Below are 72,089 nucleotides of genomic sequence, written 5' to 3' on the forward strand. Positions count from 1 at the left end.
GCAGTGGATCTTGATCTTTCCCTATTTTAACCTCCACATTTTTGTTCTCCATTTTTTAATGTGTGGAATTATATGCCAGTATCAATAGCAATGGCCTACTACTATATATACTGCGCACAACTGAAATGCACCACAGGTATGGATGGATAGTATACTTGACGACACAGAGGTAGGTAGAGCAGTGGCCTTCCGTACCGTACTGCTATATATACTGGTGGTCACTGTCAGCAAACTGCAAAACTAAAATGCACCACAGGTATAGAATCTAGATGGATAGTATACTTGACGACATAGAGGTAGGTAGAGCAGTGGCCTTCCGTACCGTACTGCTATATATACTGGTGGTCACTGTCAGCAAAACTCTGCACTGTACTCCTCCTATTTAATACTGCTGGTCCCCAGTCCCCACAATATAGCAGTGTGAGCACAGATATATGCAGCACTCTGAGCACAGATATGGAGTGTTTTTCAGGCAGACAACGTATACTGGGGGTCACTGTCAGCAAAACTCTGCACTGTACTCCTCCTATATAATATACTGGTGGTCCCCAGTCCCCACAATAAAACAGTGTGAGCACAGATATATGCAGCACACTGAGCACAGATATGGAGTGTTTTTCAGGCAGACAACATATACTGGTGGTCACTGTCAGCAAAACTCTGCACTGTACTCCTCCTTTATAATACTGCTGGTCCCCAGTCCCCACAATAAAGCAGTGTGAGCACAGATATATGCAGCACACTGAGCACAGATATGGAGTGTTTTTAAGGCAGACAACGTATACTGGTGGTCACTGGTCAGCAAAACTCTGCACTGTACTCCTCCTATATAATATACTGGTGGTCCCCAGTCCCCACAATAAAGCAGTGTGAGCACAGATATATGCAGCACACTGAGCACAGATATGGAGTGTTTTTCAGGCAGACAATGTATACTGGTGGTCACTGTAAGCAAAACTCTGCACTGTACTCCTCCTATATAATATACTGGTGGTCTCCAGTCCCCACAATAAAGCAGTGTGAGCACAGATATATGCAGCACACTGAGCACAGATATGGAGTGTTTTTCAGGCAGACAATGTATACTGGTGGTCACTGTCAGCAAAACTCTGCACTGTACTCCTCCTATATAATACAGCTGCTCCCCAGTCCCCACAATTAAGCAATAAGCACAAATATTTGCATCAACATTAATAAACGGAGAGGACGCCAGCCACGTCCTCTCCCTAACATTTCCAATGCACGAGTGAAAATGGCGGCGACGCGCGGCTCCTTATATAGAATCCGAATCTCGCGAGAATCCGACAGCGGGATGATGACGTTCGGGCGCGCTCGGGTTAACCGAGCCATACGGGAGAATCCGAGTATGCCTTGGACCCGTGTAAAATGGGTGAAGTTCGGGGGGGTTCGGTTTCCGAGGAACTGAACCCGCTCATCACTAGTAATTATGAGCTTTTACAAATCAAATTATTTTCAAAGAAACTGAAAGGTTTCTGAAAGGGAAAGGACAGCCGAAACTGCTCTGTTAAAAAATATCCCGTTTTAGTGGAAGCATTATATATTTCTTCCCAGGGGCGTTTTAAGAGAGGATGAGGCCCGTGTTCAGCCTCCTCCGTCGGGCCCCCTCCTCTCTGCCCGAAGCGCCGTAGAGTCTGAGCACTAGAGGGCTCAGACTCTACTGCGCATGCGCAGATCTCCTTGAAAATGGCGCGACGGCCATTTTCCCTGAGATCTCTCTACTGCGCATGCGCAGAACGCTGTGAAAATGGCCGCTGGGCCACTTTCACTGTGTTCTAGCGGCGCTGCGGATGCCGGCGCTGGACTTCGGAGGGGTAAGTATTTTACAAATGGGTGCAGTGTGTGCGGTGGGGGCCCCCTCTGGACTCAGGGGCCCGTGTGCACCGCACACACTGCACCCATTATAGAAACGCCAGTGTTTCTTCCACTGCTAGGTTAGGAGTGACTGGAAGCTACACTAGTAGAGATGAGCGGGTTCGGTTCCTCGGAATCCGAACCCGCCCGAACTTCAGCTTTTTTTACACGGATCCGAGCGACTCGGTTCTTCCCGCCTTGCTCGGTTAACCCGAGCGCGCCCCGAACGTCATCATGACGCTGTCGGATTCTCGCGAGGCTCGGATTCTATCGCGAGACTCGGATTCTATATAAGGAGCCGCGCGTCGCCGCCATTTTCACACGTGCATTGAGATTGATAGGGAGAGGACGTGGCTGGCGTCCTCTCCATTTAGATTAGAAGAGAGAGAGTGAGATTGAGACAGAGACACTTGATTTACTGGAGCTTAGGAGTACTAGAGAGTGCAGAGTTTACTAGTGACTGACCACTGACCAGTGACCACCAGTGCAGTTTTATTTAATATAATCCGTTCTCTGCCTGAAAAAAACGATACACTGTGACTCAGTCACATACCATATCTGTGCTCAGCCCAGTGTGCTGCATCATCTATGTATAATATCTGACTGTGCTCACACAGCTTAATTGTGGGGGAGACTGGGGAGCAGTTATAGGTTATAGCAGGAGCCAGGAGTACATACATATTATTAAAATTAAACAGTGCACACTTTTGCTGCAGGCAGGAGTGCCACTGCCAGTGTGACTGACCAGTGACCTGACCACACTGACCACCAGTATAGTATACTATATTGTGATTGCCTGAAAAAGTTAAACACTCGTCGTGTGACTTGTGTGGTGTTTTTTTATTCTATAAAAAACTCATTCTGCTGACAGACAGTGTCCAGCAGGTCCGTCATTATATAATATATACCTGTCCGGCTGCAGTAGTGATATATATATATTTTTTATATCATTATTTATCATCCAGTCGCAGCAGACACAGTACGGTAGTTCACGGCTGTAGCTACCTCTGTGTCGGCACTCGGCAGTCCATCCATAATTGTATACCACCTACCCGTGGTTTTTTTTTTCTTTCTTCTTTATACATACTACATCTCATTATCATCCAGTCTATATTAGCAGCAGACACAGTACAGTACGGTAGTCCACGGCTGTAGCTACCTCTGTGTCGGCACTCGGCAGTCCATCCATAATTGTATACCACCTACCCGTGGTTTTTTTTTCTTCTTTATACATACTACATCTCATTATCATCCAGTCTATATTAGCAGCAGACACAGTACAGTACGGTAGTCCACGGCTGTAGCTACCTCTGTGTCGGCACTCGGCAGTCCATCCATAATTGTATACCACCTACCCGTGGTTTTTTTTTCTTTCTTCTTTATACATACTACATCTCATTATCAACCAGTCTATATTAGCAGCAGACACAGTACAGTACGGTAGTCCACGGCTGTAGCTACCTCTGTGTCGGCACTCGGCAGTCCATCCATAATTGTATACCACCTACCCGTGGTTTTTTTTTCTTTCTTCTTTATACATACTACATCTCATTATCAACCAGTCTATATTAGCAGCAGACACAGTACAGTACGGTAGTCCACGGCTGTAGCTACCTCTGTGTCGGCACTCGGCAGTCCATCCATAATTGTATACCACCTACCCGTGGTTTTTTTTTCTTTCTTCTTTATACATACTACATCTCATTATCATCCAGTCTATATTAGCAGCAGACACAGTACAGTACGGTAGTCCACGGCTGTAGCTACCTCTGTGTCGGCACTCGGCAGTCCATCCATAATTGTATACCACCTACCCGTGGTTTTTTTTTTCTTCTTTATACATACTACATCTCATTATCATCCAGTCTATATTAGCAGCAGACACAGTACAGTACGGTAGTCCACGGCTGTAGCTACCTCTGTGTCGGCACTCGGCAGTCCATCCATAATTGTATACCACCTACCCGTGGTTTTTTTTTCTTTCTTCGTTATACATACTACATCTCATTATCAACCAGTCTATATTAGCAGCAGACACAGTACAGTACGGTAGTCCACGGCTGTAGCTACCTCTGTGACGGCACTCGGCAGTCCATCCATAATTGTATACCACCTACCCGTGGCTTTTTTTTCTTTCTTCTTTATACATACTACATCTCATTATCAACCAGTCTATATTAGCAGCAGACACAGTACAGTACGGTAGTCCATGGCTGTAGCTACCTCTGTGTCGGCACTCGGCAGTCCATCCATAATTGTATACCACCTACCCGTGGTTTTTTTTTCTTTCTTCTTTATACATACTACATCTCATTATCAACCAGTCTATATTAGCAGCAGACACAGTACAGTACGGTAGTCCACGGCTGTAGCTACCTCTGTGTCGGCACTCGGCAGTCCATCCATAATTGTATACCACCTACCCGTGGTTTTTTTTTCTTTCTTCTTTATACATACTACATCTCATTATCAACCAGTCTATATTAGCAGCAGACACAGTACAGTACGGTAGTCCACGGCTGTAGCTACCTCTGTGTCGGCACTCGGCAGTCCATCCATAATTGTATACCACCTACCCGTGGTTTTTTTTTCTTTCTTCTTTATACATACTACATCTCATTATCAACCAGTCTATATTAGCAGCAGACACAGTACAGTACGGTAGTCCACGGCTGTAGCTACCTCTGTGTCGGCACTCGGCAGTCCATCCATAATTGTATACTAGTATCCATCCATCTCCATTGTTTACCTGAGGTGCCTTTTAGTTGTGCCTATTAAAATATGGAGAACAAAATGTTGAGGTTCCAAAATTAGGGAAAGATCAAGATCCACTTCCACCTCGTGCTGAAGCTGCTGCCACTAGTCATGGCCGAGACGATGAAATGCCAGCAACGTCGTCTGCCAAGGCCGATGCCCAATGTCATAGTACAGAGCATGTCAAATCCAAAACACCAAATATCAGTAAAAAAAGGACTCCAAAACCTAAAATAAAATTGTCGGAGGAGAAGCGTAAACTTGCCAATATGCCATTTACCACACGGAGTGGCAAGGAACGGCTGAGGCCCTGGCCTATGTTCATGGCTAGTGGTTCAGCTTCACATGAGGATGGAAGCACTCAGCCTCTCGCTAGAAAACTGAAAAGACTCAAGCTGGCAAAAGCACCGCAAAGAACTGTGCGTTCTTCGAAATCCCAAATCCACAAGGAGAGTCCAATTGTGTCGGTTGCGATGCCTGACCTTCCCAACACTGGACGTGAAGAGCATGCGCCTTCCACCATTTGCACGCCCCCTGCAAGTGCTGGAAGGAGCACCCGCAGTCCAGTTCCTGATAGTCAGATTGAAGATGTCAGTGTTGAAGTACACCAGGATGAGGAGGATATGGGTGTTGCTGGCGCTGGGGAGGAAATTGACAAGGAGGATTCTGATGGTGAGGTGGTTTGTTTAAGTCAGGCACCCGGGGAGACACCTGTTGTCCGTGGGAGGAATATGGCCGTTGACATGCCTGGTGAAAATACCAAAAAAATCAGCTCTTCGGTGTGGAAGTATTTCACCAGAAATGCGGACAACATTTGTCAAGCCGTGTGTTCCCTTTGTCAAGCTGTAATAAGTAGGGGTAAGGACGTTAACCACCTCGGAACATCCTCCCTTATACGTCACCTGCAGCGCATTCATAATAAGTCAGTGACAAGTTCAAAAACTTTGGCCGACAGCGGAAGCAGTCCACTGACCAGTAAATCCCTTCCTCTTGTAACCAAGCTCACGCAAACCACCCCACCAACTCCCTCAGTGTCAATTTCCTCCTTCCCCAGGAATGTCAATAGTCCTGCAGGCCATGTCACTGGCAATTCTGACGAGTCCTCTCCTGCCTGGGATTCCTCCGATGCATCCTTGCGTGTAACGCCTACTGCTGCTGGCGCTGCTGTTGTTGCTGCTGGGAGTCGATGGTCATCCCAGAGGGGAAGTCGTAAGCCCACTTGTACTACTTCCAGTAAGCAATTGACTGTCCAACAGTCCTTTGCGAGGAAGATGAAATATCACAGCAGTCATCCTGCTGCAAAGCGGATAACTGAGGCCTTGACAACTATGTTGGTGTTAGACGTGCGTCCGGTATCCGCCGTTAGTTCACAGGGAACTAGACAATTTATTGAGGCAGTGTGCCCCCGTTACCAAATACCATCTAGGTTCCACTTCTCTAGGCAGGCGATACCGAGAATGTACACGGACGTCAGAAAAAGACTCACCAGTGTCCTAAAAAATGCAGTTGTACCCAATGTCCACTTAACCACGGACATGTGGACAAGTGGAGCAGGGCAGGGTCAGGACTATATGACTGTGACAGCCCACTGGGTAGATGTATGGACTCCCGCCGCAAGAACAGCAGCGGCGGCACCAGTAGCAGCATCTCGCAAACGCCAACTCTTTCCTAGGCAGGCTACGCTTTGTATCACCGCTTTCCAGAATACGCACACAGCTGAAAACCTCTTACGGCAACTGAGGAAGATCATCGCGGAATGGCTTACCCCAATTGGACTCTCCTGTGGATTTGTGGCATCGGACAACGCCAGCAATATTGTGTGTGCATTAAATATGGGCAAATTCCAGCACGTCCCATGTTTTGCACATACCTTGAATTTGGTGGTGCAGAATTTTTTAAAAAACGACAGGGGCATGCAAGAGATGCTGTCGGTGGCCAGAAGAATTGCGGGACACTTTCGGCGTACAGGCACCACGTACAGAAGACTGGAGCACCACCAAAAACTACAGAACCTGCCCTGCCATCATCTGAAGCAAGAAGTGGTAACGAGGTGGAATTCAACCCTCTATATGCTTCAGAGGTTGGAGGAGCAGCAAAAGGCCATTCAAGCCTATACAATTGAGCACGATATAGGAGGTGGAATGCACCTGTCTCAAGTGCAGTGGAGAATGATTTCAACGTTGTGCAAGGTTCTGATGCCCTTTGAACTTGCCACACGTGAAGTCAGTTCAGACACTGCCAGCCTGAGTCAGGTCATTCCCCTCATCAGGCTTTTGCAGAAGAAGCTGGAGACATTGAAGGAGGAGCTAACACGGAGCGATTCCGCTAGGCATGTGGGACTTGTGGATGGAGCCCTTAATTCGCTTAACAAGGATTCACGGGTGGTCAATCTGTTGAAATCAGAGCACTACATTTTGGCCACCGTGCTCGATCCTAGATTTAAAACCTACCTTGGATCTCTCTTTCCGGCAGACACAAGTCTGCTGGGGTTGAAAGACCTGCTGGTGAGAAAATTGTCAAGTCAAGCGGAACGCGACCTGTCAACATCTCCTCCTTCACATTCTCCCGCAACTGGGGGTGCGAGGAAAAGGCTCAGAATTCCGAGCCCACCCGCTGGCGGTGATGCAGGGCAGTCTGGAGCGACTGCTGATGCTGACATCTGGTCCGGACTGAAGGACCTGCCAACGATTACGGACATGTCGTCTACTGTCACTGCATATGATTCTCTCAACATTGAAAGAATGGTGGAGGATTATATGAGTGACCGCATCCAAGTAGGCACGTCACACAGTCCGTACTTATACTGGCAGGAAAAAGAGGCAATTTGGAGGCCCTTGCACAAACTGGCTTTATTCTACCTAAGTTGCCCTCCCACAAGTGTGTACTCCGAAAGAGTGTTTAGTGCCGCCGCTCACCTTGTCAGCAATCGGCGTACGAGGTTACATCCAGAAAATGTGGAGAAGATGATGTTCATTAAAATGAATTATAATCAATTCCTCCGCGGAGACATTGACCAGCAGCAATTGCCTCCACAAAGTACACAGGGAGCTGAGATGGTGGATTCCAGTGGGGACGAATTGATAATCTGTGAGGAGGGGGATGTACACGGTGATATATCGGAGGATGATGATGAGGTGGACATCTTGCCTCTGTAGAGCCAGTTTGTGCAAGGAGAGATTAATTGCTTCTTTTTTGGGGGGGGTCCAAACCAACCCGTCATATCAGTCACAGTCGTGTGGCAGACCCTGTCACTGAAATGATGGGTTGGTTAAAGTGTGCATGTCCTGTTTTGTTTATACAACATAAGGGTGGGTGGGAGGGCCCAAGGACAATTCCATCTTGCACCTCTTTTTTCTTTTATTTTTCTTTGCGTCATGTGCTGTTTGGGGAGGGTTTTTTGGAAGGGACATCCTGCGTGACACTGCAGTGCCACTCCTAGATGGGCCCGGTGTTTGTGTCGGCCACTAGGGTCGCTTATCTTACTCACACAGTCAGCTACCTCATTGCGCCTCTTTTTTTCTTTGCGTCATGTGCTGTTTGGGGAGGGTTTTTTGGAAGGGACATCCTGCGTGACACTGCAGTGCCACTCCTAGATGGGCCCGGTGTTTGTGTCGGCCACTAGGGTCGCTTATCTTACTCACACAGCTACCTCATTGCGCCTCTTTTTTTCTTTGCGTCATGTGCTGTTTGGGGAGGGTTTTTTGGAAGGGACATCCTGCGTGACACTGCAGTGCCACTCCTAGATGGGCCCGGTGTTTGTGTCGGCCACTAGGGTCGCTTATCTTACTCACACAGCTACCTCATTGCGCCTCTTTTTTTCTTTGCGTCATGTGCTGTTTGGGGAGGGTTTTTTGGAAGGGACATCCTGCGTGACACTGCAGTGCCACTCCTAGATGGGCCCAGTGTTTGTGTCGGCCACTAGGGTCGCTTATCTTACTCACACAGCGACCTCGGTGCAAATTTTAGGACTAAAAATAATATTGTGAGGTGTGAGGTATTCAGAATAGACTGAAAATGAGTGGAAATTATGGTTTTTGAGGTTAATAATACTTTGGGATCAAAATGACCCCCAAATTCTATGATTTAAGCTGTTTTTTAGGGTTTTTTGAAAAAAACACCCGAATCCAAAACACACCCGAATCCGACAAAAAAAATTCGGTGAGGTTTTGCCAAAACGCGGTCGAACCCAAAACACGGCCGCGGAACCGAACCCAAAACCAAAACACAAAACCCGAAAAATTTCCGGCGCTCATCTCTATACACTAGACCCTCTTTATTAGAGATACATTAATCATTTTAACATGTTGATGTTTTTACGGGCCTTGACCTTTACTGTGATGTGGATTGGGATCAAAAACCAGCCCAGGAAATGTATGGAAGCAGCCCTAATAGGGGTGGGGTCTATTGAAGAGGTAGAGTCTGTCAAGTGGGCAGGATTACTGCTCAGAATTCCTGATTATGGGGCAAATTCAGTAAGGATTGTAAAAAATTACAAATTAGCAAAAATTGCGAGCAAAAGCAATTCCAAAAAGCAGCTCCGACGGCAGCCATTTTTTAAATGCTTCACTGAGTTTCTGCGCATGCCCAGAAGCTTCAGTTAATGCTGCCGCGGTTGCGGCCTGCATAGGGGGTGACAGCCAGTCAATGAGGGGACGCCGGACCGGCCAAACAGAATCCGGTCCGGCGTCCCGGCACACCAATCTGCCCCTGCTGTGATACATAGGTTATCAAACTCGTCCTCAGGACCCCAAACAGTTCACTTTTTCCAGGTCTCCTCACAGAATTGGCTAAACAAGGAGAATGTGAAACCGCACTATACCTGTGGAAAGTAACCACAGAGAATTTCAACTCACTAGGAGTTACTCAATGATATCTAAACCAACATAAAGGCTCAATTGGTATAATACCTGTGGCACTAGGTTGGTGGTGCTCCCGGGAAATTAGTTCAATAAACTGGAATGAAGGTCGACCTGCAAGAGAGCAGGGCAAAAGAAGACTAAAAGTCTGACCCGGGGCACGCTTTTTATATCTATAGATTAAAATTTAACTTTTATTATCACTTGATAAAACTGTAAATTACACAAAATCACTAGGTAATAGTATGTAGAAAATGTATTACATGCATGGATATAAGGTCATAAGACCATTCATAGAGATAAGGTCATAAGACCATTCACAGAGGTATGATCAGAGATAAATACTAATTGGTGTGGAAGACCTTTATCTGCCAGGAGCGAAAATATTAATCAGTAATAATGCTCTAAGTTTTCATGCGGAAAAAAATAAGAATTTACTTACCGATAATTCTATTTCTCGGAGTCCGTAGTGGATGCTGGGGTTCCTGAAAGGACCATGGGGAATAGCGGCTCCGCAGGAGACAGGGCACAAAAAGTAAAGCTTTCCGATCAGGTGGTGTGCACTGGCTCCTCCCCCTATGACCCTCCTCCAGACTCCAGTTAGGTACTGTGCCCGGACGAGCGTACACAATAAGGGAGGAATTTTGAATCCCGGGTAAGACTCATACCAGCCACACCAATCACACTGTACAACCTGTGATCTGAACCCAGTTAACAGCATGATAACAGCGGAGCCTCTGAAAAGATGGCTCACAACAACAATAACCCGATTTAGTTAGCAATAACTATGTACAAGTATTGCAGATAATCCGCACTTGGGATGGGCGCCCAGCATCCACTACGGACTCCGAGAAATAGAATTATCGGTAAGTAAATTCTTATTTTCTCTATCGTCCTTGTGGATGCTGGGGTTCCTGAAAGGACCATGGGGATTATACCAAAGCTCCCAAACGGGCGGGAGAGTGCGGATGACTCTGCAGCACCGAATGAGAGAACTCCAGGTCCTCTTTTGCCAGGGTATCAAATTTGTAGAATTTTACAAACGTTTTCTTCCCCGACCACGTAGCTGCTCGGCAAAGTTGTAATGCCGAGACCCCTCGGGCAGCCGCCCAAGATGAGCCCACCTTCCTTGTGGAATGGGCCTTAACAGATTTAGACTGTGGCAGGCCTGCCACAGAATGTGCAAGTTGAATTGTGCTACCAATCCCACGAGCAATCGACTGCTTAGAAGCAGAAGCACCCAGCATTGTTGGGTGCATACAGGATAAACAGCAAGTCAGATTTCCTGACTCCAGCCAACCTGGAAACTATATTTTCAGGGCCCTGATAACATCCAGCAACTTGGAGTCCTCCAAGTCCCTAGTAGCCGCAGGTACCACAATAAGCTGGTTCAGGTGAAACGCTGACACCACCTTAAGGAGAAACTGGGGACGAGTCCGCAGCTTTGCTCTGTCCGAATGGACAATCAGATATGGCTTTGTGAGATAAAGCCGCCAATTCTGACACTCGCCTGGCCGAGGCCAGGACCAACAGCATGGTCATTTTCCATGTGAGATATATCAAATCCACAGATTTGAGTTGTTTAAACCAATGTGATTTTTTAGGAATCCCAAAACTACGTTGAGATCGCCCAGTGCCACTGGAGACATCAAAGGGGCTGTATATGCAGTACTCCCTTAACAACTTCTGGACTTCAGGAACTGAAGCCAATTTCTTACTGGAAGAAAATCAACAGGCCGAAATTTGAACCTTAATGGACCCAATTTGAGACCCATAGACACTCCTGTTTGCAGGAAATGTAGAAATTAACCTAGTTGAAATTCTTCCGTGGAGCCTTCCTGGACTCACACCCTGGCACATATTTTCACCTAAGTGGTGATAATGTTGTGCGGTCACCTCCTTCCTGGCTCTGACCAGGGTAGGGATGACCTCTTCCGGAATGCCTCTTTCCCTTAGGATCCGGCGTTCACCCGCCTTGGCGTCAACGCAGCTGCGGTAAGTCCCGGAACAGACACGGTTCTTGCCGAATCAAGACCCTTCTTAGTATCTCTTGAAGTTCCGGGAACCAAGTCCTTCTTGGCCAAACCGGAGCCACGAGTATAGTTCTTACTCCTCTCCTTCCTATCATTTTCAATACATTGGGTATGAAAAGCAGAGGATGGAACACATACACCGACTGGTACACCGACGGTGTTACCAGAGCGTCCCAGCTATTGCCTGAGTGTCTCTTGACCTGGCGCTTCAGGTGGGACGCCATCATAACCACCTTTGGTCTTTCCCAACGGTTTACAATCATGTGGAAACTTCCAGATTAAGTTTCCACTTTTCCGGGTGGAATTCATTTATGCTGAGGAAATCTTCCCAGTTGCCCACTCCCGGAATGAACACTGCTGACAGTGTTATCACATGATTTTCCGCCCAGCGAAGAATCCTTGCTGTCATTGCCCTCCTGCTTCTTGTGTCGCCCCGTCTGATAACGTGGGCGACCGCCATGATGATGTCCTACTGGATCAGCACCGGTTGACTTTGAAGCAGGAGTCTTCCTAGGCTCAGAGCATTGTAAATTGCCCTTAGCTCCAGTATATTCATGTGGAGAGAAGTCTCCAGACTTGACCACACTTCCTTGGAAAATTTTTCCCTGTGTGACTACTCCCCAGCCTCTCAGGCTGGTATCCGTGGTCCCCAGAACACAGTCCTGAATGCTGAGTGTGCTGCCCTCTAAAAGATGAGCACTCTGCAGCCCCCACAGAAGAGACACCCTTGTCCTTGGAGACAGGATTATCCGCTGATGCATCTGAAAATGCGATCCGGACCATTCGTCCAGCAAATCCCCTGAGATCTGCCGAATGGAATCGCTTCGTAAGAAGCCACCATTTTTCCCAGGACTCCTGTGCATTGATGCACTGATACTTGGCCTGGTTTTAGGAGGTTTCTGACTAGGTCGAATAACTCCTTGGCTTTTTCCTCCCGGAGGAACACCTTTTTCTGGACTATGCCCAGAATCATTCCTAGGAACAGCAGACGTATCGTCGGAAAACAGCTGCGATTCTTGGAATATTTAGAATCCAGTCGTGCTGTCGTAGAACTACTTTAGATAGTGCTCTTCCGACCTCCAACTGTTCTCTGGAACTTGCCCTTTTCAGGATATCGTCCAAGTAAGGGATAATTTAGATGCCTTTTTTCTTTGAAGAAACATCTTTTCGGCCATTACCTTGGTAAAAGGCCCGGGGTGCCGTGGATAATTCAAACGGCATCGTCTGAAACTGATATTGACAGTTCTGTACCACGAACCAGAGGTACCCTTGTTGAGAAGGGCAAATTTGAAACTGGAGGTAATCCTTGATGTCCAGGGACACCATATAGTCCCCTTTTTTCCGGTTCGCTATCACTGCTCTGAGTGACTCCATCTCGATTTGAACCTTTTATGTAAGTGTTCAAAGATTTCAGTTTAGACTATGTCTCACCAAGCCGTCTGGCTTCAGTACCACAATATAGTGTGGAAAAATAATACCCTTTTCCTTGTTGTAGGAGGGGTACTTTGATTATCACCTGCTGGATATACAGCTTGTGAATTGTTTCCAATGCTGCCTCCCTGTCGGAGGGAGCCGTTGGTAAAGCAGACTTCAGAAACCTGCGAGGAGAAGATGTCTCGACTCTCCAATCTGTACCCCTGGGATAATACTTGTACTATCTAGGGGTCAACCTGCGAGTGATCCCACTGCGCGCTGAGACTCTTGAGACTACCCCCCCACCTTGAGTCCGCTTGCATGGCCCCAGCGTCATGCTGAGGACTTGGCAGACGCGGTGGAGGGCTTCTTTTCCTGGGAAGGGGCTGCCTGCTGCAGTCTACTTCCCTTACCTCTATGTCTGGGCAGATATGACTGGCCTTTTGCCTGCATGCCCTCATGGGAAAGGAAGGATTGAGGCTGAAAAGACGGTGTCTTTTTCAGCTGAGATGTAACTTGGGGTAAAAAGGTTGGATTTCCCAGCTGTTGCCGTGGTCCCCAGGTCCGATGGACCGACCCCAACTAACTCCTTCCCTTTATACGGCAATACTTCCATGTGCCGTATGGGATCTGTATCACCTGACCACTGTCGTGTCCATGACATCTTCTGGGTGATATGGACAACGTACTTATCTTGATGCCAGAGAGCAAATATCCCTCTGTGCATCTCACGTACATATATATAGAATGCATCCTATTAAATGCTCTATATGAATAAAATATTTTCAGTCAGGGAATCCGACCAAGCCAACCCAGCACTGCATCTCCAGGCTGATGGCGATCGCTGGTCGCAGTATAACCACCGTATGTGTGTATATACTTTTTAGGATATCTTTCCAGCTTCCTATCAGCTGGCTCCTTGAGGGCGGCCGTATCTGGAGACGGTAACGCCACTTGATAAGTGTGTGAGCGCCTTATCACCCTAAGGGGTGTTTCCCAACGCGCCCTAATTTCTGGCGGGAAAGGGTATAACGCCAATATTTGCTATCGGGGTAACCCCACGCATCATCACACACTTCATTTTATTTTATCTGATTCAGGAAAAACTACAGGTAGTTTTTTCACTCCCACATAATACCCTTTTTTGTGGTACTTGTAGTATCAGAAATATGCAACACCTCCTTCATTGCCCTTAACGTGTGGCCCTAATGAGAAATACGTTTGTTTATTCACCGTCGACACTGGATTCAGTGTCCGTGTCTGTGTCTGTGTCGACCGACTGAGGTAAATGGGCGTTTTTAACGCCCCTGACGGTGTTTCTGAGACGCCTGGACCGGTACTAATAGTTTGTCGGCCGTCTCACGTCGTCAACCGACCTTGCAGCGTGTTGACATTCTCACGTAATTCCCTAAATAAGCCATCCATTCCGGTGTCGACTCCCTAGAGAGTGACATCACCATTACAGGCAATTTCTCCGCCTCCTCACCAACATCGTCCTCATACATGTCGACACACACGTACCGACACACAGCACACACACCGGGAATGCTCTGACAGAGGACAGGACCCACACTAGCCCTATGGGGAGACAGAGGGAGAGTTTGCCAGCACACACCAAAACGCTATAATTATATAGGGACAACCTTATATAAGTGTTTTCCCTTATAGCATCTTTATATATATCTCAATATCGCCAAAATCAGTGCCCCCCCTCTCTGTTTTAACCCTGTTTCTGTAGTGCAGTGCAGGGGAGAGCCTGGGAGCCTTCTCTCCAGGCTTTCTGTGAGAGAAAATGGCGCTGTGTGCTGAGGAGATAGGCCCCGCCCCTTTTTCGGCGGGCTCGTCTCCCGCTATTTAGTGAATCTTGGCAGGGGTTAAATATCTCCATATAGCCTCTGGGGCTATATGTGAGGTATTTTTCGCCAAAAAAGGTTTTCATTTGCCTCCCAGGGCGCCCCCCTCCCAGCGCCCTGCACCCTCAGTGACTGCCGTGTGAAGTGTGCTGAGAGGAAAATGGCGCACAGCTGCAGTGCTGTGCGCTACCTTTAGAAGACTGCAGGAGTCTTCAGCCGCCGATTCTGGACCTCTTCTTACTTCAGCATCTGCAAGGGGGCCGGCGGCGCGGCTCCGGTGACCATCCAGGCTGTACCTGTGATCGTCCCTCTGGAGCTGATGTCCAGTAGCCAAGAAGCCAATCCATCCTGCACGCAGGTGAGTTCACTCCTTCTCCCCTAAGTCCCTCGTTGCAGTGATCCTGTTGCCAGCAGGACTCACTGTAAAATAAAAAACCTAAGCTAAACTTTCTCTAAGCAGCTCTTTAGGAGAGCCACCTAGATTGCACCCTTCTCGTCCGGGCACAAAAATCTAACTGGAGTCTGGAGGAGGGTCATAGGGGGAGGAGCCAGTGCACACCACCTGATCGGAAAGCTTTACTTTTTGTGCCCTGTCTCCTGCGGAGCCGCTATTCCCCATGGTCCTTTCAGGAACCCCAGCATCCACAAGGACGATAGAGAAATATATTCATACCAGATATCAGTAATATCATATATAAGTAGGCTGGTTTACCACAAGAACTTATCGAGCACAAATATTAAATTATGGTCTCTCCCATGGTCTATAACCAATTACCACAATAGTAAGGAGAGTAGACTTCCCTATGTGCGACCAAATGACCAAGCTCTAGGAGCGAAACGTACGTCTACTTCCGGTTCCGGTAAGCCGGGTCCGATTTCCGGTCGCGGACCCTGGACGCCGGCGGCTTCCCAGCGTGCGCGGACCATCAGATGTTTGTTACCTGTACTGCACCAGCTCTTCCATTTTACAGATAAGTTACACCAGAGTTTGCATGTCAGCTATATAGCCAGCAATAACTACAGTCTGGTGTATCATATTTCTACCAGATTGAGGTTGATACAGAATAGACTTCATGCATGCTTTATGTCTGAGTATAGTTAAAATGTGATAGTTATCAACATTGCATGGGAGCATCGCAGTTAATAGCTAATTTTAGAGTGGTGCACTACAGGTACCATAAATCTTTAGATTAATCCATTTACAGTATACCCTTTGTGCCAAATTCCACTAATTAGCAGTATGCACATGGTTTAAATAGCCAAATCCCTATATCTAAATGCAGAGAGACCTGTGGAATTATTGTATACAGATTTTTGACTATCTCCTACATACATATATATATATGTATATATTCCAGCAGCCGGGCCACTCTGCAATGTTATAAAGCAACAGAGGGCTCTGAGCAGCAATATTGGAAAAGCAGAATTGAGACCTCTATTTGTCTTTTTTCATACCAAGGTGAAGGGAATGGGCCCCTCTCATCCCGATATTCGATGCTGATAGCAGATATTGGGAAAGCAGAAGGTCCAACCCTTCAAGTACCTTGGTACTAATCCCCCTCTTTATCTTAACTGGATAACTGTGTGATTTCCTTTCCATGTACACACTCTCTCATTCCAGCAGCCGGGTTACTCTGCAATGTTTTAGCAACAGAGGGCTCTGAGCTGCAAATTTGTAAAAGCAGAAGTAGGTACCTCTATTTCTCCTATTCAATACCGTGGTGAAGGAGGCAGACCCCTCTCATCCTGACATTCGATGCTTTAAGCAGATGTTTGAGACAGCAGAAGGCCTGCACCTTCCAATACTCTGGTATTTTTTCCTATCTCACTCAAGAAAATATTCTGTGAAGTTTTTTCCATGCTGAATTAAAAACATTCATATAGGGTGTTCAAAACTATGTACTTTTTCCCGTTGAGGGGTATTCTTCATGAAGAAAGTCATTGTTTATTCATTTCTAGTTGTGGTTTGAAATACATATTAACTCCACACATTGATAAAATCAAGCATGAATAACGTGTAAAGTCTATCTTATTCAGGCAATTGTTTGGAGAATTATTCTTTATGCTGTATATAAAATATTGATATAGGGTATTCAAAACTGTGTACTATTTCCCATTGAGAGATATTCTTCATGAAGAAAGTTACTGCTTATCTAATTTTTTGTGGTTTGAAGCACATACAAACTCCACACAGTGATGAAGTCAAGTTTTTTGTTGTGATTTGAAGCACATACAAACTCCACACAGTGCTGAAATTGAGTATGATTAATGTGCTGTATCATCTCTCTGCTTCCATATGATGGTGTATTGATTGATATGAATCCCGAATTGACATCAATGATATGTAATACCTTCCAATTCCATATTTTGATCAATCATAAATTATACCATGCATAGGAACTTTGAATGATGTTCTGATGCACGTATAAATTCTACACAAACGACAAATAGTGCATCATCCTTTGTAGAGCTGTGCCCTCCAAAATGGAGGCCTACAGCCCTATATATTCATAATTGGGGTTGGAAATATACAGATTTCTGTTTATCTACTTGCATTTATGATATGGCACACACAGTGGCGTAACTAGAAATTTTTCTCCCCCAAGCCAAAAAATTCTTCGGCGCCCCCCCATAATTGGCACTAGGAAAGGGACAAACATGTGCGCGCCGAAGGCGCGCGACGCCAAAAAGGGGCGTGGTTTTGTTTAAATGGGTGCGGCTTCGCATAAAGAGGCGTGGCATTGCAGGAATAGACTACCTTATACCCCAGTTTTGCAACCTGCACGCCCAGACGTTAGCCACCACAGGAAAGAAAAATAATCCTGATTCATGCCCCTTCCATTATTTGTCATTTTTCCTCCTTATAGTAATGCCCAGTATACATTATGCCACATACTGCAAAGGCCCTCAGACATTATGCCACACACAATAATGCACATGACACAATATGCACACACCGTAATGCCCCCGACACATTATGCCACACACCGTAATGTCTGTGACCCATTATGACAGGAATCGCAATGCCCATTATACATTATGCTACACACTGCAATGCCCCTGATACATTATAGCACATACCACAATGCCCATGATATAGTATACCACACACCGCAATGTCCGTGATACATTATGACACACACCGCAATGTCCGTGATACATTATGACACACACTGCAATGAACCTGAGACATTATACCACATACCACAATGCCCATGATATAGTATACCACACACCGCAATGTCCGTGATACATTATGACACACACCGCAATGCCCGTTATACATTATGCCACACTGCAATGACCCTGAGACATTATACCACATACCACAATGCCCGTGATATAGTATACAGACACCGTAATGCCTGACACATTATGCCACACACCGCAATGCCCATTATACATTATGCCACACACTGCAATGACCCTGAGACATTATACCACATACCACAATGCCCGTGATCTAGTATACCATACACCGTAATGCCTGTGACACATACCGCAATGCCCGTTATACCCTATGCCACACTGCAATGCCCCTGAGACATTATACCACATACCACAATGCCCGTGATATAGTTTGCCACACACCGTAATGCCTGTGACACATTCTGACACACACCGCAATGTCCGTGATACATTATGCCACACACCGTAATGCCCATTACACATTAAGTCCTACATTAAGGCTTCTAATTACTTTTAAATTACCTGCTCGTTGCCAGGGGTTTCATGCTCTTGGTTCCATGCACGGTGCCAGGGGTTTTCATGCTCAGGGTGTCATGCTCGTTGCCAGGTGTTTCATGCACTCGGTGTCATGCTCGTTGCCAGGGGTTTCATGCACTGGGTGTCATGCTCATTGCTAGGGGGTAGTGCTTGTTGCTAGGGCTGTGCTCCCAGTGCCACATATGTCCTCAGTGCCAGATATTCCCCCACGGTGCCAGGTACTCACATGCCCCCAGTGCCAAATATAGCCTCTCCCCCCAGTGCCACATATGCCCCCAGTGCCAGATATTCCCCCACAATGCCAGGTGCTCACGTGCCCCCAGTGCCAAATATAGCCCCCCATGTGCCAGGTACACATACAGTGCCATATATGCCCCCTCAGTGCCCCCCCAGTGCCATATATGCCCCCTCAGTGCCTCCCCAGTGCCATATATGCCCCCTCAGTGCCCCCCAGTGCCATATATGCCCCCTCAGTACCCCCCAGTGCCATATATGCCCCCTCAGTGCCCCCCCAGTGCCATATATGCCCCCTCAGTGCCATATATGCCCCCTCAGTGCCTCCCCAGTGCCATATATGCCCCCTCAGTGCCCCCCAGTGCCATCTATGCCCCCTCAGTGCCCCCCAGTGCCATATATGCCCTCAGTGCCCCCCAGTGCCATATATGCCCCTCAGTGCCATATATGCCCCCTCAGTGCCATATATGACCCCTCTGTGCCCCCCCAGTGCCATATATGCCCCCTCAATGCCCCCAGTGCCATATATGCCCCCTCAGTGCCATATATGCCCCTCAGTGCCACCCCAGTGCCATATATGCCCCTCAGGCCATATATGCCCCCTCAGTGCCCCCCCCTGTTCCATATGTGCCCCCCCAGTGCCATATATGCATACCTCCCGCAGTGTCCCGCGATGGGGGGGGCAGTTGGGAGGCTCCTACAGTCACTGCTCTGCATAGCAGAGCAGTAGTGAATAGACGCTGTGCGCATGCGCACAGCGTCTATTCAGCGCAGACAGTGGGAGAGAGGGCATGCCAGCAGCTCACAGAGCGCTGGGCATGCCCCCTCAGTGACAAAACGGGGGCGTGGCCCGCGATCGCGGGTCCTCCGCGAAGCCACGCCCCCTTTTTCATAGGACACGCCCCCCGACACGCCGGAGACTCAGAGGGACACAGGAGAGGCGCACGCTGTGCCCTCCGTGTCCCTACTTCACAGCGGGGGGCTAGTGACAACAGATTGACATGCGGACGTTCGTCCGCATGTCAATCTGCTCTAAATCAGTGGCGGCGCCCCCACAGCCCCTCGCCCCCAAGCCACCGCGAGGGCTGCGGGGGCAGTAGTTACGCCACTGGGCACACATATGAATTGTGTATGGATGTTTTGTGTTTTCCTTATATCTGATGGTTAGAAGTCGCACATAGGGAAGTCTACTCTCCTTACTATTGTGGTAATTGGTTATAGACCATGGGAGAGACCATAATTTAATATTTGTGCTCGATAAGTTCTTGTGGTAAACCAGCCTACTTATATATGATATTACTGATATCTGGTATGAATATATTTTTTCCGCATGAAAACTTAGAGCATTATTACTGATTAATATTTTCGCTCATGGCAGATAAAGGTCTGCCACACCAATTAGTATTTATCTCTGATCATACCTCTGTGAATGGTCTTATGACCTTATCTCTATGAATGGTCTTATGACCTTATATCCATGCATGTAATACATTTTCTACATACTATTACCTAGTGATTTTGTGTAATTTACAGTTTTATCAAGTGATAATAAAAGTTAAATTTTAATCTATAGATATAAAAAGCGTGCCCCGGGTCAGACTTTTAGTCTTCTTTTGCCCTGCTCTCTTGCAGGTCGACCTTCTCCTCACAGAATTGCAAGTGAAATAATTAGAGTAGCTCTACCTTTGGATCTTCTAAATATGTCAGCGAGTAATGGATACACCTGGGCATCTGCTAGGTAAACTCGAAAATAGAAACTACTTGGGGTCCTGAGGGCCGAGTTTGACAACCACTACTGTGGTACAATTGGCTGGTTCATAGGGTCTCAAACAAACCATGTTTTCCAGGTCTCCTCACAGAATCACAAGTGAAATAATTTGCTAGCATTATCATTCAGTATGTATGCGCTAGATCGCCTGTCCAGGAGTCACACTAGGCGTTATTGCTCATGGAGTGTATCGCCTAGTATGTACACACCTTTAGTTTTAACATGCACAGTATAAGGTCGCAGATGAAGCACAACGAAACTTGGCATGAGTAAAAGCTGGGTCCACTACATCGTAACTCTTCATATACAGTTTCTTACTCTTCTCACACAGATGTACAAATGTCACACATCAAATTGCTTAGTGTAATCTAGCAAAGTAAATTTGTTGCTTCCAGTTATTTTATTATTGCAAATAATACGCACATTTTGAGCAAATAAGACACTTGGCGCAGTCGAGAAGTGTGGGACCTGGTGTCACAAAAGGCCCTGTTTGGTGCCACTGCAGCCACAGTGCATGACAACTATGACTGTGTGCTGCTACCTAGAACATGCTGCTACCTAGAACACATAGATTGCACACAGCAGGGCAGCAATCTCTTCTCAGACAGATTGCAAGATCAGGCAGAGCGCACAATCAGTTGAAGTGGGCTAAAAGGGTAACCATATTTTGTTATTGCCGTCATATAAATAATTTCCAGTACTGACATTTTCTTATACATGTCTAAAATATCAGTGATCCATCCAAGTACTGCACACCGCCAAATGGCTAAAATATTGAATATAATGCTGATTCTGTTATTTAGAGATGAGCGGGTTCGGTTTTACTCGGTTTTACTTGGATTTACTTGGTTCTCAAAACAGCATCTTATTGGCTCACGGATGTCTCTTGTTTTGGATAGCCAATAAGATGCCGTTTTGAGAACCGAGAAAGGCCCTCATTGTGAGTTGATCGCTCGCTAGCTACTTTTAGCAGCCGTGCAAACGCATAGTCGCCGCCCACGGAGGAGTATATTTTCGCTTTGCAAGTGTGCGAACACCTGTGCAGGCGAGCGGGTACAAACACATTTTATGCAGAAAAAGACTAGCCCTGTAGTTTCTTATTCTGTGCGATGATTGCAGCGACGAAGGTCCCGGAATTGATGTCAGATACCTGCCCTGCAGACGCTTGGACACACCTGCGTTTTTCCAAACACTCCCTGAAAACGGTCAGTTGACACCCATAAACGCCCACTTCCTGTCAATCTCCTTGCGATTGTCTGTGCAAATAGAATCGTCGCTATAAGCAGTGCTAAACAACGAAGCTCTTTGTACCCGTATGCCACACATGCGCATTGCGTCCCATGCATACTGTAGTTTTGCCGTTTTTTAAATGATCGCTGCGCAGAGAACATCGGCAGCTAGCGATCAACTCGGAATGACCCCCTAAATCCGAGAAAAACCCGAACCCACTCATCTCTACTGTTAATACATGTTAAAAAATGCCTCTAGAATATCCTTAGAGTTTTTTTCCATAAAGGCATAGAGGACTCTCCTTGCTGCAGAATGTTTCCATCACGCCTGATAAGAGCCACATTATACATTAAGATTAAGTATTATATAGGTGTGGTGGAACGTGATTGATCCATTCGTTTTTATTGTTGGTTGCTGAACAACAGTGGGGCACTGAAGGTGATTTATACCACTTGGCAGGAAGCTGACACAGGTAAAGAAAACACTAATTTTCGGAAGTGTAGCATGACATATTGCTGTATCTTCCATCTTCTATGCTAAAATTACAAACTGACCTGCCAAGAATGTAACGCTAGACAAAAGACATATGGATGAGGCAGAATGTTGTCAGAAAATATTGTGATGAGTATTAAATTATACCATGAAACTTAGTGATAAAGAGAACAATATAGAGTTTCAACGATTTTCCTTCAGCTCGGCCAGCAGCCTCTTTACAAATGTCTCTGAATGCAAAAACATTTTCCGATTTTGAAGTATTTAGCTGGAAATAAAGAGAACATCCTCCATTACTCATATTGCTAGGAGAAATGTGATTGGGCACTATAGGAGCAGGAAGAGATACACAAACGACAAATGTATAAAGACATATTGCTAGAACAGGAACATACGTACAGTAGTAACTTCTGCAAAATCCTTATACTTGATTAATATGATATAAGGATAGTTGGAGTGTAGTGTTGTTACTTTGGAAAACATTTCCTTTTATTTCGTGAATAGTGATATGATATCATATCCTTACAGATTAGAGATAGGAGTGGCTTATGTCAGGGATGTGCGGGGAGCTAAATAGTAGAGATGAGCGGGTTCGGTTCCTCGGAATCCGAACCCGCCCGAACTTCAGGTTTTTTTACACGGGGCCGAGCGACTCGGATCTTCCCGCCTTGCTCGGTTAACCCGAGCGCGCCCGAACGTCATCATCCCGCTGTCGGATTCTCGCGAGCCTCGTATTCTATCGCGAGACTCGGATTCTATATAAGGAGCCGCGCGTCGCCGCCATTTTCACACGTGCATTGAGATTGATAGGGAGAGGACGTGGCTGGCGTCCTCTCCGTTTAGACTAGAGTACTAGAGAGAGACACAAATTTTGGGGAGCATATTATTAGGAGGAGTACTACTTGCTGCTGATAGTGTGACCAGTGACCACCAGTTTAATTAATCCGTTCTCTGCCTGAAAAAAAACGATACACAGTGTGACACAGTCACATACCATATCTGTGCTCAGCCCAGTGTGCTGCATCATATGTAATACTGTATATCATTATCTGACTGTGCTGAGTGCTCACTGCTCACACAGCTTAATTGTGGGGGAGACTGGGGAGCAGTTATAGCAGGAGTACATATTTTAAGTACAGTGCACACTTTTGCTGCCAGAGTGCCACTGCCAGTGTGACTGACCAGTGACCACTGACCACCAGTATATTGTGATTGTCTGCTGACCACCAGTATATTGTGATTGTCTGCCTGAAAAAGTTAAACACTCGTCGTGTGGTGTTTTTATAAACGCATTCTGCAGACAGTGTCCAGCAGGTCCGTCATTACATAATATATACCTGTCCGGCTGCAGTACTAGTGTGATATATATATATTTTAATTTGATCTCATTATCATCCAGTCTATATTAGCAGCAGACACAGTATGGTAGTCCACGGCTGTAGCTACCTCTGTGTCGGCAGTCGCTCATCCATCCATAATTGTATACCACCTACCCGTGGGTTTTTTTTTTTTCTATCTTCTTGATACTAGTAGCTTACTTTAGGAGTCTGCAGTGCTGAGTCTGACAGACAGTGTCCAGCAGGTCCGTCATTACATAATATATACCTGTCCGGCTGCAGTACTAGTGTGATATATATATATTTTAATTTTATCTCATTATCATCCAGTCTATATTAGCAGCAGACACAGTACGGTAGTCCACGGCTGTAGCTACCTCTGTGTCGGCAGTCGCTCGTCCATCCATAATTGTATACCACCTACCCGTGGTTTTTTTTTTTTCTATCTTCTTGATACTAGTAGCTTACTTTAGGAGTCTGCAGTGCTGACAGACAGTGTCCAGCAGGTCCGTCATTACATAATATATACCTGTCCGGCTGCAGTACTAGTGTGATATATATATATATTTTAATTTTATCTCATTATCATCCAGTCTATATTAGCAGCAGACACAGTACGGTAGTCCACGGCTGTAGCTACCTCTGTGTCGGCAGTCGCTCGTCCATCCATAATTGTATACCACCTACCCGTGGTTTTTTTTTTTCTATCTTCTTGATACTAGTAGCTTACTTTAGGAGTCTGCAGTGCTGAGTCTGACAGACAGTGTCCAGCAGGTCCGTCATTACATAATATATACCTGTCCGGCTGCAGTACTAGTGTGATATATATATATATTTTAATTTTATCTCATTATCATCCAGTCTATATTAGCAGAAGACACAGTACGGTAGTCCACGGCTGTAGCTACCTCTGTGTCGGCAGTCGCTCGTCCATCCATAATTGTATACCACCTACCCGTGGTTTTTTTTTTTTTCTATCTTCTTGATACTAGTAGCTTACTTTAGGAGTCTGCAGTGCTGACAGACAGTGTCCAGCAGGTCCGTCATTACATAATATATACCTGTCCGGCTGCAGTACTAGTGTGATATATATATATATTTTAATTTTATCTCATTATCATCCAGTCTATATTAGCAGCAGACACAGTACGGTAGTCCACGGCTGTAGCTACCTCTGTGTCGGCAGTCGCTCGTCCATCCATAATTGTATACCACCTACCCGTGGTTTTTTTTTTTTTCTATCTTCTTGATACTAGTAGCTTACTTTAGGAGTCAGCAGTGCTGAGTCTGACAGACAGTGTCCAGCAGGTCCGTCATTACATAATATATACCTGTCCGGCTGCAGTACTAGTGTGATATATATATATATTTTAATTTTATCTCATTATCATCCAGTCTATATTAGCAGCAGACACAGTACGGTAGTCCACGGCTGTAGCTACCTCTGTGTCGGCAGTCGCTCGTCATCCATAAGTATACTAGTATCCATCCATCTCCATTGTTTACCTGAGGTGCCTTTTAGTTGTGCCTATTAAAATATGGAGAACAAAAATGTTGAGGTTCCAAAAATAGGGAAAGATCAAGATCGACTTCCACCTCGTGCTGAAGCTGCTGCCACTAGTCATGGCCGAGATGATGAAATGCCAGCAACGTCGTCTGCCAAGGCCGATGCCCAATGTCATAGTACAGAGCATGTAAAATCCAAAACACCAAATATCAGTAAAAAAAGGACTCAAAAATCTAAAATAAAATTGTCGGAGGAGAAGCGTAAACTTGCCAATATGCCATTTACCACACGGAGTGGCAAGGAACGACTGAGGCCCTGGCCTATGTTCATGGCTAGTGGTTCAGCTTCACATGAGGATGGAAGCACTCAGCCTCTCGCTAGAAAAATGAAAAGACTCAAGCTGGCAAAAGCACAGCAAAGAACTGTGCGTTCTTCGAAATCCCAAATCCACAAGGATAGTCCAATTGTGTCGGTTGCGATGCCTGACCTTCCCAACACTGGACGTAAAGAGCATGCACCTTCCACCATTTGCACGCCCCCTGCAAGTGCTGGAAGGAGCACCCGCAGTCCAGTTCCTGATAGTCAGATTGAAGATGTCAGTGTTGAAGTACACCAGGATGAGGAGGATATGGGTGTTGCTGGCGCTGGGGAGGAAATTAACAAGGAGGATTCTGATGGTGAGGTGGTTTGTTTAAGTCAGGCACCCGGGGAGACACCTGTTGTCCGTGGGAGGAATATGGCCATTGACATGCCTGGTGAAAATACCAAAAAAATCAGCTCTTCGGTGTGGAAGTATTTCAACAGAAATGCGGACAACATTTGTCAAGCCATGTGTTGCCTTTGTCAAGCTGTAATAAGTAGGGGTAAGGACGTTAACCACCTCGGAACATCCTCCCTTATACGTCACCTGCAGCGCATTCATAATAAGTCAGTGACAAGTTCAAAAACTTTGGGCGACAGCGGAAGCAGTCCACTGACCAGTAAATCCCTTCCTCTTGTAACCAAGCTCACGCAAACCACCCCACCAACTCCCTCAGTGTCAATTTCCTCCTTCCCCAGGAATGCCAATAGTCCTGCAGGCCATGTCACTGGCAATTCTGACGAGTCCTCTCCTGCCTGGGATTCCTCCGATGCATCCTTGCGTGTAACGCCTGCTGCTGCTGGCGCTGCTGTTGTTGCTGTTGGGAGTCGATGGTCATCCCAGAGGGGAAGTCGTAAGCCCACTTTTACTACTTCCACCAAGCAATTGACTGTCCAACAGTCCTTTGCGAGGAAGATGAAATATCACAGCAGTCATCCTGCTGCAAAGCGGATAACTGAGGCCTTGGCATCCTGGGTGGTGAGAAACGTGGTTCCGGTATCCATCATTACTGCAGAGGCAACTAGAGACTTGTTGGAGGTACTGTGTCCCCGGTACCAAATACCATCTAGGTTCCATTTCTCTAGGCAGGCGATACCGAAAATGTACACAGACCTCAGAAAAAGAGTCACCAGTGTCCTAAAAAATGCAGCTGTACCCAATGTCCACTTAACCACGGACATGTGGACAAGTGGAGCAGGGCAGGGTCAGGACTATATGACTGTGACAGCCCACTGGGTAGATGTATGGACTCCCGCCGCAAGAACAGCAGCGGCGGCACCAGTAGCAGCATCTCGCAAACGCCAACTCTTTCCTAGGCAGGCTACGCTTTGTATCACCGGTTTCCAGAATACGCACACAGCTGAAAACCTCTTACGGCAACTGAGGAAGATCATCGCGGAATGGCTTACCCCAATTGGACTTTCCTGTGGATTTGTGACATCGGACAACGCCAGCAATATTGTGTGTGCATTAAATATGGGCAAATTCCAGCACGTCCCATGTTTTGCACATACCTTGAATTTGGTGGTGCAGAATTATTTATAAAACGAGAGGGGCGTGCAAGAGATGCTGTCGGTGGCCAGAAGAATTGCGGGACACTTTCGGCGTACAGGCACCACGTACAGAAGACTGGAGCACCACCAAAAACGCCTGAACCTGCCCTGCCATCATCTGAAGCAAGAAGTGGTAACGAGGTGGAATTCAACCCTATATATGCTTCAGAGGTTGGAGGAGCAGCAAAAGGCCATTCAAGCCTATACAATTGAGCACGATATAGGAGGTGGAATGCACCTGTCTCAAGCGCAGTGGAGAATGATTTCAACGTTGTGCAAGGTTCTGCTGCCCTTTGAACTTGCCACACGTGAAGTCAGTTCAGACACTGCCAGCCTGAGTCAGGTCATTCCCCTCATCAGGCTTTTGCAGAAGAAGCTGGAGACATTGAAGGAGGAGCTAACACGGAGCGATTCCGCTAGGCATGTGGGACCTGTGGATGGAGCCCTTAATTCGCTTAACAAGGATTCACGGGTGGTCAATCTGTTGAAATCAGAGCACTACATTTTGGCCACCGTGCTCGATCCTAGATTTAAAACCTACCTTGGATCTCTCTTTCCGGCAGACACAAGTCTGCTGGGGTTCAAAGACCTGCTGGTGAGAAAATTGTCAAGTCAAGCGGAACGCGACCTGTCAACATCTCCTCCTTCACATTCTCCCGCAACTGGGAATGCGAGGAAAAGGCTCAGAATTCCGAGCCCACCCGCTGGCGGTGATGCAGGGCAGTCTGGAGCGACTGCTGATGCTGACATCTGGTCCGGACTGAAGGACCTGCCAACGATTACGGACATGTCGTCTACTGACACTGCATATGATTCTCTCCCCATTGAAAGAATGGTGGAGGATTATATGAGTGACCGCATCCAAGTAGGCACGTCAGACAGTCCGTACTTATACTGGCAGGAAAAAGAGGCAATTTGGAGGCCCTTGCACAAACTGGCTTTATTCTACCTAAGTTGCCCTCCCACAAGTGTGTACTCCGAAAGAGTGTTTAGTGCCGCCGCTCACCTTGTCAGCAATCTGCGTACGAGGTTACTTCCAGAAAATGTGGAGAAGATGATGTTCATTAAAATGAATTATAATCAATTCCTCCGTGGAGACATTGACCAGCAGCAATTGCCTCCACAAAGTACACAGGGAGCTGAGATGGTGGATTCCAGTGGGGACGAATTGATAATCTGTGAGGAGTGGGATGTACACGGTGAAATATCGGAGGAGGATGATGATGAGGTGGACATCTTGCCTCTGTAGAGCCAGTTTGTGCAAGGAGAGATTAATTGCTTCTTTTTCGGTGGAGGTCCAAACCAACCCGTCATTTCAGTCACAGTCGTGTGGCAGACCCTGTCACTGAAATGATGGGTTGGTTAAAGTGTGCATGTCCTGTTTATACAACATAAGGGTGGGTGGGAGGGCCCAAGGACAATTCCATCTTGCACCTCTTTTTTCTTTCATTTTTATTTGCGTCATGTGCTGTTTGGGGAGTGTTTTTTGGAAGGGCCATCCTGCGTGACACTGCAGTGCCACTCCTAGATGGGCCAGGTGTTTGTGTCGGCCACTAGGGTCGCTTATCTTACTCACACAGCTACCTCATTGCGCCTCTTTTTTTCTTTGCGTCATGTGCTGTTTGGGGAGTGTTTTTTGGAAGGGCCATCCTGCGTGACACTGCAGTGCCACTCCTAGATGGGCCAGGTGTTTGTGTCGGCCACTAGGGTCGCTTAGCTTACTCACACAGCTACCTCATTGCACCTCTTTTTTTCTATGCGTCATGTGCTGTTTGGGGAGTGTTTTTTGGAAGGGCCATCCTGCGTGACACTGCAGTGCCACTCCTAGATGGGCCAGGTGTTTGTGTCGGCCACTAGGGTCGCTTAGCTTACTCACACAGCTACCTCATTGCGCCTCTTTTTTTCTTTGCGTCATGTGCTGTTTGGGGAGTGTTTTTTGGAAGGGCCATCCTGCGTGACACTGCAGTGCCACTCCTAGATGGGCCCGGTGTTTGTGTCGGCCACTAGGGTCGCTTAGCTTAGTCATCCAGCGACCTCGGTGCAAATTTTAGGACTAAAAATAATATTGTGAGGTGTGAGGTGTTCAGAATAGACTGAAAATGAGTGGAAATTATGGTTTTTGAGGTTAATAATACTTTGGGATCAAAATGACCCCCAAATTCTATGATTTAAGCTGTTTTTTAGGGTTTTTGTAAAAATACACCCGAATCCAAAACACACCCGAATCCGACAAAAAAAATTCGGTGAGGTTTTGCCAAAACGCGGTCGAACCCAAAACACGGCCGCGGAACCGAACCCAAAACCAAAACACAAAACCCGAAAAATTTCAAGTGCACATCTCTACTAAATAGCTCAGGAGGCACTGGCTAGCCCCAGAGCCAGATTTACATGCAATTTATGAGCCAAAGCGTACATGTGAGCTTTATACATAGGTGCAGCAGTATATACATGTGGGCAGAGGCGTCACCGGGTGTGGTGACACCCGGTGCGCGCCCCTGATCTCCTGCCGCGATCGCGGCAAAAAGGGGGCGTGGTCTTGTACTTAGGGGGCGTGGCTTCGCGGGGATCCCGGAATCGTCACTCTGGGGGCGTGCCCAGCATCTACGGAGATGCTGGGCTTCCCCCAGAGCCAGTCTCCGTCCGCTGTCGGCTCCTCTTCTGTAACAGGAGCCGGGTGCTGTAGGAGACTTTCTCACTGTAGCACCTGGTTCCTGTCAGTGCGGAGGAGCTGACATTTGGTGTCACCCTCCCCCAGGCGTCACACCTGGGTGCGGGCCGCACCCCCCGCACCCGCCTTGTGACGCCACTGCATGTGGGCATTATATACAGGTGCAGCAGTATATACATGTGGGCATTATACACAGATGCAGCAGTATATACATGTGGGCATTATACACAGGTGCAGCAGTATATACATCTGGACATTATACACAGGTGCAGCAGTATAAACTCCTGGAAATTTGGTGAGTTTTGAACAGAGATGAGTGGTAAAGATAGGTAGGGGGGCACTGCCTCACCTGCCATAGACTTTTTACTCCAGAGTTTTGGCTATAAAATTATTAGAATAATGCAAAGAAGATATTTCTAACATATTCTTTGTATTTTTTATATACTTTATACAGTCAAAACTCTGGTGCAAACTTTAGTATGACAGTAAAGACTCTGCCTCACCTGCCTCACCCCACCGCACGTCAGTGGCTTATGTAGCAGGGCGATGATAATGCTAAGAGCCAGTATAAAGAAACATTGGGCCACATCCAGATGCGGTCACAACTTTTATGGTGCTTCAACTGGGCGATGGGTACCTTTACGATGCCGCTTGCAGTGAGTAATCAGTCACAGTGATTGACAGGAAGAGGCCATTTGTGGGAGGTAATGGGGAGTATCTGCAAAAACACAGGCATGTCGTGACCATTTTGGGGGCATGTCTCGGCATGCGTCTGCGGTCTTCACATAAAACATGGCGCCAGAGCTGCAGCTACTGCACAGCCATGGAGTCACTTAGGAGGTCAATGTTCTTGCATATGCTTGGCGGTTGTGATGGAGTATGCAGTTGCTGAGCATGTTGCGATGACTTCAGTTGGCATCTCTGTTCTTTTGAGGGCAGCTGCTACACTTATGTTGACTTAAAGTTCCGTCACTAAAAAAAGATTGCTGCAACATCCACATTGCCCACTCTTCTGAATGAGGCCCAATTTTTTTTTATAATAATATAAATTTACAAGCAGGAATTAGAACCTAAAATTAAAAAAAAAAATGGATACGGGTCTGTTTCTGAGTTGGAGGCATAGTGACTGTTTTTGAGTGGAACCAAGCAGGGCCAGTGCTAGGGTGTTCGGCAACCCCCTGCAAACTATAAATTTTCACCCTCCCATATTTTACAAAGGGACAATGGCCCTCATTCCGAGTCGTTCGCTCGGTATTTTTCATCGCATCGCAATGAAAATCCGCTTAGTACGCATGCGCAATATTCGCACTGCGACTGCGCCAAGTAATTTAACAATGAAGATAGTATTTTTACTCACGGCTTTTTCATCGCTCCGGCGATCGTAATGTGATTGACAGGAAATGGGTGTTACTGGGCGGAAACACGGCGTTTTATGGGCGTGTGGTTGAAAACGCTACCGTTTCCGGAAAATACGCAGGAGTGGCTGGAGAAACGGGGGAGTGTCTGAGCGAACGCTGGGTGTGTTTGTGACGTCAAACCAGGGACGACAAGCACTGAACTGATCGCACAGGCAGAGTAAGGTTGAAGTTACTCAGAAACTGCAAAGTAGTTTGTAATCGCAATATTGCGATTACATCAGTCGCAATTTTAAGAAGCTAAGATACACTCCCAGTAGGCGTAGGCTTGGCGTGTGTAACTCTGCTAAATTCGCCTTGCGACCGATCAACTCGGAATGAGGGCCAATGTGCAGGGAAAAATGGGTGTGGTCTCACATGGAAGGGGTGTGGCCACACAAAGGTACCCCATTTCAAATTCCACCACACCGTAGCACAATCTTATTCAAATTACCGTGCACATAGTAGTGCTGTTTATACACATAATGTCCCCGGTAGTAGTGCCGGATATACGCATAATAGCCCCTGTAGTAGCGCCGGTTATACGCATAATAGTCCCTGTAGTAGCACCAGTTATATGCATAATAGCCCCTGTAGTAGCACCGGTTATATGCATAATAGCCCTTGTAGTAGTGCCGGTTATACGCATAATAGCCCCTGTAGTAGCGCCGCTTATACACAAAATAGCCCCAGTAGTCGTGCCGCTTATACACATAATAGCCCCTGTAGTAGTGCCGGTTATATGCATAATAACCCCTGTAGTAGCGCCGGTTATACGCATAATAGCCCCTGTAGTAGTGACGGTTATATGCATAACAGCCCCTGTAGTAGCACCGGTTATATGTATAATAGCCCCTGTAGTAGCACCTGTTATATGCATAATAGCCCCTGTAGTAGCACCTGTTATATGTATAATAGCCCCTGTAGTAGCACCGGTTATATATAATGCCCTCAGAAGTGCCCTTTATACAAACCACACACATATAAACACATACATACACATCAGTGATGTGCGGTGGGGTGAGGCAGGTGAGGCAGAGCCTTTCATGTCATACTTACGTTTAAACCAGAGTTTTGACTGAATAAAATATATGAAAAATACTGATAATTTGTTTGAAATATCTTCTTTGCATTATTCTAATAATTTTTATAGCCCAAACTCTGGAGTAAAAAGTAGAGATGAGCGGGTTCGGTTTCTCTGAATCCGAACCCGCCAGAACTTCATGTTTTTTTTCACGGGTCCGAGCGACTCGGATCTTCCCGCCTTGCTCGGTTAACCCGAGCGCGCCCGAACGTCATCATGACGCTGTCGGATTCTCGCGAGGCTCGGATTCTATCGCGAGACTCGGATTCTATATAAGGAGCCGCGCGTCGCCGCCATTTTCACACGTGCATTGAGATTGATAGGGAGAGGACGTGGCTGGCGTCCTCTCCATTTAGATTATAAGAGACTGAGAGAGATTTACTGGAGCTGACTAGGAGGAGTACTGTTACTGTAGAAGTGTAGAGACTGAGTGGAGAGAGTTTACTAGTGAGGACAGTGCAGTTTACTTTATAATCCGTTCTCTGCCTGAAAAAAGCGATACACAGCACACAGTGACTCAGTCACATACCATATCTGTGTGCACTGCTCAGGCTCAGGCCAGTGTGCTGCATCATCTATTATCTATATATAATATTATATATATCTGTCTGACTGCTCAGCTCACACAGCTTATAATTGTGGGGGAGACTGGGGAGCACTACTGCAGTGCCAGTTATAGGTTATAGCAGGAGCCAGGAGTACATAATATATTATATAGTGAGTGACCACCAGACACACAGTGCAGTTTATTTAATATATCCGTTCTCTGCCTGAAAAAAGCGATACACACAGTGACTCAGTCAGTCACATACCATATCTGTGTGCACTGCTCAGGCTCAGGCCAGTGTGCTGCATCATCTATATATATTATATATCTGTCTGACTGCTCAGCTCACACAGCTTATAATTGTGGGGGAGACTGGGGAGCACTACTGCAGTGCCAGTTATAGGTTATAGCAGGAGCCAGGAGTACATAATATATTATATAGTGAGTGACCACCAGACACACAGTGCAGTTTATTTAATATATCCGTTCTCTGCCTGAAAAAAGCGATACACACAGTGACTCAGTCAGTCACATACCATATCTGTGTGCACTGCTCAGGCTCAGGCCAGTGTGCTGCATCATCTATTATCTATAATATTATATATATCTGTCTGACTGCTCAGCTCACACAGCTTATAATTGTGGGGGAGACTGGGGAGCACTACTGCAGTGCCAGTTATAGGTTATAGCAGGAGCCAGGAGTACATAATATATTATATAGTGAGTGACCACCAGACACACAGTGCAGTTTATTTAATATATCCGTTCTCTGCCTGAAAAAAGCGATACACACAGTGACTCAGTCAGTCACATACCATATCTGTGTGCACTGCTCAGGCTCAGGCCAGTGTGCTGCATCATCTATTATCTATATATAATATTATATATATCTGTCTGACTGCTCAGCTCACACAGCTTATAATTGTGGGGGAGACTGGGGAGCACTACTGCAGTGCCAGTTATAGGTTATAGCAGGAGCCAGGAGTACATAATATATTATATAGTGAGTGACCACCAGACACACAGTGCAGTTTATTTAATATATCCGTTCTCTGCCTGAAAAAAGCGATACACACAGTGACTCAGTCAGTCACATACCATATCTGTGTGCACTGCTCAGGCTCAGGCCAGTGTGCTGCATCATCTATTATCTATATATAATATTATATATATCTGTCTGACTGCTCAGCTCACACAGCTTATAATTGTGGGGGAGACTGGGGAGCACTACTGCAGTGCCAGTTATAGGTTATAGCAGGAGCCAGGAGTACATAATATATTATATAGTGAGTGACCACCAGACACACAGTGCAGTTTATTTAATATATCCGTTCTCTGCCTGAAAAAAGCGATACACACAGTGACTCAGTCAGTCACATACCATATCTGTGTGCACTGCTCAGGCTCAGGCCAGTGTGCTGCATCATCTATTATCTATATATAATATTATATATATCTGTCTGACTGCTCAGCTCACACAGCTTATAATTGTGGGGGAGACTGGGGAGCACTACTGCAGTGCCAGTTATAGGTTATAGCAGGAGCCAGGAGTACATAATATATTATATAGTGAGTGACCACCAGACACACAGTGCAGTTTATTTAATATATCCGTTCTCTGCCTGAAAAAAGCGATACACACAGTGACTCAGTCAGTCACATACCATATCTGTGTGCACTGCTCAGGCTCAGGCCAGTGTGCTGCATCATCTATTATCTATATATAATATTATATATATCTGTCTGACTGCTCAGCTCACACAGCTTATAATTGTGGGGGAGACTGGGGAGCACTACTGCAGTGCCAGTTATAGGTTATAGCAGGAGCCAGGAGTACATAATATATTATATAGTGAGTGACCACCAGACACACAGTGCAGTTTATTTAATATATCCGTTCTCTGCCTGAAAAAAGCGATACACACAGTGACTCAGTCAGTCACATACCATATCTGTGTGCACTGCTCAGGCTCAGGCCAGTGTGCTGCATCATCTATATATATTATATATCTGTCTGACTGCTCAGCTCACACAGCTTATAATTGTGGGGGAGACTGGGGAGCACTACTGCAGTGCCAGTTATAGGTTATAGCAGGAGCCAGGAGTACATATTATATTAAAATTAAACAGTGCACACTTTTGCTGCAGGAGTGCCACTGCCAGTGTGACTGACCAGTGACCTGACCACACTGACCACCAGTATAGTTAGTAGTATACTTATATTGTGATTGCCTGAAAAAGTTAAACACTCGTCGTGTGACTTCACTTGTGTGTTTTTTTTTTTTTTATTCTATAAAAATAAAACTCATTCTGCTGACAGACAGTGTCCAGCAGGTCCGTCATTATATAATATATAATATATACCTGTCCGGCTGCAGTAGTGATATATATATATTTTTTATATCATTTATCATCCAGTCGCAGCAGACACAGTACGGTAGTTCACGGCTGTGGCTACCTCTGTGTCTCTGCACTCGGCAGGCAGTCCGTCCATAATTGTAATACCACCTAACCGTGGATTTTTTTCATTCTTCTTTATACATACATAGTTACATAGACATCTTCTCTTTATCAACCAGTCTATATTAGCTGCAGACACAGTACAGTACGGTAGTTCACGGCTGTGGCTACCTCTGTGTCTGCACTCGGCAGGCAGTCCGTCCATAATTGTATACCACCTAACCGTGGTTTTTTTTCATTCTTCTTTATACATACATAGTTACATAGACATCTTCTCTTTATCAACCAGTCTATATTAGCTGCAGACACAGTACAGTACGGTAGTTCACGGCTGTGGCTACCTCTGTGTCTGCACTCGGCAGGCAGTCCGTCCATAATTGTATACCACCTAACCGTGGATTTTTTTCAGTCTTCTTTATACATACATAGTTACATAGACATCTTCTCTTTATCAACCAGTCTATATTAGCTGCAGACACAGTACAGTACGGTAGTTCACGGCTGTGGCTACCTCTGTGTCTGCAGTCGGCAGGCAGTCCATAATTGTATACTAGTATCCATCTCTATTGTTTACCTGAGGTGCCTTTTAGTTGTGCCTATTAAAATATGGAGAACAAAAATGTTGAGGTTCCAAAATTAGGGAAAGATCAAGATCCACTTCCACCTCGTGCTGAAGCTGCTGCCACTAGTCATGGCCGAGATGATGAAATGCCAGCAACGTCGTCTGCCAAGGCCGATGCCCAATGTCATAGTACAGAGCATGTCAAATCCAAAACACCAAATATCAGAAAAAAAAGGACTCCAAAACCTAAAATAAAATTGTCGGAGGAGAAGCGTAAACTTGCCAATATGCCATTTACCACACGGAGTGGCAAGGAACGGCTGAGGCCCTGGCCTATGTTCATGGCTAGTGGTTCAGCTTCACATGAGGATGGAAGCACTCAGCCTCTCGCTAGAAAAATGAAAAGACTCAAGCTGGCAAAAGCAGCACAGCAAAGAACTGTGCATTCTTCGAAATCCCAAATCCACAAGGAGAGTCCAATTGTGTCGGTTGCGATGCCTGACCTTCCCAACACTGGACGTGAAGAGCATGCGCCTTCCACCATTTGCACGCCCCCTGCAAGTGCTGGAAGGAGCACCCGCAGTCCAGTTCCTGATAGTCAGATTGAAGATGTCAGTGTTGAAGTACACCAGGATGAGGAGGATATGGGTGTTGCTGGCGCTGGGGAGGAAATTGACCAGGAGGATTCTGATGGTGAGGTGGTTTGTTTAAGTCAGGCACCCGGGGAGACACCTGTTGTCCGTGGGAGGAATATGGCCGTTGACATGCCTGGTGAAAATACCAAAAAAATCAGCTCTTCGGTGTGGAGGTATTTCACCAGAAATGCGGACAACAGGTGTCAAGCCGTGTGTTCCCTTTGTCAAGCTGTAATAAGTAGGGGTAAGGACGTTAACCACCTCGGAACATCCTCCCTTATACGTCACCTGCAGCGCATTCATAATAAGTCAGTGACAAGTTCAAAAACTTTGGGTGACAGCGGAAGCAGTCCACTGACCAGTAAATCCCTTCCTCTTGTAACCAAGCTCACGCAAACCACCCCACCAACTCCCTCAGTGTCAATTTCCTCCTTCCCCAGGAATGCCAATAGTCCTGCAGGCCATGTCACTGGCAATTCTGACGAGTCCTCTCCTGCCTGGGATTCCTCCGATGCATCCTTGCGTGTAACGCCTACTGCTGCTGGCGCTGCTGTTGTTGCCGCTGGGAGTCGATGGTCATCCCAGAGGGGAAGTCGTAAGCCCACTTGTACTACTTCCAGTAAGCAATTGACTGTTCAACAGTCCTTTGCGAGGAAGATGAAATATCACAGCAGTCATCCTACTGCAAAGCGGATAACTGAGGCCTTGACAACTATGTTGGTGTTAGACGTGCGTCCGGTATCCGCCGTTAGTTCACAGGGAACTAGACAATTTATTGAGGCAGTGTGCCCCCGTTACCAAATACCATCTAGGTTCCACTTCTCTAGGCAGGCGATACCGAGAATGTACACGGACGTCAGAAAAAGACTCACCAGTGTCCTAAAAAATGCAGTTGTACCCAATGTCCACTTAACCACGGACATGTGGACAAGTGGAGCAGGGCAGGGTCAGGACTATATGACTGTGACAGCCCACTGGGTAGATGTATGGACTCCCGCCGCAAGAACAGCAGCGGCGGCACCAGTAGCAGCATCTCGCAAACGCCAACTCTTTCCTAGGCAGGCTACGCTTTGTATCACCGCTTTCCAGAATACGCACACAGCTGAAAACCTCTTACGGCAACTGAGGAAGATCATCGCGGAATGGCTTACCCCAATTGGACTCTCCTGTGGATTTGTGGCATCGGACAACGCCAGCAATATTGTGTGTGCATTAAATATGGGCAAATTCCAGCACGTCCCATGTTTTGCACATACCTTGAATTTGGTGGTGCAGAATTTTTTAAAAAACGACAGGGGCGTGCAAGAGATGCTGTCGGTGGCCAGAAGAATTGCGGGACACTTTCGGCGTACAGGCACCACGTACAGAAGACTGGAGCACCACCAAAAACTACTGAACCTGCCCTGCCATCATCTGAAGCAAGAAGTGGTAACGAGGTGGAATTCAACCCTCTATATGCTTCAGAGGTTGGAGGAGCAGCAAAAGGCCATTCAAGCCTATACAATTGAGCACGATATAGGAGGTGGAATGCACCTGTCTCAAGTGCAGTGGAGAATGATTTCAACGTTGTGCAAGGTTCTGATGCCCTTTGAACTTGCCACACGTGAAGTCAGTTCAGACACTGCCAGCCTGAGTCAGGTCATTCCCCTCATCAGGCTTTTGCAGAAGAAGCTGGAGGCATTGAAGAAGGAGCTAAAAGGGAGCGATTCTGCTAGGCATGTGGGACTTGTGGATGCAGCCCTTAATTCGCTTAACAAGGATTCACGGGTGGTCAATCTGTTGAAATCAGAGCACTACATTTTGGCCACCGTGCTCGATCCTAGATTTAAAGCCTACCTTGGATCTCTCTTTCCGGCAGACACAAGTCTGCTGGGGTTGAAAGACCTGCTGGTGACAAAATTGTCAAGTCAAGCGGAACGCGACCTGTCAACATCTCCTCCTTCACATTCTCCCGCAACTGGGGGTGCGAGGAAAAGGCTCAGAATTCCGAGCCCACTCGCTGGCGGTGATGCAGGGCAGTCTGGAGCGACTGCTGATGCTGACATCTGGTCCGGACTGAAGGACCTGACAACGATTACGGACATGTCGTCTACTGTCACTGCATATGATTCTCTCAACATTGATAGAATGGTGGAGGATTATATGAGTGACCGCATCCAAGTAGGCACGTCACACAGTCCGTACTTATACTGGCAGGAAAAAGAGGCAATTTGGAGGCCCTTGCACAAACTGGCTTTATTCTACCTAAGTTGCCCTCCCACAAGTGTGTACTCCGAAAGAGTGTTTAGTGCCGCCGCTCACCTTGTCAGCAATCGGCGTACGAGGTTACATCCAGAAAATGTGGAGAAGATGATGTTCATTAAAATGAATTATAATCAATTCCTCCGCGGAGACATTGACCAGCAGCAATTGCCTCCACAAAGTACACAGGGAGCTGAGATGGTGGATTCCAGTGGGGACGAATTGATAATCTGTGAGGAGGGGGATGTACACGGTGATATATCGGAGGGTGAAGATGAGGTGGACATCTTGCCTCTGTAGAGCCAGTTTGTGCAAGGAGAGATTAATTGCTTCTTTTTTTGGGGGGGTCCAAACCAACCCGTCATATCAGTCACAGTCGTGTGGCAGACCCTGTCACTGAAATGATGGGTTGGTTAAAGTGTGCATGTCCTGTTTTGTTTATACAACATAAGGGTGGGTGGGAGGGCCCAAGGACAATTCCATCTTGCACCTCTTTTTTCTTTTCTTTTTCTTTGCATCATGTGCTGATTGGGGAGGGTTTTTTGGAAGGGACATCCTGCGTGACACTGCAGTGCCACTCCTAGATGGGCCCGGTGTTTGTGTCGGCCACTAGGGTCGCTAATCTTACTCACACAGTCAGCTACCTCATTGCGCCTCTTTTTTTCTTTGCGTCATGTGCTGTTTGGGGAGGGTTTTTTGGAAGGGACATCCTGCGTGACACTGCAGTGCCACTCCTAGATGGGCCCGGTGTTTGTGTCGGCCACTAGGGTCGCTAATCTTACTCACACAGCTACCTCATTGCGCCTCTTTTTTTCTTTGCGTCATGTGCTGTTTGGGGAGGGTTTTTTGGAAGGGACATCCTGCGTGACACTGCAGTGCCACTCCTAGATGGGCCCGGTGTTTGTGTCGGCCACTAGGGTCGCTAATCTTACTCACACAGCTACCTCATTGCGCCTCTTTTTTTCTTTGCGTCATGTGCTGTTTGGGGAGGGTTTTTTGGAAGGGCCATCCTGCGTGACACTGCAGTGCCACTCCTAGATGGGCCCGGTGTTTGTGTCGGCCACTAGGGTCGCTAATCTTACTCACACAGCTACCTCATTGCGCCTCTTTTTTTCTTTGCGTCATGTGCTGTTTGGGGAGGGTTTTTTGGAAGGGACATCCTGCGTGACACTGCAGTGCCACTCCTAGATGGGCCCGGTGTTTGTGTCGGCCACTAGGGTCGCTTATCTTACTCACACAGCGACCTCGGTGCAAATTTTAGGACTAAAAATAATATTGTGAGGTGTGAGGTATTCAGAATAGACTGAAAATGAGTGTAAATTATGGTTTTTGAGTTTAATAATACTTTGGGATCAAAATGACCCCCAAATTCTATGATTTAAGCTGTTTTTTAGTGTTTTTTGATAAAAACACCCGAATCCAAAACACACCCGAATCCGACAAAAAAAATTCGGTGAGGTTTTGCCAAAACGCGTTCGAACCCAAAACACGGCCGCGGAACCGAACCCAAAACCAAAACACAAAACCCGAAAAATTTCAGGCGCTCATCTCTAGCAAAAAGTCTATGGCAGGTGAGGCAGTGCCTCACCTGTGTATCCTTTCCACACATCTCTAATCAAAACTCACCAGATTTCCAGGAGTTTATACTGCTGCACCTGTGTATAATGCCCAGATATATACGCTTTGGCTCATATATTGCATGTAAATCTGGCTCTGGGGTTAGCCACGTCCCTGATTACACATAGTACTGTAGATACACGTACTATAGATACACACACACATACACATAGTCAGAGCCGGCCTTAGTCATAGGCAAACTAGGCAAATGCCTAGGGCATTTGGTATGCTTAGGGGCACCAGCAGCTTCTGCTGATTAAAATGATATGCGGCATGCCTATATTCTGTGTGTGACTGTGGCTGTATCTGCATACGTTACAGTGTATTCTTGGAAATAACTGTAATGTATGCAGATACAACCACACTCGTACACAAAATATAGGCATGCTGCATATCATTTTAATCAGCAGAACCTGCTTGTGCATCCTACACACAAAGTAATGCAAATAAGATGTATTTTCATAAACAAGAGGCGCCCGACGTTAGCAGAGCTGCCAGCTGACTCATGCCAGGCATCTCCAGCAGAGCTAGCGGCGGTGCTAGGGGGCACCTGCCAAAATCTTGCCTAGGGCATCATATTAGTTAGGGCCAGCTCTGCACATAGTACTGTAGATACATGTACTGTAGATACACATACACAGATACACACACACATATACACACATACATACATACACATAGATACACACACATATACACACACATACATCACATAGATACACACAGATACACACACATGCATACACATAGATGCACATACACAGATACACAAACACACACACTTTCTCACACACTCTCCTTCAACATACCATGTGGCTGGCTAGATCTGTAGCAGTTTCTGTCCTCCTGCAGTCTGGTCCTGTGTAGCTCCACCCCCTTTTCACCGGGACACGGGCGGACACTGCAGGGGGGTGGTAGGGAGAATCTTCAAGCTGCTGGCACTGCTGCCTGTCAAATGGTGTGACAGGCACAGCAGCCAGCAGCAGCAGCAGGGGGCCCAGGCACAGCAGCGTGGATGCAGAGCAGGGAGCGCACCTCTCCAGCCTGGTGCCTACCTGTTTTGCATCACTTTGCTGAGCGGGTAGCGCCAGGCCTGGTACCAAAGACTTGGTAATCTCAAATTGCGCATTGCATGCTCTCGTGAAGGTTTCTCACCTCTGAGAGAAGTGTACAGGGGTATCTCTCTCCTTTGCCTCAGGTTTAGCCCTGTGCCAATAATTGAGTTCTGTCCTGATATGGGACATTCTGCTCATATCACCTGTGAAATCTAAGGTTCTGGGGCACGTCATAAATTTGTCTATCGAACTGTTGACTGTCATATGAATCTAAAGTGCACTACTAACAAGATACATATATTTTATCTTGACACCATTCATGAGATATGTTTCTCCATCTCTGGTGGTTATTTGCTTTCTAACACCTGTCATTGTGTTGTATCTTTGGACCAGGATCTGGCAGTAATCATACACCTGAGGTAACCCCCTGGGGACCTACAGTTAATGTGTAAACAACCTTCTTTTTTGCCTTTTTCTCTTCCCATCCCAGAATCACACACACATCTCCTCCAACTGTTCTTTCTTCTGTGAACTCTCATCCACGATTCAGAGGAGTGTGTCCCCTCAGGAGATACGCTTCCTCGGTCTAACGTGGACAGCAGATTCACACTTTTTTCACTTTCCTGTCACTTCTCTCCATTCTCAGTACGTATTTCCAGCATTCATCTTTTCAAGGCGGATTCAATCCTCCTATTTCGGTGCACTCTCATTGGTACTATAGGTTTGAACTCTCCTACGACCATACCCCTACGTTCACGCCCAATCTCGTCCGATCTTGGAAGCTAAACGCAGGTGGGCTGGGTCAGTACCTAGACGGGCGACCACTAGGGAATACCCAGTGAAGTAGGAAAACTCCCCTCCCTGTAGAAAAGATACCAACAGCAGTATCACCACTTATACTTTATTTTCTTACTTCTTCTTTTTACTCATTACGTAGGCAATTGTTTAGAAGTGTTACCAAGTGTATGGGCTCTCCCACTTCACGATTGTAACCCAATCAGGGCTGCATTAATACAAACACAGTTTGTACAGATCTTGGGCAGAGGGAAGTAGCTTAATTTATAGCCAACTTCCGACATGCAATTATCTAGGAATAATTAAGATCTGAACATCCATTTATGAGACCGCTGTCTCCAGTCGACCTATCAACACCTACTCCATCTCCAACCTGTCGTGTTTAACCCCCATGTACTTTAAAGAGTAGAAATAAATATTGTACTGGTATTACTCCACTAATATTTTACTTATCAATTAATAGATAGTTAACACAAGAGTGCGCCCAAACAAGAGTCATACTTTTTCTTCTATACATGTACATTTCCCCCTTTCTTTGACTCCGGGCGCACCGCCACACGGACAGATATTATTGCTACTATTTAGCACCATTGTCCACTTTGTGGCATCCATATTTATACGTATTTTGAATCCAGGTCGGTGCAGGATCAAAAACCTTCCCTTTTTTTTCTGGTACCAAAGATGCCAGATTTAGTACATAATGGCCCTCATTCCGAGTTAATCGGTCGCAAGGCGAATTTAGCAGAGTTACACACGCTAAGCCGCCGCCTACTGGGAGTGTATCTTAGCATCTTAAAATTGCGACCGATGTATTCGCAATATTGCGATCACAAACTACTTAGCAGTTTTAGAGTAGCTCCACACTTACTCTGCCTGTGCGATCAGTTCAGTGCTTGTCGTTCCTGGTTTGACGTCACAAACACACCCAGCGTTCGCCCAACCACTCCCCCGTTTCTCCGGCCACTCCTGCGTTTTTTCCGGAAACGGTAGCGTTTTCAGCCACACGCCCATAAAACGCCGTGTTTCCGCCCAGTAACACCCATTTCCTGTCAATCACATTACGATCGCCGGAGCGATGAAAAAGCCGTGAGTAAAAATACTATCTTCATTGTTAAATTACTTGGCGCAGTCGCAGTGCGAATATTGCGCATGCGTACTAAGCGGATTTTCATTGCGATGCGATGAAAAATACCGACCGAACAACTCGGAATGAGGGCCAATGCACATTTCCATAGGACTAATGTGAAGATCTGTGGGAAGAAGCTGCTCCATTCACTGTTTTTTTGCACATGCACAGCCCCATCTTGCTCACAGTGTTAAGGGCCCTACTCATTAGACGATGCGCCGCCGAGGTGCCCGACGGCTGAAACGGCCGACGAGCGACCCGGCAACGGGGGGGCAGTGACGGGGGGAGTGAAGTTTCTTCACTCCCCCCCGTCACGCGGCTGCATTGAAGTGCAGGCAAATATGGACGAGATCGTCCATATTGGCCTGCATGCACAGCCGACGGGAGACCAGCGATGAACGAGCGCGGGGCCGCGCATCGTTCATCGCTGGAGTCTCCACACTGAAAGATATGAACGAGTTCTTGTTCATTTATGAACGAGATCGTTCATATCTTTCAGAAAATCGGCCAGTGTGTAGGGCCTATTAGAGCGACACAGTGGGAGATACAGATGGAGCCTGCATCGCAGGCGGGGGCGCACGGCGTGCCTAGGCACACCACTGAGTGCACAGATAGGCCCCCACTCACTTTGAATGGGCCACATGCACGTCTACGACACAAGCGCGTCCCATTCGTTACTGGCGGTGCACCTCGCCGGGCGCACCTAGTGGCAGATGGAGACACAATTAGCGTGGCTCCATCTGTACAAATCGTCCAATTAGCTCCTACCATTATCTGTAATCTTCAAGCATTTCAGAGTGCCTGCACCACTACCTAACATCCGATTACCCTCACTGGACAATGGTGAGTTGTATGACACCGCCACTACACTCAAACTCCACAAGAATGACGGTGTATAACAGTGAGTATGGTTGTACATCTTTTACCACATACTGTATATGCTCAACTGGTAAAGCAATTGGACTGTTGGCTGTCTGAGGGCATCCGCTGGTGTGTACAGTAACTCTGCCACATCATCAATCTGTACACTTATAGTTTCCAACAGTTGGAGGTGCAACATGCTGTTATGAAAAGATGAGATTTGAGGGGTCAAAACTGGGGGGCTTGGTGAGTCTCTAATAGAGAGTGTGAGATAGCATCTCAGAGTTAGGGGGCAGCACAGGAGAAATGCTGGCATAGGAGGAGGTGATAAGGGAGACAGAGCAGAGTAAACAGGAAGTAATGTGTGTGGGAACAAGACTGGAGTGGTAAGGAGGGGAAGGTATTTGGAGCTGAATAGGGGAGGGAGATGAGTTTGAACTTTTCAGAGTGGAAGATATTCGGTGAGCAGATGACGCCTGACCCGCTATGCGTGTGCTCCGCGATGGAATGCTTAACTTGTAGCAATGGGGGCATACAGCTGGCTATGATGATCATCACATTCAAACAACTTATGATGTATTTTTTTTTCTCTAAATTTATTATATATTTTAGTCCTTATTATAAAATAAACAGGATTTTTATTATAAATATGTCAGAATGCTATGTCCTTTATAAAAGCAGTCATGTTGCCACTGTGTGCATAGGTGTCAGAATGGAAGGGGTAAGGGGGTACCTTGCTCCCTACTCCCCAAATATTTAAGAGGCGCCGTTTAATGTACTCATTCACAGGGCACCCTATAAGGTTACCATGGGCAGTGTATGTGTAGTCTCTGGATAGAGATCATTCCCTTTATGGCTGCTCCACTTCCTCCCTCACCACAGCCCTTCTCCACCTGTCTCCTGGTCCCTCCTGTCCCACAGTGATGTGTGGTGGGGTGAGGCAGAGTCTTTCCTGTCATACTAACGTTTGCGCCAGAATTTTGACAGCATAAAGTGTATGAAAAATACAAAGAGTATATAAGAAGTATCTTCTTTGTATTATTTTAATCATTTTTATAGACAAAACTCTGGAGTAAAAAGTCTATGGCAGGTAAGGCAGTGCCTACACCCTCAACCTCCCCCCCCCCCCCCCTTCAGTCTGCCGTCTATCTGTTACACACAGCTCTGATCGATACTAACGAAATTGGTTTATAACTCTGCACCTTTGCATAATGCCCACATGAGCCCTTTGGCTCATATATTGGGGTATATTTACTAAGGTCCCGATTTTGACCGAGATGGTGTTTTTTCTTCAAAGTGTCATCTCGGGAATTTACTAAACTCAAATCACGGCAGTGATGAGGGCATTCATATTTTTTTGGAAGTCCAAGAAAAAAAATACGAATTAATACACCATCGGTCAAATACGCCTGTAATTTGGTAGAACTCGGTCATTTACTAAAAAGTGTAATTCACAAACACTGCCGACAATAGCCAAACACTGCCGTGAAAAAATTCCAATCGTCAAAAAGTGCTAAAATAAAACAGACCTGCTTTTTTTTACCGTGTTCTGATAGGCATGCACGGATCCATGAGATCCGTGCATGTTTATCAGTGGGAAGGGGTGGGAAAGTGCTAAATTTGGCAAAAAAAAATGCGTAGGGTCCCCCCTCCTAAGCAAAACCAGCCCCAGGCTCATTGAGCCGGTCCTGGTTGAAAAAATATGGGGGGAAAATTGACCGGGGTTCCCCCATATTTAATCAACCAGCACCGGGCTCTGCGCCTGGTCCTGGTTCCAAAAATACGGGGGACAAAAAGCGTAGGGGTCCCCCGTATTTCTGAAACCAGCACCGGGCTCCACTAGCCAGATACATAATGCCACAGCCGGGGGACACTTCACTTTTATATTGGTCCCTGCGGCCCTGGCATTACATACCCAACTAGTCACCCCTAGCCGGGGTACCCTGGAGGAGTGGGGGCCCCTTCAATCAAGGGGTCCCCCCCCCCCTCCATCCACCTAAGGGCCAGGGGTGAAGCCCGAGGCTGTCCCCCCCATCCAAGGGGGCGGCGGATGGGGGGCTGATAGCCTTTTTGACAAAATTTGAATATTGTTTTTAGTAGCAGTACTACAAGTCCCAGCAAGCCTCCCCCGCAAGCTGGTACTTGGAGAACCACAAGTACCAGCATGCGGAGGAAAACCGGGCCCGCTGGTACCTGTAGTACTACTACTAAAAAAATACCCCAATAAAAACAGAAGACACACACCTTGAAAGTAAAAGTTTAATTCATACATCCACACCTCCAAACATACATACTTACCTATGTTCACACGAGGGTCGGTCCTCTTCTCCATGTAGAATCCATGGGGTACCTGTTGGAAAAATTATACTCACATAATCCAGTGTAGATCAGTCCTCTTCTGTTCTATTTGTAATCCACGTACTTTGCAAAATAAAAAAACGGACACCCGACCACGCACTGAAAGGAGCCCCATGTTTTCACATGGGACCCCTTTCCCCGACTGCCAGGAACCCCCCCTGACTTCTGTCTAAGAGGGTTCCTTCATCCAATCAGGGAGCGCCACATCGTGGCACCCTCCTGATTGGCTGTGTGCCACGACGTGGCGCTCCCTGATTGGCTGAAGGAACCCTCTTAGACAGAAGTCAGGGGGGGTTCCTGGCAGTCGGGGAAAGGGGTCCCATGTGAAAACATGGGGCCCCTTTCAGTGCGTGGTCGGGTGTCCGTTTTTTTATTTTGCAAAATACGTGGATTACAAATAGAACAGAAGAGGACCGATCTACACTGGATTATGTGAGTATAATTTTTCCAACAGGTACCCCATGGATTCTACATGGAGAAGAGGACCGACCCTCGTGTGAACATAGGTAAGTATGTATGTTTGGAGGTGTGGATGTATGAATTAAACTTTTACTTTCAAGGTGTGTGTCTTCTGTTTTTATTGGGGTATTTTTTTAGTAGTAGTACTACAGGTACCAGCGGGCCCGGTTTTCCACCGCATGCTGGTACTTGTGGTTCTCCAAGTACCAGCTTGCGGGGGAGGCTTGCTGGGACTTGTAGTACTGCTACTAATAACAATATTCAAATTTTGTCAAAAAGGCTATCAGCCCCCCATCCGCCGCCCTTGGATGGGGGGGACAGCCTCGGGCTTCACCCCTGGCCCTTGGGTGGCTGGAGGGGGGGACCCCTTGATTGAAGGGGCCCCCACTCCTCCAGGGTACCCCGGCCAGGGGTGACTAGTTGGGTATGTAATGCCAGGGCCGCAGGGACCAATATAAAAGTGTCCCCCGGCTGTGGCATTATGTATCTGGCTAGTGGAGCCCGGTGCTGGTTTCAGAAATACGGGGGACCCCTACGCTTTTTGTCCCCCATATTTTTGGAACCAGGACCAGGCGCAGAGCCCGGTGCTGGTTGATTAAATATGGGGGAACCCCGGTCAATTTTCCCCCATATTTTTTCAACCAGGACCGGCTCAATGAGCCCGAGGCTGGTTTTGCTTAGGAGGGGGGACCCCACGCAATTTTTTTTAAATTTTAACAATGTTTTATTTTTTACGAAAGGTGCACAATGAAGGCCAGCACGGATCTCACAGATCCGGCCGAGATTCATTGTGTTAAAGTCTGCAGTGTTTTACAATTCACTCCCGTAAAACACTGCCAAAAAATACGAATGACATCGACATCGGTAAATACGAAAATGCAGAATACGACAGCTTAATAAATTAGTCGTAATAAATTCAAAAAGTTGCAATTTTACACTTTCGATGTCATTCGTGATTGAACTTTAACCTCATTCGGAAAAATAAGAATTTTAGTAAATATACCCCATTGTGTGTAAATCTGGCTCTGGTACTAGTCAGTGCCTCCTCAGCCATTTACCTAACTGCACGTCCCTGTTATCCCCTGCTCCTAGCTCTCACCTCTACAGTGTGTGGATAGTTACACTGGGCTGGGCTCCCCTATTCCTCTTTAGCTCACCCTTTGTGTCTTCTCTCTCCCCACCTGGAAACCCCACCTCCCCACCCCCATTGTGGCACTGCCCAACACACACCCCACCCCCGCCCCAATGTACCCTGTAAGAGGGAAGTGGCAAGTCTCATTACCCTCCATGCACATTCTCACACAGGATGGAAGCTACTGTATGAATGGATCCTCCGGATCCCTTCCCAATAACAGCCACTCGTGCACGCGCTGTCTAATAACTGCTGATGCAGTCAGTTTACGTTATACCCTGTGAGCTCTTATCAGAGTACCTGTCCTGGAGGTAATTTTTATTACATCTTTGCATAGATTAATTAATATATATAGGAAGTGTCGGACTGGGGCATTAAGGGCCCACCGGGGATTGCTGCTGTAGGGGCCCATGCTTAAGGGTGTGTCCAGGCTCCAGTGGGGGCGTGGCCAGCCAATTACAGAGTAAATGCTCTGTACCCCCAGGTAAATATATAATAAACCATATTCTTGTGAAGTATAATGTAACATATGGATGATGCACAATTCAAGTGCACCTGGGTAAAGTCTAGAACCTGATCCCTAGAGGAGGGCCTACAGGCAGTGGGGCCCACCGGGGGTTTCCCCGTGGGCCAGTCCAACCCTGTATATAGGGGCCCCAAAATAACATTTAATTTTACCCCACCCCCAATCAGAAAATGTTTTGGCACCCTTGTGTGCTTTACATTTCATGGATCTCCCTGTACCCTCTAATACCTTTATATTTTATATTTCTATAACAGAGGAATATTTTTGCCATCATAATAACTCCACAAGACAAATATGACTACCTCATCCACCAGCACAATATTGTTATTAATCCTGCAACCCATACAGTTACAGTTGCAGTGTTATAATGTGGTCACTGTCTAGCACACACAAATACCCTCAATACAAATGTGATAAATAATAAAGAAGTATTTTTAGCAATTACAAGTTTTGAATGTGCTTCAGGGACTCATCAGAACTGAACATAATTGAGATAGACGTTTAGGTTCATGCGTGTAAAATACATTTGCATGGTGAGTCCATGACCTCCTACAGTTAATTATTGAATAAAACAATTGCTTGCACCCAACTAGTGGAATAACCTAACTGCATAAAGGTGAAAATTGATGCAAAACAAAACATTAAAAAAAATTCTTATGACAGATTAATTTCCGTAAGATTTACTGTGCTCAAGCTTTTATACAGTAAGTGTCCCCTGGGTTTTGTTGGGATGTGGAGAGCGCACTTTGGGAGTGGAAGAAGGATATTTTATTCTATATTAACCTGTACACTTAACTTGATTGACCCTGTTAACTGCATACTATTCCCACGCTAGAGGGATATTTAATGACATTTATAATTATACACAATGTACTTATGAGTTAGCAAGTGCGTGTGTGTTCTGGGAACAGCTCTGGCATTATGCCTCTCACTAAATGTTATCGGTATTAGCTGTGTAACCTTTCAAGCTTTTACAATATACACCACTATATTTAGCACCCTCTTTATTTATATTAATTATATTTGAACAATGCTAAACATTGTGTCTAATTATTCAGCAGACTATTTGACCTTTTCAAAGACAGCATTTCCTCACTGGGTACAGATGGAGCAGCTTCCATTGCAGAGCTTTACCTCACAAGGGTCACCAATGTTTGCCACTTTTTTTTTCTCTTATCATTATCATACCTTATCCATAGAAGAACAGAACTTGTTTTGCAGTTGATGAGTTCTGACATTTTGTAACATTCTCTGACACAAAGGGTAGGTGAGGCTCAGTACATAAAGTACAATTAACTCTGCTCCACTTTCATATGGGTGCTAATAAGGTTCCCAGCGCGAGCAGTAACAAAATACATCCCCCTCCAATAGACATTCAAAAATGCCCCAACAGCACTTCCTGCTTCCCCCGTGGGCTCGTTAAAATAGGCGTGGCCACGCAGGAAAAAGACTATCTTACACCACAGTTTTTGACCCTGCAACAACAGTCCACGGCCACCACAGTAAAAAAAACATTCCACCATATTAAGCCCCACACATTAATGCCCCTTGCACCATATTATGTTCCCTGCACCATATTATACCATACACCACAATGCCCATGATCCATTATACCCTACAGTAAAGCTTCAAATTACTTTTAAATTACCTGCTCATTGAAAGGGGTTTCATGTGCTGGGTGTCATGCTCGTTGCCAGGGGTTTCATGTTCTGGGTGTCATGCTCATTGCCAGGGGTTTCATGTGCTGGGTGTGATGCTCATTGCCAGGGGTTTCATGTGCTGGGTGGCATGCTCATTGACAGAGGTTTCATGTTCTGAGTGTCCTGCTAATTGCCAGGAGTATCATGCTCTTGGTGTCAGGATCCTTGCCGGTGTTTCATGCGCTGGGTATCATGCTTGTTGCCAGGGGTTTATGCTCTGGGTGTCATGCTCATTGCCAGGGGTGTGTACTCACCCACCACCACTGCTATTCTGCTCCCCCTCCTCCCTTGAATAGTACTCCACTTGGGGGGTGGAGTCAGGGGCAGATTGGCCCACCAGGACACCATGACAGATTCTGATGGGCCGGTCCCATATCCCCCTCAGCCAGGCCGATTCACACTCGGACTAGGCTGGCTTACACTGCTTCCAGTAATTGCGGTTAATTGGAATGCAATCCGCTAACCATGAAAAGTGATGAAGCTCTTCTACCAATGGGGGACCTGGAGAAAGTTAACCAACCCAGCAGCATCCTCTCTCTGGCCCTGGCCAAAGGTCTCTTCAATAAGCCCAGCCCAGGAGCAACAGCATAGTGATGGTCGGAGGCGGGTTCACTACATCCGCAGCCACCCCAGCTCCCGCACTCTCACTGAACTGGCCAGAGTGGCAACTGAGCACTGAAGGAGACCCAGCAGAGAGGTTATTTTTAATTACATTATTTGCATTATCATGTTAGTGTAAGGGTTAGGGCGTCCCCTGTCACAGTGTATGGTTTGGGGACTGGAAGGGGGCAGGATGTACCTTGTTCTCAGGATGCCAGCTATTCAGGCTGCACTCACAGCCAGCCCTGGGACAATCTCTAATGCAAAGTCCTTCAGCCCTATAGCTGCTCAATGTCTGTCCATGATGATGGGCCTATTTATGTAATGCGTTGGCTACGTATATAATATGGTGCTATTTGTGTAATGAGGTGCTATTCATATAATGCAGTGCTATATGTGTAGTGCAGTACTATGCTTGTAATGTGGTGCTATTCACACTGTATAATAATGTGGTGGCTATGTATGTAATCATTGACGGATTGGCCACTGGGACAGATTCCGCTGCGCTGGTCCCCCATGTCTGTGTTTCACTACTTGTGTGTGCTCTCTTCCTGTACTATGCTGTATGTAGTGTGTGCTCCCCCTCCCTGTACTGTGCTGTATGTAGTGTGTGCTCCATCCCTGTACTGTGCTGTATGTAGTGTGTGCTCCCCGTCCCTGTACTGTGCTGTATGTAGTGTGTGTGCTCCCCCTCCCTGTACTGTGCTGTATGTAGTGTGTGCTCCCCGTCCCTGTACTGTGTTGTATGTAGTGTGTGCTCCCTTCCTGTACTGTGCTGTATGTAGTGTGTGCTCCCCCTCCCTGTACTGTGCTGTATGTAGTGTGTGCTCCCCCTCCCTGTACTGTGCTGTATGTAGTGTGTGCTCCCCCTCCCTGTACTGTGCTGTATGTAGTGTGTGCTCCCCCTCCCTGTACTGTGCTGTATGTAGTGTGTGCTCCCCCTCCCTGTACTGTGCTGTATGTAGTGTGTGCTCCCTCCCTGTACTTTGCTGTATGTAGTGTGTGCTCCGTCCCTGTACTGTGCTGTATGTAGTGTGTGCTCCCCCTCCCTGTACTGTGCTGTATGTAGTGTGTGCTCCCCCTCCCTGTACTGTGCTGTATGTAGTGTGTACTCCCTCCCTGTACTGTGCTGTATGTAGTGTGTGCTCCCTCCCTGTACTGTGCTGTATGTAGTGTGTGCTCCCTCCCTGTACTGTGCTGTATGTAGTGTGTGCTCCCTCCCTGTACTGTGTTGTATGTGGTGTGTGCTCCCCCTCCCTGTACTGTGTTGTATGTAGTGTGTGCTCCCCCTCCCTGTACTGTGTTGTATGTAGTGTGTGCTCCCTCCCTGTACTGTGTTGTATGTAGTGTGTGTGCTCCACCTCCATGTACTGTGCTGTATGTAGTGTGTGTGCTCCCCCTCCCTGTACTGTGCTCTATGTAGTGTGTGCTCCCTCCCTGTACTGTGCTGTATGTAGTGTGTGCTCCCTCCCTGTACTGTACTGTGCTGTATGTAGTGTGTGCTCCCTCCCTATACTGTGCTGTATGTAGTGTGTGCTCCCTCCCTGTACTGTGCTGTATGTAGTGTGTGCTCCCTCCCTGTACTGTATGTAGTGTGTGCTCCCTCCCTGTACTGTGCTGTATGTAGTGTGTGCTCCCTCCCTGTACTGTGTTGTATGTAGTGTGTGCTCCCCCTCCCTGTACTATGTTGTATGTAGTGTGTGCTCCCTCCCTGTACTGTGCTGTATGTAGCGTGTGCTCCCTCCCTGTACTGTGTTGTATGTAGTGTGTGCTCCCCCTCCCTGTACTGTGTTGTATGTAGTGTGTGCTCCCTCCCTGTACTGTGCTGTATGTAGCGTGTGCTCCCTCCCTGTACTGTGCTGTATGTAATGTGTGCTCTCCCTCCCTGTACTGTGCTGTATGTAATGTGTGCTCTCCCTCCCTGTACTGTGCTGTATGTAGTGTGTGCTCCCCCTCCCTGTACTGTGCTGTATGTAGTGTGTGCTCCCCCTCCCTGTACTGTGCTGTATGTAGTGTGTGCTCCCCCTCCCTGTACTGTGCTGTATGTAGTGTGTGCTCCCCCTCCCTGTACTGTGCTGTATGTAGTGTGTGCTCCCCCTCCCTGTACTGTGCTGTATGTAGTGTGTGCTCCCTCCCTGTACTGTGCTGTATGTAGTGTGTGCTCCCTTCCTGTACTGTGCTGTATGTAGTGTGTGCTCCCTTCCTGTACTGTGCTGTATGTAGTGTGTGCTCCCTCCCTGTACTGTGCTGTATGTAGTGTATGTTCCCCCTCCCTGTACTGTGCTGTATGTAGTGTGTGCTCCCTCCCTGTACTGTGCTGTATGTAGTGTGTGCTCCCTCCCTGTACTGTGCTGTATGTAGTGTGTGCTCCCCCTCCCTGTACTGTGCTGTGTGTAGTGTGTGCTCCCTCCCTGTACTGTGCTGTATGTAGTGTGTGCTCCCCCTCCCTGTACTGTGCTGTATGTAGTGTGTGCTCCATCCCTGTACTGTACTGTGCTGTATGTAGTGTGTGCTCCCCCTCCCTGTACTGTGCTGTATGTAGTGTGTACTCCCTCCCTGTACTGTGCTGTATGTAGTGTGTGCTCCCTCCCTGTACTGTGCTGTATGTAGTGTGTGCTCCCCCTCCCTGTACTGTGCTGTATGTAGTGTGTGCTCCCTCCCTGTACTGTGCTGTATGTAGTGTGTGCTCCCCCTCCCTGTACTGTGCTGTATGTAGTGTGTGCTCCATCCCTGTACTGTACTGTACTGTGCTGTATGTAGTGTGTGCTCCCCCTCCCTGTACTGTGCTGTATGTAGTGTGTGCTCCATCCCTGTACTGTACTGTGCTGTAAGTAGTGTGTGCTCCCCCTTCCTGTACTGTGCTGTATGTAGTGTGTACTCCCTCCCTGTACTGTGCTGTATGTAGTGTGTGCTCCCTCCCTGTACTGTGCTGTATGTAGTGTGTGCTCCCCCTCCCTGTACTGTGCTGTATGTAGTGTGTGCTCCCTCCCTGTACTGTGCTGTATGTAGTGTGTGCTCCCCCTCCCTGTACTGTGCTGTATGTAGTGTGTGCTCCATCCCTGTACTGTACTGTGCTGTATGTAGTGTGTGCTCCCCCTTCCTGTACTGTGCTGTATGTAGTGGGTGCTCCATCCCTGTACTGTGCTGTATGTATGTAGAGTGTGCTCCCCCTCCCTGTACTTTGAAACATATAAGGTCAAAAAAAGGGGTTTGTAGAATGAAAAAATCAATAAAATCAGAAGTAAAGGCATGACAGCAGTGTCAGTAGACACTGAAAGTGGGCATATTAGTCCTTGTATATTCAGACGTACAGATGTACATCAGGGAAAGGCATTGTAGTAGCATATGCATAAAGTTGCACAAAGAAAAGGAGGCCCCAACTTTGCCTATCTCAGAATCAGGACCTCTGAAGAGTGACCCCGCCCTCTTGACAGGCACCTCCCCATCAACAGTCTCCACCCACATTAGGGCTGCTTTCATAAATTTCCCGGGCTGGTGTTCAATCCCAATCCGCCCCTGGGTGGAGTTTTGCAAAATGATGCAGTTGTGTCATGACATCACTATGCAACTGCGTCATTTTGTGAAACTCAACCCCCGAGTGGAGTCCTATGGAAGGGACGAGGGGGAGCAGGATAGGATAGCCAGCAAATGTACTTGCCCGCTGCTAGAAGCAGCACTGTATGGGTGCTCTGTTCATATTCCAGCTTTATTGTATTGTACTGTATATGCAAAAAGGTTGCTCCATATTGATTTGTCATATACATTTTATTTCATCTGTAATCTATGACATCTAGCATTTTATCTCTTTGTAACATACTGAAATGCAAAGTAATGATAGAAAGTGGTATATTATTATCTTTATATGGTATCCGGATGATGCTGTAGGTCAACAGTTAACAGGTCCACCCCATTTAGTTAACATGCTCTAGGTCGACATGTACAAAAGGTCAACATGGTCAAAAAGTCAACATGTAAAAGATTAACAGTGCTTATGGTCGACAGGTTCAAAAGGTTGACATGACAATGGTTGACACATGTATGGTCAACAACAATTTTTTTTTTAAATTCATACTTATCCATCCACATGGACTTTAAGTAGGAATAGTAACCTGTGCCGATGGCAGTGGCAGCGGAGTGAGGCGCCTTGCAAGCGAGTCTGCGAGGGTATACGTTTCCACTAATGTTGCTTTTCCAGCTTCAACATACAAAATTACACCTAAAAATAAAAAAAACCTGTGTTGACCATTTTTGTGTCGACTATTTTCATGTTGACCTTTTCACTGTGTCGATAACTTGTACCTGTCAAAATTTTGATGTGTCCACCTTTTAGATGTCAACCAATTGACCCTGTCGACCTTTTGACCATGTCTACCATGTGCAGCTCAATCATATGAGGGTGACCTAGTAACTGTTGGCCTGATTTAGGTTTCCTAAACATCCAGAATGCCTTCATATAGTGCTTTTCTCCAAAAGCACTCACTATTCTACTACAGCACACAAGTGACACATGTATCTAACTGTTACAATTTATTTTTACCAAAGGCGGATTTAGGGGTGGGTAAGCAGGGCAATCATCCTAAGTGCTGTGGCCTCTGGGCGCGTCTGCAGTCCACCCCCCCCCCCCCCCACCCCCTTCATGTTCTGGGACAGTTGCTCTGGGCAACATCTTCTTTTCTAAAAATCTGCATGTTAGTAAATATGCACCCTTGCAACGGGAGGCAGTCTATTGACCACCAAATGGGATCCAGGCGGTCAATATACCAACACCAGAATCCTGACACAAGCTGCAATACCAGCGGTCGGAGTCCCGACCACCGGCTGGTTCCCCCACTTGGGTGGTGGTCCATGCCACCACCCGAGGTGGAGTAGAAACCTCTGGCAACTGTAGGTCGCCACCAGGCCCGAAGTATGGCAAGTGCAGCGAGCCCATAAAGGGACACGCTGCACTTGCTGCCGGGATCCCGGTGTGGGTCTCCCGATCGCCAGGATCTCATACTGATCCCCTTGCGACTACTACTTTCCATTTATAGTTCCCTGTATATATTTCATTGCATGAGAAAAGTGTAACTAAAAATAAAATCCCTGTTTAATTCTAAGAAACTATTAAAAATGTATTTTATCTTCCTCTCCTGCAAAAGGTATTTGTTCTCATCTACCTCAACTATTTCATTTAAGTGGAGTATCAGAAACTGTAAAGTATATACAATTGTTACATTCTGCAGATTTGGAGCTAGCAAAAGTTATTTGTAATATTATGACTGAGCATTCAGCTTAAAATGAAGCCTGCTCCTCCTCGCTGTATAAATCAATGTTTCCAGCCAGATTTGCAGAAAACTAGGAAGGTGCCCAAAGAAATGTTCTTATCTGAAGTGGATGAATCAATGACTTGTTCTTATTTCCCTGCTCAGAATGTGCAGTTCTGAATTAATATTTACATTTCTCAGAAACGCAGAGAGACTGTTAAAGAGAGATAGTGAGAGGCAGAGCATGTATATTTCATACATAAACCTGTATGCTGCCCTATTACCTTGGAAAATACTTTATGTGCCCCTCGCTGCGTACAGTATGTCTGAATGTAATACAGAGCTGGCAAAGAAATGTCACTCACAGCTTTACAATGGTGTAGGGATGGTCTGACCATAATCCCATGTCTGGATCCAGGGCTGCCATCAGACATTATGGGGCCCAGCACAAATTAAAAAGGTAGGGCCCCTTACCTCCTCAGTTCCTCTTCCCCAAAAGCAGGGGGGAGGGTGGGGATGCAGAGAAACAGATATAGCGGTTGAGTATGTGTGTTGAGCAATATCCCGGCTGTTGTACCGCCGGCCGGAGGGGGGGGGGGGGGGGGGGGCGAGCGCAGTGAAGCCCCTTTTGGGCTCTGTTGATCACAGGTTCTATTCCCACTCTATCTGTATCTTGGGAATAGTCCCTATTGGTCGGCATGCCGACCGGCGGGAATTTTAGATGCCGGGATCCCGGCATCAGTATTGTGACTGGCTGTCTCCTGAACGCCGCTCACATAAATGCATCCCGGATATAGAGGGAGCATAGGCACAAATTGGGGGGCAGAGACACAGATGTGGGGAGGGGTCAGAGACCCAGATAGAAGGAGGGGGTAGAGGTAGGAATAGTAAAGGGGAGTGTGGGATAGACTGTACAGGAGAGACGGGCAGAGGTACCACAGCCACAATTTCACATTTCCATCTTCAGAGCAGGGCACACTAAGATGTCATTCTGAGTTGATCGCTAGCTGCATTCGTTCGCTGTGCAGCATTGAGGAAAAACGGCACTTCTGTGCATGCGTATGCGGCACAATGCGCACGTGTGACGTACTATTACAGCGAACTATGTACTTTCACACAAGGTCTAGCGAAGCTTTTCAGTCGCACTGCTGGCCGCAGAGTGATTCAGGAAAGACAGAACATATAGACAGTTGCGCAATAAACAAATAGAGCAGCCCGTATTAATGTTAACAAAAGGTTTCTCAAATAACCTCCAAATACAGTAGGAAAAAGAATATGTAACAGAAATACAATGGCGCTAAATCTGAACCATAAAGAGCAATATGGATAATCACCCTTGTAATAATCCTCAACGTGGGTCAGTTCCTAAATGAGGGAAGATGTGGCCGCAGAGTGATTGACATGAAGTGGGAGTTTCTGGGTGTCAACTGACCGTTTTCAGGCATGCCAGGAAAAACGCAGGCATGGCTGGGCAACAGTGTGAAGTCATCGCAAGCGCTGAGTAGGTTTAGAGCTACTCTAAACAGTGCTGTAACTAGGCATTTTAGCACTATGTGCAAGAAATGGCATTGCTGCCGCTCACCCCCACGCAAGATAGGGGCAGTGCGCTTCATAGACGCGCAAAAAATATATAGGGGTGTGGCTTCATGGGGAAGGGGCGTGGCCACAAAATCATACCAATTCATACTACGGTACACAGTAGTCTCCATTATTCAAATTACGCTGCACAATAGCGCCACTACACCAGGTAGAGCCCCTTTTACACATTACGGCAGACAGTCCCCCTTTTTACACATTACGGCAGACAGCGTCCCCGTTTTACACATTACGCCAGACAGAGTTCTCCTTTTTACATATTATGGCAGACAGCGTACCACTTTTTACACATCACGGCAGACAGTGTTCCCCTTTTTACACATTACAGCAGACAGCGTTCCCCTTTTTACACGATAGATAGATATTCATGGGGCATGGTCACATAATAGTACCAATTCACATTACACCACACAGTAGTGTTATTCGCATTACATCACACAGCAGTCCCCCTTTTTACACATTATGGCAGACAGCATCCCCTTTTTACACATTATGGCAGACAGCGTCCCCTTTTTACACATTATGGCAGACAGCATCCACATTTTACACATTACGGCAGACAGCGTCCCTTTTTTTACACATTACAGCAGACAGCGTCCCCTTTTTTACACATTACGGCAAACAGTGTCCCCCTTTTTACACATTACGGCAGACCGCGTCCCCTTTTTTACACATTACGGCAGACGGCATGCCCTTTTTACACATTACGGCAGACAGCGTCCCCTTTTTACACATTACGACAGACAGCATCCCCTTTTTACACATTATGGCAGGCAGTACCCCTTCTATGGGAGGGAGGGAGAGAGGGAGAGAGAGAAAGAGATAGAGAAAGAGAGAGAGAGTTATACTCACCCTCACCTGCGATCCAGCATCAACAGCAGAGGAGGCAGAGACCCGGGAGCTGGCAGCTGCGGCATGATCAGAGGCGGCAGCGGGAGGCAGGCATCAGCAGAACTCGGAGACCAATGAGCGCGGCAGTGTAGTGGAGGAAAGCAGTGCTCAGAGATGGCTCCAGCAGCTGGCGGGGGACAGGCAGCGCAGGACAGAGAGCAGTGGCTGCAGCTTTGGCCCTGCTCAGATCGCGGCAGTGGGGGGGGGGGAGCGGCTTCGGCAGCTGGCGGGAGGCAGAAGGCAGCACTGAAGTGACTGTGGCCATGCAGAGTGGGGGGGGGGGGTGAGCTGCCGATGGTGCGCCTTCAGTGCATGTGCGCTGTGGGCAAGGCACCATCGGCACACACCTAGTTACGGCACTGACTCTAAAACTGCACAAAAAAACTTGGCCGCCGCTCTGCGATCCTTTCGTTCGCATTTCTGCAAAGCCAAAATACTCTCCCAGTGGGCGGCGGCACAGCGTTTGCTAAAAACTGCTAGCGAGCAAACAACTCGGAATGACCCCCTATGTCCAGCCAATGAGAGCAGTGGGGAGGAGAGGAGAAGAATTGCAGGTGGAGCTATTGTGCAGGCAGCACAGAGGCATAATCTGGGCCTTTGAAAGAGCTTCTGATTCATAGACTCAGAGGAAGACCATGATCTCTGTGCAGATGTTGCTGCTAGTGCTGATTGAAGTTTTATTTAATGAATTACTCATTGCACAGTTTAGCTGTGTGGTGAGCCATTCATATCACTCTCTGGCCTGCGCTAGCAACTTGCACCGTGCAGGTGTGAGAGTAATGATTAACTTTGCTGATGGCTGGACCCGCTTAGCTGTCAGGTCCCAGGACTCCAGTTCAGGCAGTCTTCCCCTGATGGCGGCCCTGTCTGGATCTGTCAAAGACATGGGGGATAATTCAGAGTTGATCACAGCAGCAAATTTGTTAGCAGTTGGGCAAAACCATGTGCAGTGCAGGGGGGGCAGATATAGCTGAAAACCAAATCAAAGGATAGACAGTAAGTACAATGCGCCCCCAAAAACTAGGCGGCTAAAGAATGTATTTGTCACACTGGGGTAACCCTCCAGTACCCCCACCAAGAGAAACTCTCAGGTAAACTGCAGAAATAGGGTGGTGATAATACATACAAGCGCCCCTGCAGGGACTGTGGTGTATTTTACAAAGTCCTTCCTCAAGCAGATTTCAATGTCATGTAACATGGAAAGAAAAGTGCATATAGTGATGTACAGTTTAAACACATTTAAAATTTAATGTACAAACACATGACACTTAAATTAAAAAACATATACACAACAGTGTGTAATGAAAGGTAAGGAGTCGCAAGTGCGTAATTACCAGCGGTAGGAAAGAACTGTCTCGCGGCAGTTCTACAAGCATGTGTGTATAAACTCCACGGCAACCGCGGCTGCTATATCCGTGGACAGAGAGCGGGGGAACCAGTGCGAGAGACCATCTATCCAGACGGGGGGATGACAGCCGCGGTTGCCGTGGAGTTTATACACACATGCTTGTAGAACTGCCGCGAGACAGTTCTTTCCTACCGCTGGTAATTCAGTTTGATCACACCCCACCCACATCTAACTCTCTCTGCACATATATCTGCCCCCCTCTCCCTGCAGTGCACATGGTTTTGCCCAACTGCTAATAAATTTGCTGCTGCAGTCAAATCTGGTGCCTTCATTCTGAGTTGTTTGCTCGCTAGCTGCTTTTAGCAGCCGTGCAAACAATAAGCCGCTGCCCTCTGGGAGTGTATTTTAGCTTAGCAGAAGTGCGAACGAAAGGATCGCAGAGCGGCTACAAAATAATTTTGTGCAGCTTCAGAGTAGCTCCAGACCTACTCCTAACTTGCGATCACTGCAGACTATTTAGTTCCTGTTTTGACGTCACGAACACGCCCTGCGTTCGGCCAGCCACGCCTGCGTTTCCCCAGACACGCCTGCGTTTGTATGTGACACACCTGCGTTTTTTCACACATTCCCCGAAAACGGTCAGTTACCTCCCAGAAACACCCACTTTCTTACAACCACTCTGCGGCCAGCAGTGCGATTGAAAAGCGTTGCTAGACCTTGTGTGAAACTGCAACGGCTGTTGTGAAAATGTACATCGCGGGTGCGCATTGCGCCGCATACGCATGCGCAGAATTGCCTTTTTTTTTTGCCTGATCGCTGCACAGCGACCGAAAACAGCTAGCGATCAACTCGGAATGAGGGCCTGGATTAGGCCCCTGGTACGTAGTAAAAACAGTTGACAAATGAATTGCTGCCAGACCAACGCTATGATGTAATACTGTAATCACTTTTACTACATTATTTTGTGACACCCATCGGGGTAAGTATCACAAAATCCTATAAACTAAGTGATTACTGCAGCTTACAATACAATGTCATTTATGTTATATTACGCAAACTTATTGATTATGCAATTTTCTACAAAGGAATTATTTTATTTAACTGGAGCACTTCAGTGAGACATCCTCCACTGTAAAGAACGTTTAAAGATGATCACATTCGATACATTACTGTAAATGCAAGCATAAATCATAAAGTACAGGAAAACATATTAACCTTTAACAATCATATCACATTTAAGTTACAAGGTACTGGAACAATTGCATTTAAAATATCCCAGCAATTGGGGCCAAAAATAAACCTCTTTCTTTTATAGCTAGCTATAATTTCATCTCCTGAGATTTGAGATAAATGTAACAAATGGGAGATTGATATATACCATATGCATACAGTTTTGATTCAGGTTTGCAGTTCTCTCCTGGCCGTAACAATAACTTAACAATGTAGTGATCTTTCCTTTGCTGTGCCTCCGCAGTAATCTTCAGTAACTTTGTATCGCCTTAATAATTGACCATTTGCTCCAAAATCCCCCCAAACTGACAAAAATGAACATTCAGACAAATTGGTTAGGTTGAAGGATGTGTGGATGTGAGTGGCTGGGGACAGGTATTAGGGAGGGGACACAGAAGAAGGAGGTGTGGATGTGAGTGGCTGGGGACAGGTATTAGTGAGGGGACATGGAAAAGGAGGTGTGGATGTGAGTGGCTAGGGACAGGTATTTATGAGAGGACCCCGGGGAAAGGGGGTGTGGACATGAGTGGCTGGGGACAGGTATTTATGAGAAGACCCAGGGAAAGGGGGTGTGGCCGTGAGTGGCTGGGGACAGATATTGGTGAGGGGACATGAGGTAAGGGGGTGTGGATGTGAGTGGCTGGGAACAGGTAATTATGAGAGGACTCGGGGAAAGTGGGTGTGGACGTGAGTGGCTGGGGACAGGTATTAGTGAGGGGAGATGGGTGTGTGGTGGTGAGTGGCTGGGAATAGGTATCAGTAAGGGGACATGGAGGAAGGGGGTGTGGATGTGAGTGGCTGGGGACAGGTATTTATGAGAGGACCCCGGGGAAAGGGGGTGTGGACATGAGTGGCTGGGGACAGGTATTTATGAGAGGACCCAGGGAAAGAGGGTGTGGCCGTGAGTGGCTGGGGACAGGTATTGGTGAGGGGACATGAGGTAAGAAACATAGAATTTGTCGGCAGATAAGAACCACTTTGTTATGATTCCAGCACTCTGGTCAGAGGAGATCTTATGGCAAGGACCGGAGCACTGGAACGGAATGCTGGGGAAGGGAGCAGGACAGGAAAATAGCCCCTGGCGCCCTAACTCTGTTGTCTCACCCGTGTTGTCAGAAATCCCCTGCGAGACTATGGTTTCTTGAGCCCTTGGCAGCCGCGTTTGAAGGGCGGATTATGTCTGCCCAACTTCGATGCCCCCCGGTCTTAATGAGAGACAAAGAGAAACCCGAGACAGGGTGATAACAAGAGGCCCTCTAACTAAACAACCTGGCCAGGGGCTAAGCAAACTCAAAACTATAATATGTGCGGAGAAACCGCCAGGGAAAAGGACAACCAAAATATCCACTTGTCCAATTCTCCTACCCGGCACCGCCGAGTACCAGAGAGGACTTGTGGAAGTGGAACCCTCCGCAAATGCTCCAAACACAAAATGTAAAGATAAAGCGGCTGAGCCGCAACACACGGCAGTGCCGCAACTCATGAACACCACTGGATATAAAACGGTGATCAGTCAGGACTCCAGGGAACCAAACGACCTCTTGGGATGAGATGACAACTCCTCCAATCAGCTGCTAAAGGCTGATTAGAATAAATGCCGTGCAGCTGCCTTGCTGCACGGCCAGAGAGCAGGTGAATATCTTAATTTCCTAAAGCCTAGCAACGGTGAACGCGGTCCGCCAGTGGCGTCCCCGTTGCTAGGGTCTGTGCGGCTCAGCGCGCCCGGCGTCCAGCGTTGCTAGGGAGCCGGCGGCTGTACGCGCACGGCGTCTCTAGTTGCTAGGCGCCGGGCCGCGCAGACAAGCGGACCCCGGCGCCTAACAGTACCCCCCCTTGAGGAGGGGTCAAGGAACCCCTAAAGCCAGGTTTCAGAGGAAATTCCCGAAAAAATGCCCTCTTGAGCCTCGGGGCATGAAGATCCTTATCCAGGACCCAAGACCTTTCCTCCGGACCATAGCCTTTCCAGTGAACTAGAAAATACAACCGACCCTGGGACAATTTGGAATCGAGAACCTTCTCTAACAAGAACTCCTGTTGTCCCTGTACATCCACTGGAGATCTACCCTGAGAGATCTTCCGAGGAAATCTACTGGAAGAAACGTATTGTTTCAACAGGGAACAATGAAACGTATTTCCAATCCTGAGAGATCTTGGTAAACGTAACTGAAAGGCAACTGGGTTGACTCTTTTAATAATAAGAAATGGCCCAATAAATTTGGGTCCCAGTCAAGCCGAGGATTGTCGAAGCCTTATGTTGCGAGTCGACAACCACACCCTATCTCCCACCTTAAAAGTGCAAGGACGTCGGAGCCTGTCAGAAAATTTCTTCTCTCGAAAGGCCGCTTTTCTGAGAGCAAGGTGCACCTTTTTCCAAATGGCTCTGAGATGGGAGGTTAAGGTTAGCGAGGAGACTGAGGAATGATAAAAAAAAGAACTAGCTCTGGGGTGAAAACCAAAAACTGAAAAGAATGGAGACTCTTTAGTGGAGGAATGACAAGAATTATTGTAAGCAAATTCAGCCAACGGAAGAAACTCGGACCAATCATTCTGGAGTTTGGCTGAATACAAGCGCAAATATTGTTTCAATGATTGGTTAACTCGTTCGGTTTGCCCGTTGGATTGTGGGTGGTAACCGGATGTTAACGACAATTTCATCTTCAATGAGGCACAAAAACATTTCCAGAATTGTGCGATGAATTGTGGACCCCGATCAGAAACAATATCAGTAGGCAACCCATGAAGCCTGAATACATGGCGGAGAAACAAAACTGCCAACCCTTGGGCAGAAGGCAATCGGGGAAGAGCAATAAAATGAGCCATTTTACTAAAACGGTCCACTACCATTCATATGACTCGGAATCCGGCTGAAAGGGGAAGGTCAACCACAAAATCCATGGAAATATGAGACCACGGCCTGAGAGGAACATTTAAGGGCATAAGTTGCCCGATGGGCAAGGAACGGGGAACCTTATGCTGTGCACAAACCTGACATGAATAAACAAATTCCTTGACGTCTTTAGAAAGACCAGGCCACCATACTGAGCGAGAGACTAACTCCAATGTCTTAGAGACTCCTGGATGCCCTGAAACTTTGTTATCATGGAATTCCGTTAAAACAGTAGCTCTCAAAAACTCAGGGACGTAAAGACGACCAGCAGGAGTAATTCTAGGAGCTTGGTGTTGAAGCTGTTTTAACTGGGTAAATAAATCTTGTGTGAGGCCCGCCCAGATGACCGAAGATGGAAGTATGGGGGTAACAGGATTGTTATTGTGAACCGGAAGAAAGCTACGTGACAGGGCATCAGCCTTAGTATTCTTGGAACCAGGCCTGAAAGTGATTATAAATTTGAAACGCGTAAAAAATAATGCCCAACGTGCCTGCCGGGCATTAAGCCGCTTTGCCGATTCAATGTATTGCAGGTTCTTATGGTCAGTCAATACCGAAATAGTATGTTTTGCTCCCTCCAGCCAATGCCTCCACTCCTCGAAAGCCCACTTTACCGCCAGTAACTCCCGATTACCAACGTCATAGTTGGATTCAGCGGAGGAGAATTTCCTGGACATAAAGGCACAAGGATGTAACTCCAGAGACTCCGGATCCTTTTGAGAAAGGATAGCCCCCACTCCAACCTCCGAGGCATCAACCTCCACCACAAAGGGCAATTCCGGATTAGGATGTCTGAGGACTGGAGCCGAGACAAAGGCTTGTTTCAAGGCCCGGAAGGACAACTCAGCTTCACGCGACCAGTTGGTAGGATCCGCTCCTTTCTTTGTCAGAGCTACAATGGGAGCAACCAGGTCAGAAAAAGAATGAATGAACCTCCTATAATAATTCGCAAACCCTAAAAAGCGCTGAATTGCTATTAAATTGGTGGGTTGCGCCCAACTAAGGATGGCCTGGAGTTTCTTTGGTTCCATGGAAAATCCCTGAGGGGAAATTATGTACCCTAAAAAAGATACTTCCGTGACATGAAACTCACACTTCTCCAGCTTGGCATATAAATGATTCTCGCGTAACTTTTGAAGAACCAGACGCACCTGGGTAACATGTTGTTCCATTGATTCAGAAAAAATCAGGATGTCGTCTAAGTGAACGACCACGAATTTCCCTAGGAAGTCACGGAGCACATCGTTAATGAGGTCTTGAAAAACTGCCGGAGCATTGGACAGGCCGAACGGCATCACCAGGTATTCGTAGTGACCCGACTGAGTACTGAAGGCCGTTTTCCACTGATCTCCAGATTTAATTCGGATGAGGTTGTACGCTCCTCTAAGGTCAATTTTAGAAAAAATCACAGCAGAACGTAACTGATCAAAGAGTACAGAAATCAACGGCAAAGGATAGGTGTTTTTAACTGAGATCTTATTCAGGGCTCTAAAATCAATGCAAGGTCTAAGCGAGCCATCCTTTTTCTCCACAAAGAAGAAGCCTGCACTTAAAGGAGATTTTGATGGTCTAATAAATCCTTTCTCAAGGCTCTCCTTTACATAATCATTCATAGCCGCAGTTTCTGGCCCGGATAATGCATATAATCTTCCCTTGCCAATGCGGCACCAGGAATTAACTCAATAGCACAATCATAAGGCCGATGGGGAGGCAGAATGTCCGCATTGCCTTTGGAGAAAACATCAGCAAACTCCTGGTATTCCACCGGAATGAGTTCTGGAATGATAGCTGCTACTCTGACTGGAAACGTGATACATTCCTTATCACAAAAAGTACCCCATTGTGAAATCTCCCCCGACCGCCAATCAATGGTGGGATTATGAAAGGCCAGCCAAGGGTGACCCAGAACAACTGGAACTGCTGGGCAATGTGTAAGAAAGAACTCGATTTTCTCGGAATGTAGAGCTCCTACTGTAAGTAGTACAGGGGGTGTATGGAGAGAAATAATCCCATTAGACAGCGGACTCCCATATAAGCCATGCATGGTGACACACCTACCCAAAGGTAACTGAGGAATGCCTAAGGCCTTAGCCCAAGTTAAATCCATAAAGTTTCCTGCAGCTCCACTGTCAACAAAAGCCAACACCGATGAACTGAGGCTGCCAAAGGAAACTTTAACTGGGACTAAAAGGGAGTTATTCGAGGAGATAAGCGGCAGACCTAGGTGAACCCCCTCACAATTCACCTGGTCAAAGCGTTTCCCGACTTGTTCGGACAATTACGAGCAAAATGTCCCTTACCCCCACAGTACAGACAAAGACCAGAATTTTGCCTTCTGGCTCTTTCTTCAGGAGACAGCCGGGAGAGACCCATCTGCATGGGCTCCTCTACGTCTTCAGGAATGGAATATACACACGGACTTGACCTTACAGGTGCTCCTTTTTCAGCCCTCCGCTCTCTGAGACGACGATCAATCTTAATAGAAAGCTCCATGAGTTTATCGAGAGTCTCAGGAGCGGGGTACTGAAGGAGACTGTCTTTTATAAACTCTGATAAGCCGAGGCGAAACTGACTGCGCAGGGCTGGGTCATTCCAGCCACAGTCGTTCGACCAACGGCGAAACTCCGTACAATAAACCTCCGCAGGATTTCTACCCTGTCTGAGAGCGCGCAACTGACTTTCAGCGGACGCCTCTCTATCAGGGTCATCATACAAGAGCCCTAAAGACTCAAAAAAAGCGTCAACTGACAACAATGCCGGATCCTCTGCTCTTAAACCAAATGCCCAGGTCTGAGGATCCCCCAGGAGCAAAGAAATAATAATCCCGATCCGCTGAGATTCAGTACCCGAGGAAGTCGGTCTTAAACAAAAATAAAGCTTACAGGATTCTTTATAATTAAAAAACTCTTTTCTATCACCAGAAAAACGGTCAGGCAAATGCATCTTTGGTTCAGGGACTACCCTTGGGGAAGCTCGCAAAAGATCTTCCTGCGACTTCACCCGAAGAGAAAGATCCTGAACCATCTGAGTAAGTTCTTGAATCTGGCTGACTAAGAGCTGACCAGGATTTGGCCCTAAACCTGTTGGATTCATGAGGCCGATAAACTCTCACAAAACTGAATGAGAAAAAATTAAACCCCGTTTAATTTTAAGTTTTGGTATGGCCGGTAAAAATGTTATGATTCCAGCACTCTGGTCAGAGGAGATCTTATGGCAAGGACCGGAGCACTGGAACGGAATGCTGGGGAAGGGAGCAGGACAGGAAAATAGCCCCTGGCGCCCTAACTCTGTTGTCTCAACCGTGTTGTCAGAAATCCCCTGCGAGACTATGGTTTCTTGAGCCCTTGGCAGCCGCGTTTGAAGGGCGGATTATGTCTGCCCAACTTCGATGCCCCCCGGTCTTAATGAGAGACAAAGAGAAACCCGAGACAGGGTGATAACAAGAGGCCCTCTAACTAAACAACCTGGCCAGGGGCTAAGCAAACTCAAAACTATAATATGTGCGGAGAAACCGCCAGGGAAAAGGACAACCAAAATATCCACTTGTCCAATTCTCCTACCCGGCACCGCCGAGTACCAGAGAGGACTTGTGGAAGCGGAACCCTCCGCAAATGCTCCAAACACAAAATGTAAAGATAAAGCGGCTGAGCCGCAACACACGGCAGAGCCGCAACTCACGAACACCACTGGATATAAAACGGTGATCAGTCAGGACTCCAGGGAACCAAACGACCTCTTGGGATGAGATGAAAACTCCCGAATACCGGACTTTTGAGGACTGGAATGACCGGATACAGCAGGACTGGAAACAGACTCTCAGCAAACAAAGGCAGCATGCAGGAAGCTATTACCGGCGTCTGTGAGAAGCCCTGGGAGTGTATTTAACAAGGAGTCCTCCAATCAGCTGCTAAAGGCTGATTAGAATAAATGCCGTGCAGCTGCCTTGCTGCACGGCCAGAGAGCAGGTGAATATCTTAATTTCCTAAAGCCTAGTAACGGGGAACGCGGTCCGCCAGTGGCGTCCCCGTTGCTAGGGTCCGTGCGGCTCAGCGCGCCCGGCGTCCAGCGTTGCTAGGGAGCCGGCCGCTGTACGCGCACGGCGTCTCTAGTTGCTAGGCGCCGGGCCGCGCAGACAAGCGGACCCCGGCGCCTAACACACTTGGCCCATCTAGTCTGCCCCTTTTTTTTTTATATTATTTTTATCTCTAACCTTATTTGATCTTTATTTCTTTGTAAGGATATCCTTATGTCTATCCCATGCATGTTTAAATTGCTCTACTGTCTTAGCCTCTACCACCTCTGATGGGAGGCTATTCCACTTGTCCACTACCCTTTCTGTGAAATAATTTTTCCGCAAATTTCCCCTGAACCTCCCCCCCTCCAGTCTCAGTGCATGTCCTCGTGTCCTATTGCTTCTCTTCATTTGGAGAATGTTTCCCTCCTGGACTTTGTTAAAACCCTTGATATATTTGAAAGTTTCTATCATGTCCCCCCTTTCCCTTCTCTGCTCCAAACTATACATATTGAGATTTCTTAGTCTTTCTGTGTATGTTTTGTGATGTAGGCCATGCACCATTTTAGTTGCCCTCCTTTGTACAGTTTCTAATGTATTAATATCCTTTTGAAGATATGGCCTCCAGAACTGAATACAGTATTCTAGATGAGGCCGTACCAATGACCTATACAGTGGCATTATTACTTCTTTCTTTCTGCTGCTGATTCCTCTCCCAATGCAGCCAAGCATCTGACTAGCCTTCCTCATTGCCTTGTTACATTGCTTACCTGCCTTTAAGTCATCTGAAATAGTGACTCCTAGATCCCTTTCCTCCTCAGTAGTTTCCAGTATAGTGCCATTAATACTGTATTTAGCTTTAGGATTTTTGAGACCCAAGTGCATGATTTTGCATTTTTTGGCATTAAACTGTAATTGCCAGACTCTTGACCATTCCTCTAGTCTACCTAGATCCTCAATCATTTGTTTTACCCCACCTGGTGTGTCTACCCTGTTGCATACTTTTGTGTCATCTGCAAAAAGGCATACTTTCCCTTTAATGCCATTTGCAATGTCACCAATAAAGATATTAAAAAGCACTGGTCCAAGTACAGATCCCTGGGGTACTCCACTGGTAACATTTCCCTCCTGTGAATGCACTCCAATTACCACAACTCTCTGTTTTCTATCCTTCAACCAAGATCTTATCCATTCAATAATCCTAATATCCAATCCCAAACTTTCAAGTTTATTTAGCAGTCTGCGATGTGGAACTGTGTCAAAAGCCTTACTAAAGTCTAGATAAGCTATATCCATGGCTCCACCTTTATCCATCACTTTAGTCACACAATCAAAAAAGTCAATAAGATTTGTTTGACATGATCTCCCCCCAGTGAATCCATGCTGTTTGGGATCCAGTAAATTGCCGGATTTGAGATAATCTACAACTCTTACTTTTAAGAGTGTTTCCATCAATTTCCCTACTACTGATGTAAGACTCACTGGTCTGTAGTTGTTTGCCTCTTCCTTGCTTCCACTTTTGTGCAGTGGGACTACGTTTGCTCTTTTCCAGTCCCCTGGAATTACTCCTGTAGCTAATGACTGGTTGAATAATTCTGTCAATGATGCTACCAGCACCTCTTTAAGTTCTTTTAGTATCCTTGGATGTATCCCATCTGGCCCCATAGATTTGTCCACTTTCAGCTTTGAGAGTTCTGTTAGGACCTTCTCCTCTGTAAATGTACTTGTTTCATTTTCCTGAATATCCCTGCAACTTAACTGTGGCCCCTTCCCCTCTCTTTCAGTAGTAAATACTGAGCAAAAATAATCATTAAGATGATCTGCTATTAAATTGTCTCCTTCAACAAGACTCCCAGTGTCCGTGTTTAGTTTTATAATTCCGCCTTTTGTTTTTCTCCTTTCGCTTATATACCTAAAAAAGTTTTGCCTCCTTTACACACTGACTGGGCCATTTTCTCCTCAGCTTGTGCCTTTGCACATCTGATTACCTTCTTTGTCTCCTTCTGTCTAACAAGATATATCTTTTTGTCTTCATTATTTTGTGTCTGCTTATATTTCCTAAAAGCCATCTTTTTTGCTCTCACAATATTTGCTACTTCTTTTGCAAACCACACTGGCTTCCTTTTCCTTGTGTTTTTCCTAACAGTTTTGATACAAAGGTCTGTTGCCTTCAATATTGCACATTTTAATGTTTCCCACCTCTCCTGCACTGTTTCCAAGTTCCTCCACTCTGCCAAAGAATCGCTTACACATTTTCCCATCCCTACAAAATCAGCCTTCCTAAAATCCAACACCTTTGTTTTTGTATGGGACGAGTCAGTCTCTGTCTTAATGCTGAACCATACTGCTTGATGATCACTGGATCCCAGGTTTTCACCCACTTTTACGTCCGATAATCTGTTTCCATTTGTAAGTATTAAGTCTAATATTGCGTCTTTCCGAGTGGGCTCCCTCACCAATTGGTGGAGGGATGCTCCCTGAAGGGAATTTAAAATGTTCCTACTTCTAGTGGAACTAGCAACAGACACCTCCCAGTTTACATCAGGAGATTAAAGTCTCCCGTGATTATTACCTCTCCTTTTAATGCCATTTTAGTTATGTCCTGCAATAGGTTCTTGTCAAGTTCCTCTTCCTGACCTGGTGGCCTGTATATCACGCCAATACGAATAATCAACTTTTCCCCTGTTTCTATGGTCACCCAAAGGGGGTGTGGATGTGAGTGGCTGGGAACAGGTATTTATGAGAGGACTCGGGGAAAGTGGGTGTGGACGTAAGTGGCTGGGGACAGGTATTAGTGAGGGGAGATGGGTGTGTGGTGGTGAGTGGCTGGGAACAGGTATCAGTAAGGGGACATGGAGGAAGGGGGTGTGGATGTGAGTGGCTGAGGACAGGTATTTATGAGAGGACCCCGGGGAAAGGGGGTGTGGACATGAGTTGCTGGGGACAGGTATTTATGAGAGGACCCAGGGAAAGGGGGGGTGGCCGTGAGTGGCTGGGGACAGGTATTGTGAGGGGACACGAGGTAAGGGGGTGTGGATGTGAGTGGCCGGGGACAGGTATTTATGAGAGGACTCGGGGAAAGTGGGTGTGGACGTGAGTGGCTGGGGACAGGTATTAGTGAGGGGAGATGGGTGTATGGTGGTGAGTGGCTGGGGACAGGTATCAGTAAGGGGACATGGAGGAAGGGGGTGTGGATGTGATTGGCTGGGGACAGGTATCAGTGAGGGGATGTGGAATAAGGGTTGCGAGTGGATGGGGACAGGTATCAGTGAGGGGACAAGAAAAGGGGGTTGGGGCTGTTTCACCGGCGGCCTGGATCTGAGTGCGACAAAGCCCCTTGTGGGCTTACTGCACTCGCCATACTGCGGACTCGGTGGCTAGCTAAGCTTGCTAAAGGTTCTATTTCCACTCTGTGGGTGTCATGGACACCCATGATTGGGAATAGTCCCTTTTAGCCGGCATGGTGACAGTCGAGATGTTCAGGGTGCGGGATGGAGGTGTAGATATTGTGACCGGTGGTCTCCTGACCACCGGTCACATAACTACATCCTGTGAAAGTCTGGGGTTAGAAAAGCAGCACATCTGTGAGATGCAGGAAGGTTGCCAGACCTGCTGGTCAGCAGGCCACCACTAGCGGGAGAATAAGGTCTACAGCTTGTCAGAAAGGACAGCACAGTTACCAGTCCTGCAGATCATCACTTTGTGTGCTCTGCACAACACAGGTGACTCGTAACCTGTCACCTGCTGGGTTCCTTCTGAACCTGATGCAGCACGCGATGGAATACAGTGCATCCCAGAGGATGAGGGAAACTGGAGGTAGGGGAAAATCCTTTACACACCAATCCAATACACATATACATTTTCACACTCATGCCATCTCCCTTCCCCTCCCTGACTCCTCATACTCCCATCCACCTCCCACTCTTTCTCTGTCTTCCCTCTCTTTTTCTTCACCTCTATCCATTCTGCTCCTTGTGCTTTTGTGCTGTTTATATTTAGTCCTCCCTTCCCCTCTTCCCCACCTGCAGTTTCCTCCTTTCTCTACCTCTGAGGTGGAGATAGCATTGGTGACA

General features: G+C 46.9%; 1 pseudogene; it reads left to right on the forward strand.

Annotated features, from left to right (window-relative positions):
- The first annotated feature begins 41,983 nt into the window (after positions 1-41,983).
- Positions 41,984-42,102, forward strand: LOC135051606 (5S ribosomal RNA; annotated as a pseudogene).
- The last annotated feature ends 29,987 nt before the right edge of the window (positions 42,103-72,089 follow it).

Source organism: Pseudophryne corroboree, chromosome 2 (assembly GCF_028390025.1).
Source record: "Pseudophryne corroboree isolate aPseCor3 chromosome 2, aPseCor3.hap2, whole genome shotgun sequence".
NCBI lineage: Eukaryota > Metazoa > Chordata > Amphibia > Anura > Myobatrachidae > Pseudophryne > Pseudophryne corroboree.